General features: G+C 48.5%; 1 protein-coding gene across 1 annotated transcript; it reads left to right on the top strand.

Moving 5' to 3' along the window:
* Nucleotides 1-21,134: 21,134 nt before the first annotated feature.
* Nucleotides 21,135-32,643, top strand: CCNE1 (cyclin E1). The gene is made up of 12 exons (XM_010596125.3): nt 21,135-21,201; nt 21,560-21,606; nt 21,699-21,786; nt 22,051-22,119; nt 26,772-26,917; nt 27,022-27,157; nt 29,760-29,906; nt 30,740-30,835; nt 31,070-31,204; nt 31,311-31,422; nt 31,516-31,673; nt 31,983-32,643. Exons 2-12 carry the CDS (start codon nt 21,584-21,586, stop codon nt 32,103-32,105), a joined length of 1,233 nt encoding a protein of 410 aa, XP_010594427.2. The 5' UTR covers nt 21,135-21,201; nt 21,560-21,583; the 3' UTR covers nt 32,106-32,643.
* Nucleotides 32,644-71,192: the final 38,549 nt, after the last annotated feature.

Below are 71,192 nucleotides of genomic sequence, written 5' to 3'. Positions count from 1 at the left end.
ACTTCCCCTCTCTGGGCTTGGGGCATTTCCTGGCAACGTGGGGGGAGGGCGGGGGGGGAGGTATCTAAACAAGAGTGTGCAAGAAGCTTCAAGAATAATGCCAGCCTCCTGGAGGAGCAGAACAACTGCCTGCTGGGCGCTGGCATCCCGCATCTCAGCCATGCCACCCTGACAACATTCCACCAAGCAGGAAAGGTTGTCCTCATTTTCATGGGGACCCTGAGGCTCAGGTCGGAGGTGGCTTGTGTGAGCTGACACAGTGAGGTGAGAGCAGGGCCATGACCTGATCCCAAGTTTGTCCTGTTCAGGGCCCAGCCTGAGCCTCAGCGCCACATCTTCTAGGCCATTCCCTGGGCACCTATGGCCAAGGCATCACAGTGCCCATGGGACACAGCTGCACTGTGCCTACCAGACGTGTCAGAAGAGAGAGGCCAAGGGCTCACTGACCCTGAGGGTCCCATCTCAGAAGCATCGAGGGCAGCCCCACACCCCACAGTGGGCACAGATAGAAGGCAAACCTCATAGGCCCTCAGCCTACAGCCAGCCAGCCCTGGAAGCCGTGTCCTGGGTGGACGGTCGAGGGAAGGGCTGACACTGACCTTCTGAGAAGATTCCCTTGGGCTCTTTCCAATGGTTTGCTGTTGCCCGTGCCCTCTGAAGTGGCTAGCGGGGAAGCTGGGGGATGCAGCTGTCTGGGTGAGATAGGAGGGGGCTTCTAGAACCATTCGCTTCTACATCTTTTTACCTTCCCTCTCTTCAGGTACCTCTCAGTAGCCCCTGGCTCCCCACGATCCTCAGATAAACACACCTCACTGAACGTAACCCTACCAGTGGGCAATGCTTAACCCAGGAAGTGTCTAAAGACAGCATCAGCAGAGGAGACAGTTCTGGGCTGGGACTAGCCTCAGGGTCTAGGACTGCCTTGTCTTTGTATTTCCATGTGTAAGGCCTTGATTCTCCAAGGCTGGCCTCCTCAACATGGGAAGGAAAGAAGGTGCCTGGCAGCTCACACATCCTTTCCTCTAGCAAAGGACCAAATCTCGTCCCTCGGCTTGTTTGAAGATAGCCCAGGGGAACAGCTCCAAGTGGTCTGGCCTGAATAACATGCCCACCCTGAGGCCAATCAGCTGTTGCAGGATTGGGGCAAGACTAGTTGGAATGACCGTGGCCTCCCCCAGACCCATGTGGCTAGAGTGAAGGAATAGCCACAGGAAAAAAAAAAACAAAACAAACCCATTGCCGTCAAGTCTATTCCAACAGGACAGAGTGGAACTGCCCCATGGGCTCCAAGGAGTGGCTGGCGGACTCGGCCTTCTGGTTAGCAGTTATAGCCCTTAACCACTGCACCAACCAGGCCTCCACCAAAAACCTTGTGTGTAGGGTGCTGTTTCCAGAAGGAGGGCAGGGGGCTGCAGGCAACACTGAGGAGTCCACTTGGGCCTCCACAGAAGGAGGAGCAGGTGCACCTGCGTGGGCTTTGAAGGGTGTCCACAGAAGAGAAGGCATCACAGCAGGAAGGAACAGTGTAGACAGAGGCCTTGCCACTTGTCTGGGGCAGAGGCTAAAATGGGGTGTGGCTGCCATGTGGGGATGTATTCAGGAGACCAGCAAGGGGTCAGAACACCAGGACGAGGCATCTGTTAGCTGGCATGGTGCCCTCAGGAAAAGGAGCCCTTCCGGGCTAGTACAGCTCCAAAGGCGCAAGGCATGATAAATGGAGAGCAGAACAGATTTGGGCCACATGTGTTTGTATAGTGTACAACATACACAGCTGTGTGTAGCAGCCCTGACCAAGATGTCAGAATTGTGTGTGTGTGTGTGTGTCCCCAGTGCCTGAACAAGATGCAACGTGGAACAAGGTGGCAAAGCCCCAGCTGACAGATGAGAGGTCTGGAGCCGGGGCAGCTCTGTGTGTCCACGCACTCAGCCTGCACACCTTCCAGCCCTGAGCTCTCCTCCAAGCAGACTCCCGGCAGGAGCAGCAGGAAGTAATTCATCAGCAGAGTGGGCCTGCTTGGACACCCTCCCTGCCCAAGAGCCTTAGGGCTTCCGCTGCCCAGTGGACAGGCCTCCGGTTCCCCCCAATCCACCAAGAGGCCAGAGGCAGCCCCACATGCCAATTATGGGAGCCAATTAATTCGCACTTAACGGGGATATTTTCTTTTACTGCACAGTACTGAGGGGCATCAAACGCTGATTCCTCTTCTGTGACGGCAGCCTGCTCTCGGGGTGCCCATATCATTAATAACTCCTGCTGCCAGCTGAGGGCCAAGCCTGCAAGGGGCACGGGAGAGCCGCTCCTGCGATCCCCATTAACAATCTGGTGAGGAGGCCGTGCGGGCTGGGCTGTTTACAGTTCTGATTCCCCTCCTTCGGTCCCAGAAGTTTCCATAAAAGCAGATGTAAGGTAATCAATGACTTCCCAGCCCGGGGCATCTCTGCTCCTGGAGTCTTACAAGGAACTCGCTTCCTCTGCTGGGCCTGTGGGTCCAAAAGACTCTTAAAACTGCCCTGGAATCCCTTCCCAGAAATAAAGATATCCCCCTCGCCTGCAGACTCTGCAATCGTTTGTCAAGTATTTTATGGTCAATAATAATAGTAATAGCACCTTCGAGCTCCCTGGTGCCTTTTCCAATTACGCTCAGAGCGCCTGACAGGTGCCCCCCGCCCCCCCCCCCCCGCATCTTCACAGTGGTGGGGGAGGGAGGAGCTTATTCCCATTCTGCAGATGGAAAGGGGAAGGCTGCACGGTGAAGAGACTAGTTGAGCGCCATCTCCCCCAGGTTCTAAATGCTCCAGGAGAAAGGTGGGCGCTCTTCCCTTACTCGGTGTAATGCCTGCTGCAGGCCTCTTCTCTCACTCCGTATTCAGTTCACCTTTGTTAAGGTGCCAAGAATACAGGCCCCCGCCGGAGCCTAGAGCTCAGCAGGTGTGGGGGAGGGATGGACCCGATAGATGCCAAGACATCAGGCAACTTCACTGCTCAGAAGGCCTGGCCTGATCCATACATTTTGCAGCTAGGACTCGGGGCCCAGCAAGGATGGATTACCCAATAAGCAGGGTATGCACGGGTTGGCTTGTTCACTGTCTAATCTGTAGCGCATCCCATCTTTGATGGTGAAAGCCGTGTGATATTGTGCACTACAGATCAGGAAGTAAGCGCAAGTCAGCCCGCGCATACCTTGCTTACTGGTTAATCCGCAGTGGGACCCAGTGAGAGGAAGGGCTGAGGCCAGGACACCCGGGCAGCCACTGGAGGACACTCACCACCTTAGGGTCAGGAGGAGGGAGAGGTGTACGAAAATGCTTCTTAACTCAAACAGCCCGCAGACTTCCCCTACGTGGGGTGTGTCTCCAGTCTCCCCCATTCCTAAAGCCACCTTTTTAGGGGAATTTCCCCCTGGGTGTAGTCTTGCCTGCCTCTAGCTGCCCTGCATAGAATGGAGATGAGGCTGGGCTCAGGCCTGATTCTACCCATCCCCTGGTACATCCAGACAGCGGGGGCAAGACCTAATCAGATGGCAGCTTCCAGGGATGTGAGTCTGAAGTCAGAGATAAAAGAAGGGAGAGTCCATTTGGGAAGTCCGATTTCTCCAGCCTCCCAGAAGCTCTGTGAGACCCCAACAGCCCCAGGGATTCCCTTTCATTTGAGATAGCTGGAGTCAGTTCTTACCATCTGACATCCAAAACCCCTGCCTGGCCTGGCCCCACGGTCAGCTTGACCTGATGATGGTCACAGTTTATGTGGGTGCAGCACCTGCTGCGGGTGTGACACCATCCTTGCTGCTTCACCGAATCCTCACAACAGCCCTGTTCATGAGCTAGTATGATCATCTCACTTTACTGATGAGGACACTGAAGTACAAAGAGGCTAGGGCACTTGTCCAAGGTCACACAGCGAGCAACTCAGGCCTCCTGTCTCAGAGCTTGCATTCCTGGTGAGCACACTGACCTGGCTCAGGAGAGCACCATGGCTTCTCGCCATGTCAGGGGCAAAGTAGAACGGGGGCTCTGTGTGTGTGCTTTATGGGGATGCATGGTGAGTCCCCCTTCTACACACAGAAGAGCTCCCTCTTCTATGGGAGAGTCAGAGCCTGGGGTGGGATCTTGGTCCCCAGCAGGGCAGGAGTATGTTGTGTTTCCAGCCCTGGTTCTCCGGCTCCAATGCCGGACTGCGTCCTGGCAGGGTCTCGTGGAGTGTGTGCAGGGCCCAGAAGCTGCCCATCCAGCCCTCCCACAGCTGAGGGGGCAGAGGATTGGTCTACAGATTATCAGTGGCATTCAAAGCTGTGCACACTGAAGGACCTAGAACAGACACATGGACGTTGGAGAGACAGGACTGCAGGTATGGTCTCCAGGCTTCTAAAGAGCCCTCTCTGGGGCTACCTGCCGAGCCGAGGGGGTAGGGCGCAGTAAGTAAAAGGGGCTCCTCCCAACTCCAGCCACAGCAGCCCCCCCTTGGTCTAGTTTACCTCCTGGGCTTCCACAGAAGATTTAATCTGAGCAAAGGACTCTCCTGAGCTGCCAGGTGGTAAGGTCTGGAGCTGTGGATGGCATCTCTGCCACCACTAGGAACCACCTGCCTGAGAATGAAGCCAACACACAGGAAAGCAGAGAAGAAGAAAGAAGGATTTCTGTCAACATTTATAAGACCCTAGATCCAACCATGCCTGAAGGCCCTGGACTTTTTACTAGCAATAGCCAATAATGTGTTGATGTTATCTCAGGTTTTACTTTAGCCACTTTAACTCAGGTTTCTGTCACTTGTGTCTGTATGAATCTTGATGAATATGGGCCCCATACTGGAATAAGCTGCAGCTATAGGGTCTCCATGAGTCAGAATCGACTCGACAGCACTGGGTTTGGTTTTGGTTTTGGTATTCCCCACCTTGAAGACTCTCTCACCTTAATAACAGAGAAGACAGCTCCAATGCTTCTGGAGGGGCTGTCATTCCTTGAGCCCATTTGGGAGAAGAGGTGGCAGCTGGCACCTGTGGATCCCCTGGGGGCTGATGCAGAGGTGGCTGGTCCAGTGATGGGCATAGTGCGGGCTGATCCTTTCTCTGACCGTAGAACAGGCCTGGCTGGCTCCGTGTCCAAGCCTAGCACCTGCATCTCCTAGCACGAATGCAGCTGGATCCTTAGGTTGGCTCCTCCTCTGCATCCAGCGCTCGCCCACAGTCACCTCCTCTGGAGGCCTTCCCTGCCTCACCCCTCCCAGTCACTCAGCAGCTGACTTCCCTCAAAGCCACGCTGGCTTCTTCCCTTGTTTACTTTCCGCCCCTGGAATGGAAGGTCTTTGTGACACCCATGCCTGGGAGAGGGCTTACAAAGTGGGCACTTGATAAACACTTGTTGAATGAATGAATGGATGAATGAATGAATGAATAATAATCACAGCCTCTGATTCCTTGCCAATGAACCCCCAAATCTCCTGCTACCCATGCCTCACCTCCACCACACACACCTGGAACCATCCACCCTCATTCTTTTTCCAGAAAAAGCCCAGCACCACAGTCTGGGTCTTGTCTTCTTAGCCCAAAGCCCTCTCCCCAACCCATGGCCAACTCTCCCTCCCTTCCCCCAGACAAAATGCCTTCGGTAAAGGCCACTGGCCACAGCTGCTCAGGGTAAAGCGGCCCCCTGCCCAGCCAGGCAGTGCCCGAACGAGGGGTGGTCCCGCAGGCCTGTTCCAAGGAGCAATGGTCCAATATGGTGGTGGCGGGTTGTGTTTTTTTGTTTATTTCCCCATATGAGGCAAAAAATAGCTTTCCTTACCAGATGAGAATGAGAATTTACAGAAAATGAAGCTTTGAATTCATAATCTGGGATGAGCGGAAATGGTATTCTATGGTAATCCATCCCAACTGACTCGCCATTGTATACGCACCTGCTAACATTTTTTAAGCCGGGACTTTATGGAAAGGACATTTTGATAGCTTCTGAAGTTTGCTGAGCAATTCCCCCCTCTCTCAAGCACACGGTCTTTGTGCTGGAAATTTCCCGGGGGCTTCCTTCGCGCACCGGCAGACGGGCACATGGGCACACAAGCGGCACGCACACATGCAGCGGCAGCTCCCGGTCGCTGGCACGGCCGAAACGGGGATTTGCAGGTGCCGAGCCACGGAAATGGAAGCTGGGGAAGGGAAATAACAGTTGGCACCTGTGCCCAGCTTTCCCGAGCTGCAAACGATGGTGCCCACCGGAATTAGAGATGCTTTCCAGCGCTGAGTGGGAAGGCGGGCAGAGCACAGGGGAGGGGGCCGAGAACCCGGGCTGGGCCACCCTGGGGGCGGGCAAGGGGAGGGTGGTAAGAGCAGAACATCAGGCTGCAGACGGCTGGGCCCGGAGCGGGGCTCGCTTCTACCCTGTCACACACCCCGGCTCTGAGTACCAGTAGCAGCCACTCTTTCTGCAACACTTGCCACCCAGCCAGCCCTTCCCTCCAGCTTCCAACCCAGCACTGACATAAACATGTCCTTAACAGCTTGCTTTAAGTGGCCCAGGTAGACTGGGGGCCCACCAGGTAGGAATACGGCTGCCAGCATGCCTTGATGCCCTGCCCAGGGCCTGGTGCATAGTAGGTCCTCGGGAAGTACCTACAGATTGAGTCAAGGTCCCTGTCAGAGCTGCTGGCACTGACATTCCTCCTGGTGCAGCCTCTTGGCCTTACTCACCTTGCAAACAATAGGTTGGCTCACCAGGGCCTATTCTTTGGGACCCTCACTGACACCGAGGCTCACAGTACAGGTAGGTTATGGGTAGGAACAGCAGAGAGGGGACCTTTCTTTCCACTGGGATCATTGGGAAAGTGATAACCATGCCAATCTATGACCCAACAATGACACAGGGACATGCTGAGGTGGGCGCAAGAATGTTCACTGCAGCTATCTCTGTGGAAAGTAATATTTAGAAACTTCCTAAACTGACAGCATGGGATGGATAGACAGATAAATGGAGGGAGGAAGGGAGGGAGGGAGGGAGGGAGGGAGGGAGGGGTGGGTAGGTGGGTGGACGGGTGGACGGGTGGACGGGTGGACGGGTGGACGGGTGGACGGGTAGACGGACGGACGGACGGATGGATGGATGGATGGACGGATGGATGGACAGACAGATGAGCTACATAAAATGGATGAGCAGACCAGCACTCAGGCGTTGAGCCACTGCATGCCAGGAACCTTGGGGTGGAGGACAGTAATGGGGAGGGGATAGGGGGCATCTCCTCTTTCACAGTAAGAGGAAAGTGTTGTAGGCTGAATCAGTGAAGAGTAGCTGCTGTGTACCTACTGTGTGCCCCACGCTGTGCAGTGGATGGAAAGATGATAAGAGGAAGGGGAGGAGATACAGGAGGAGAACTGGGCAGGGGACGTGGAGGAGAAAGAGAAGGTGAGGCCCAGGGCCGCAGAGACAGGATGGTGAGGGAAGGTGCCTGTGAGCAGCCTGGAAGGCCGGCTAAGCTGAGGGCCTGGAGGAGGGAGGCCAGGGCTGGCTCCCCGCAGGTTCTTCTGCTTTGGGGTTGTTGGTGGCTACACAGAGAATTAGGTCTTGAAGTCGCCAATCTGGAAAAAGTCATTGTTTCTCTCTGTGGAACAGCCTCTGCACCTGGGGTGTAGACAGGGGTTCCCTGGGGAGAAGGGGCCACTAACCCTATCGGAAACTCCTCCTGCCTGGTGCTGGGGCCCTGAAACTGGGAGGCACATAATTCTTTGCAGAGGTTGGGGATGAGGTGAAATGTCCCCCCACTGGGGTGACTGGGCCAGGTCCTGGAATTCATGCATTTAATAAATAGTCATTAGGCCCCTCCGATGTGGGGTTCTGTGCCAAGCTCTGGGACAGGGCAGGGACTGGCACATGCTGTCACGGAGCTGACAATGTCACAGGCACAGAAGATTGGGAGAGAGACAGTAAGTAAACACGCAGGGAAAACAACAGCTGGTGCAAGTGCTGTGAGGAGAGTAAAGCCCGTGATATGATCGAGGTGATGAGAGGACAGCGTCCCAGAGGTTGGTCAGGGAAGGCTTCACGGAGGAGGTGGCATCTAGGCTGAGGGCTGAATGGTCCTAGGCAAGAAGCTTAGCTTGCAACTCTGTCCTCCCCAGGGTTCTCCGCTCATCTTGGATCCTCAGATCTGTCAACAAACACTGCCCAGGTGCCATCGCTGGGCCTGGCACTGGGGACGGGAATGAGAAGACACACAGGCACCTAAAATACAAAGCAGGGGCCAGAAAGCACATGGACATAGTTCTGTTCAGTATGATTCCTGCCTGGAGTCTGCCTAGCTGAGAAAGTTGAACAGGGCTGTGGGTGCCCAATAGAGGGTGCTCTTAACTGCTTGGGGAGGTCTGGGAGGGCTTCCTGGAGGGGGTGTTGTCTGAGTTGGGTGTTAAAGAGGAAGGGCTTGCCAGTCAGGCAAACTGGGAAAGGGCATTCCAGCAAAAGCAATGGAAGAGGGAAGATCACAGGGCAACTCAAGGCGGTTAGAGAAGCCTGGAGCATAAGGCCTGGAGGAGGAAGGAGCAGAGGGAAACTGGGCTGCAGGGGCAGCAGACCAGGTCATGGAGGGGCGCCATGCTTTCCTAAGGAGGGTGGACTTCATCCAAGGGGAGTGGGGAGGGCTTTAGCCAGGCTATTATCTGCTTGTGTTTTAGGAAGATCCCTCTGGCTTCTGCAGGGAGACTAGACAATGTGGGGAGGGGCGGTGGAGGTATCATGAAGCTGTCAAAAAGCTCCAATGACAGTTGGGGACAAGTGTGAGAGATGCCCAGGGGGGACAATAGATGAGACCAGCAGACCCCGGAATGGGGACTGAGAGGCCATGGCAACACCAAAACCAAAACCAAACCTGTTGCCGTTGAGTTAATTCTGACTCATAGTGACCCTACAGAACAGAGTAGAACTGCCCCATAGGGTTCCCAAGGAACAGCTCGTGGATTTGAACTGCCAACCTTTTGGTTAACAGCCCCACTCTTAACCACTGCACCACCAGGGCTCCCATAGCAACACATAACTCCCCCAAATCTCCTGACCCTGGTCCTCCTGATAAAATGTCCAAAGTACGTGAGACGAAGTCACAGAGATGTGCCGCCCAGATCTCCCTCCAGGAAGGCCCTTTGGCCCCAGCTGCTGGGAGCACTGCCAGCACACAGCCTCCAGCTGCCAGCCCCTTCAAGAACTGTCACAGCTAAGCTGTGCTCACACCCTCCAGGTGGCCCCATCCAATGGCTGGTCAAGGAAGGGATGTGAAGGCCCTGCCATTTCAGCCCAAAGTGGGAGAGCTCTCATGGGCCATTTCCATCCCAGAGCTCCCCATGGGGCTCCCACCACAGCCCAGCGTCTTCCTCTGCCCGCTCCTGTTTCTACTCCCTCTCTCCCACGGGTGTTGACCCAAAGGTGCCCCAACACACCCTGCACACTAAACTCAGAGCTCTCCCAGAAAACCCAAACTACTACATGAAGTTTGCATCTCCTCTAGGAGAAACCCCGTTACAATAGCAGCTAAAAGAACAAAAAACCTAGGAATAAATTTAACCAGAGAGGTGAGACACTCATAAACTGAAAACTGTAAAACGTTACTGAAAGAGATTAAAGAGGACCTAAGTAAATGGAGGAGCCTGGTGGCACACTGATTAAGAGCTCGGCTGCTAACCAAAAGTTCGTCAGTTCAAATCCACCAGCCACTCCTTGGAAACGCTATGGGACAGTTCGACCCTGTCCTGTAGGGTCGCCATGAATCAGAATTGACTCAACAGCAGTGAATTTGGGTTTTGGTTCGGTAAATAAATGGAAGGACATTTTTTGCTCATGGATAAGAAGACTTAATATTGTTAAAATGTCAATCCTACCTAAAAGCCATCTATAGCTTCAATGTAATCCCCAGCAAAATTCCAGCAGCCTTCTTTGCGGAAATGGGAAAGCCAATCCTCAGATTTATACGGAACCCTAAGGGGCCCTGAGTAGCCAAAGCAATCTTGGAAAAGAAGAATAAAGTAGGAGGACTCACACTTCCTGAACTCAAAACATTATGAAGCTACAGTAATCTACTCTTGGAGGTGCTGGTAGTTCCGTAGTAGAATTCTCGCCTTCCATTCGACAGATCCGGGCTTGACTCTTGGCTAAGTCACCTCAGGTGTAGTCACCATCCGTCTGTCAGTGGAGGCTTGAGTGTGGCTGTGACGCTGAACGAGTTTCAGTGGAGCTTCCGGATGAAGACGGATGAAGAGGAAAGGCCTGGTGATCTATTTCTGAAAATCAGCCAAGGAAAACCCCGTGGATCAAGTGTTCTAATCTGAAAACTGATCATGGGGATGGCATAGGAAGCTCCACTAACTCTCTTCACATCACCCAGTCACCTTCTCAAGAGCACTTGTCACCAGTAGAAACCATCTTTTTCACGTGTTTGTTCACTTGCTTTTTCAGACTCCCTCTCTCACCCCCAGAGGACACGGGGTTCGACTGTCTTGTCTCCTCTATCTCTAGTCCTGGCATGGTGCTTAACACATGATGGATTTCAATAAACCTGACTGAAGGAAGGAAGGAAGGACAGGCTGGACAGGGGGAGCCTGTAGCCACACGTCACTGAGGGCGCTCTTCCCAGGAAGGCCCAGACGATGCTCTGCTGTTGTCTTCTGTTCAACGTTTGCACCATATGGCGCGCCGCGCACTGGGCTGAATTACAGATGCTCTAACTTGGAGCTTTCTTGCTTTTGTGTGCTAATAACATAAAGATGTAACGTAGCTTACCACACATTTTGTGTTTGCTAACTATCTATATGTATATAAAACAGACTTCAGTGTTACTAGCCAACCCACTTGTGAAGTGGAAGGAAAACAGAGCAATTAGAGAGACAGAGCGAGAGAGAGCCAGAGCGTGAGCACACAAGTGCTAGCTCAGGACGTGAGCCGGCAGCAGCTAATCTCCAGGCTGTGAAGGCTTCCTGAGGAGCAGGTGGCATCCAGGAGGCTGCAGGTGGGCGGCACATGGCCCCCCGGGACAGAGTCCATCTCCTCATGCAGCCTGGCACAGAGGTGGCTCTCAGCACTCGGGCCCTGCTGTGTCCTGTAGCCTGGGCACTCGCCTCACACTCTGCTCCAGACACACCTGGCAGCTGTTGGTCCAGGACGTGGTACACTCTCTCCCTGCTAAGCCTTCTTCCTGAAATGTCCTCCTCTGCCCACCCCACCTCGGATGCTGCCTGCTAATCCCTCCTGCCGTTCAGCTTCTCACTGAAATGTTTGAATATCCAGTACCTCCTTCCGAAGGGAAAAAGGCCCCAAATAAATAAACACACGGTCACAAAATCGCTCAAATGCTGTGAAGAATAAAAATATGTGACTTAAATAAAAAGAAAAAAATGAAGCATTTATTCCATCACGTGAGCTGTATTTCAGAACCAAAAACCCCTAGTCGACAGGAAAAATGTCTTCTGTAAAGAAGATTCCAGTGAATAAGTTTGGAATCACGGGTACCACGCTGGTGGAGAGTGGGAGCACTCTGCCCCAGCCAGGAGGAGTATTTCATCCCCAGTTTTGTTTAGAATTGCCAGGGCACGGCAGTGATAAAAAGCAGAGGATTTCAGTCCATTTTATTGCTTGTAAATTCTCTGCAGACAACGCATCTCCTGTCACCTGAATCAGTCCCTAGGTGGGACAAACCGTTTGCACTCAACTGCTAACCTAAAGGCTGTCGGTTCAAACCCACCCTATGGTACTGAGGAAGAAAGACCTGGCGATCTGCTTCCATAAAGATTACCTGTAAAAATTCCATTGTTGTCAAGTCAATTCCAACTCATAGCGACCCTGTAGGACACAGCAGAATTGTCCCATAGGGTTTCCAAGGCTGTAAATCTTTACGGAAGCAGACTGCCACATCTTTCTCCTATGGAGCAGCTAGTGGGTTCAAACCACTGACCTTTCGGTTAGCAGCTGAGTACTTAGCCTCTGAGCCACCAAGGCTCCTCTCTGTAAAGATTACAGCTAAGAAACCAAAACGCTATGGAGCAATTCTACCCTGTAAGACATGGGGTCGCCATGAGTCAGAATCAACTCAATGGCAACAGATTTTTATTATTATTATTGACTGCATCGGGCTGGGCAGGTCCCCCACACCATGCCCTCTGAGTGCCTCTAATAAGACAGAAATGAAGGAAATAGAAAATCACTATTTTTCCAATCCTAATCAAGCAATTCGGGAAATAATTATCTGTGGATAAAACCATTAGGCAAGGGGTTGATGGGAAACTTTACAACGGAAGGATGCAGCTGTCACATCCTGACCTGACTGCTCAGTCTCAGCATCATGAGGTCGGACAGTGAGACGCCATGGGCCTCTGGAGGTGACAGCAAAGAAAGCACGGAGCACCACCCGCCGACATGTGCCTGACATGGGCGGTACGCAGGAGAGTCGAACAAGCTAAATGACTCCAGGAAGAGGCAGACAGATCCGGAAGGTGAACCGATTCTACGGGTGACTGACCTGCTTTCTGCAACAAGTGTGGAAAAGAAGAGGCTGCTCTAGAGTGAAAGAGGCCAGAGGACACGGTAGCCAAATTCCACATCTGCATCCTGACCGGACTGTGATACAAACCAAGGGTTTGACGACACGTTTGAGACAACTGGGAAATTGAATTTCAGACTGGGTACGACTGTTAACTGGTAGGTGTGACCCTGGCATTGTAGTCTTGTGAGACAATAGCCATACTTTTTAGGATGTGTCCTCAGGTATGCACAAGCGAAATGACGCAAGGTCTGGGATTCGCTTTAAAGTGCTTCAGCAAAGAAAAAAAGCCACAGGCTCAATGGAGCAAATACGGCAAGAGCCTCATGACCGAATCTGCAGGGTAAGTACAGGAGGGTGCGTTGTGTGGTAATCTCTCTACTTTTGTGTACATTTGAAATTTTTATGATTAAAAATAAAAGATACTGAGAGAAACTTGGTGAGAGGTAAAAAAGAAAATAATAGCCCTAAGGTGAAAACAACTTCATTTCGTCAGGGTGGCCAGGAGCAGCATTCGAGAAACCAAAGCCTGTGGCTATCGTGTCGATTCTGACTCATGGCCACCCTGTAGGACAGAGTAGAACTGCCCCATAGGGTTCCCAAGGAGCAGCTGGTGGGTTCAAGCTGCCGACCTTTCGGTTAGCAGCTGAGCTCTTAACCACTGTGCCACCAGGTCTCAGCATTTGGGAGGAGAGGATATTTAAGCTGAAGGAGCGAGTCACTGAGAGAGCTGGGGGAAGAGCGGGGTGGGAGGGGGAAGAACAGGTGTGCGAACACACCAAAGAAGCCAAATGCCTGGTAGGTTGGAGAAAGGGGAAATGAGCCAATGAAGCCAGAGTGGTGGGAGAGAGGTGCAGGACGAGAATGGCAATAAGCAAAGACCGACTCATGCAAGGCCTTGTAAGCCACGGTAAGCAATTTGATGTTATTCTGTAATTAGCAGGAAGCTGTCAAATGGCTCTAGGAAAGTGCAGATTTGATCAAGCCCCTTTTAAAATAAATGACTGTGGACTCTGGCTGTTAGGTGGCAAAGGTATTCTTGTGGGTAAGAGAGACCAAATGTGGGACACCAGTTTGGAGACATGGTAGTCTTCCAGGCAGGCATGGTGGCTTAGTCTAGGATGAGATGGTGGTACTGGAAATGGAGGGACATAGACAGATTGGAAATATTTGGAGGGCAGGGAGCCACTGGGGCTTACTGATGCATGCAAAGTGGAAAGTGAGGAAAAGGGAAAAATCAAGAATGGATACCAGGTTTGGGGCTTGAGTAATTGAGTGAACGGTGGTGCCTTTTACTGAGATGGGATAGAGGCAGTGTTATGGATTGAAATGTGTCCCCCCAAAATATGTGTCAACTTGGCTAGGCCATGATACCCAGTATTGTATGGTTGTGCACCATGTTGTGATCTGATGTGATTATCCTATGCGTTGTAAATCCTAACCACTACGATGTTAATGTGGCAGGATTAGAGGCAGTTATGTTAATGAGCCAGGACATAATCTACGGGATTAGATTGTATCTTGAGTCAATCTCTTTTGAGATATAAAAGAGAGAATGGAGCAGAGAGGAGGAGGGACCTCATTACCACCAAGCAAGAAGAGCCAGGAGCAAAGCATGACCTTTGGACTTGGGGTCCCTTTGCTGAGAAGCTCCTAGACCCAAGAAAGGATTGATGACAAGGACTTTACCCCAGAGCCAACAGAGAGAGAAAGCCTTCCCCTAGAACAGCTTCTTAAGCTGTGAGAGAATAAATTTCTGTTTGTTAAAGCCACCCACTTGTGGTATTTCTCTTATCGCAGCACTACATAACAGGCAGGTAAAGCCAGAGTGGGGCATATTATACTTGAGATGCGTGTGAGACTGCCAAGTCTCAGAGATGTCCTGTGGGCAGAATAGAGGTGTGGACTGGAGGTAGTAAGACCACCTAGAAAAGGAGTATATTGAGAATAAAGATTCGAGAAAAGTTCTGGAGAACTCCTTCATGTAACTAGAGGAGGAGGAGCAAAGGAACTGAGAAGGAGCGGCCAGGGAGGGGAGAGAAAACCAGGAGAGTGTAGTGTCACCAATGGCAAGACCAGAAGGTGTTCTCAAGAAGAGGGGAGGGGTCCACCGTGGTCAACACTCCTGAAAGGGCAGTAAAACGAGCCTGAAATGTGCCCTTTGGATGTGGCAAGATGGAGGGCATTGGCGACCTAGATGAAGACAGTGTCTGTGGTACCACTTCCTGCTCTTTCTCCTGAGCGGCAGGGACCCCTGCTGTAGGTGCTGGCCCACCCTGGCTGGCCTGCTCATCTTAGCATTTCTCTTGCTGCTTGCTGATGCCCTTGGTATTCCTCCTGCTATCTTGTGGACTGCTTTTCTTCTCCACTGGGAGTGAATATCTCGAGGGCAGGACGACATCTGATTTAGCCTTCGCGCCCCTAGAATAGACTTCATCCCTGCATCCATTCAGCGAACATTTAATGAGCACCTACCGTGTGCAACGCATCTTGTGGACCCTTGAAAACTAAATCCTTTCTATTATCCAGCATCATGACACGTGTGAAGACAGGGAACATGATTAATTGTCCCCAGACACTGGAACTGAGCCCACTAATGTCCCCACCAAAAATGGACCAGAGTGAACTAGGGGACTCCTGTGGGAGCTGGGGACAGATCCTGAAAACACAGCCATCCTCTCCCCTAGACCCTGGGTACTGAACCCTCCATGTGCTCTCCCACAGGCCCCTACTTCAGCCTCACAACCACCCTCTTTACATCCTTCCAGCCAGAGAAGGAAGCCAAAGCACTGGGCACTGGAACTACTGCACCCAGGTCACATACTGAGATGGGAACACCCAGAGCTGGAAACCACCTCTCCCAGCTCCACTCCCCAGGCCACTGCACAGGCTCCCATGGGCACCCACTAATAGATGCTGCAAGGTCTCCTCCTGCAGGAAGTTCTCCGGAATGCCCTCAGTTCAGAAAGATCCCTCCTCTGACCTTTTTACATCCCCGCCCATTGCTCACCCCTTTCCTTATGCTGAACGCAGTTTTATATGCTAATTTTAAACACTATCATATTGCATGGTGAGAGTCATTCCCTTTTCAACCCTTTCAAATGTTCTGCTCAGTCAAGGAGAAAGTCTCTGTTTGAAGCTGAGGTGTCCTTAACACCTCTCGTATTTGCTGCTCTTTTTAAACAGAAAGAGATCAGGCCCCAGGCTCACAGCCTTAGGCACTGTTCTTGGTTATAAATATTTTTATGCTTCCCTTCTGTTTGTGACTGCTGATGCTGGCCTAGGGTAGGGATAGGTTTTCCTTTTCAAACAAGTGGACTTCAGTGGGACTTACGAATCATAGCGGGAGGTTGAAGGTGCGTGGCTCTCAGAGCAGAGCAGCATGAGGGTGGCATCAGAGTCCTTCTGTGTCCCCAGTATCAGCCCTACGCGAGCCACAGCAAAAGAAGGACCCCCACCCCCAACCCCACTCCGTGCATCCAGCCTCCCATTGCCTTCTGGAAAAGTCTTTCCTTTTCCTTTGCTCACTCATCCATCTGTTTGTTTATTCAGCACACCTGGCTGTTTCAGGCCCTGTTCTAGGCTCTGGGGGAACGCTCAGGTCTTTAGGTCTGCAACGCTTCTGGCCTACCCCTTCCTCACTGCTCTGTACTTTTCCTCCTTCCTGTTTACTTATCCTAATGGATCTGGATGAGCTCTGAATTCCTAGGTGGGGTCACAAGGTCAGATAGTTACAGTGGGCAGGTTGATACCTGTGATGGTTAATGTCGTGTCAGCTTGGCTAGGCCACGATTCTCAGTATTATGTAATTGTCCTCCATTTTGTGATCTGATGTAAGGGGAGTTTCCTGGGTGGTGTGGCCTGCATCCAATATATATGGATGTTCTGGCACAGCTCTCTCTCTGTCTCGACTGTGCATCTGACTTGTCATCATCTGACCCCCGGTTCTTGGGACATGAGCCAGCAGCCTGCCACCTGACCTGCAGATTCTGGGAATCACCAGTTCCCACAGCCCTGTGAGCCAGCAGCCTGCCGCCTGACCTGCCAATTTGGGTGCATCAGGCCCTGCAACCATGTGAGTCTGACCCACGGATTTGGGACTTGCTGGCCTCCACAACTGTGTCAGCCATTTCCTGGAAATAAATCTCTCTCTTTGGAGCCCTGGTGGCATAGTGGTTAAGAGCTTGGCTGCTAACCAAAAGATCAGCAGTTCAAATCCACCAACCACTCCTTGGAAATCCTACGGGGCAGTTCTACTCTGTCCTATAGGGTCGCTATGAGTCGCAATTGACTCGACGGCAATGGGTTTCGCTTTTGGTTTGGGTTATATATATTTATATTTATATATATACACACTTCTTTACTGGTTTTGCTCCTCTAGAGAGCCCAGTCTAAGACAATACCCAAAGGAATAAAGCCATAGGGAAGAGCTGCCCCACCCAAAGAGGGTGGCCGTCTGCCATTGCTCTGCACACACGTGAGTCCAACTGTGCTCCCTCACCCTGCTGCTCAGAGTCAGAAACCCTCATGTGTACAGGAACTCATATTCTTGCTAATCTGATACTCTGTGGGGCCCAGCATCAGTTGCCATCTCTGCCCCATCGTCTTCGGGGGCCGTCCTTGTCAGTTAGTGTCCAACTGACCCCCAGAGCATGTGAGGTCTTCCTGGCAACTCCTGGAGGACAGGGCCAAGCCGGTCCACGCCAGCCTCACTGGCACTTGTGCCGGGGCAGGCATACAGGGGCTCCTGAGGCTGCCATGCTGATTGACATGTGGATTCCCACAAGACTGATGCAAGCCAGTAACTGACGGATGATTCTAGGGAGGTTAGGCTTTCTGGGGAATTGAGAGGATGACTCTGACGTCCAGTGCCATGTTCAAACCTGGCACCTCCTGAACTATGTGCTGGTCAGCCACTCCTGGATAGATTTACAGAACCTTAGAGACAAGAGCCTCAGTGGCCCCAGGGGACCACTGGGAGGCTCACTGGTGGGCCTGCCCTGGGCTAGACAAAGTCTGATGGTTCATTGCACTTTGATGCTACATGACACTCTTGATTGCAATTAACAGGAACTCAACTCTTAACTGGCTAAATAAGTATGTGAAAATAACGTATTGGCTTTAGTATCTGGAAAGTCCCTAATAATTTGGTCTCTGCCATGATTGGATCTAGGGGCTCAAAGGATCAAAAGCCGGCCTTCCAGCTTCTCTGCCTCCTCCCTTCCCCCAGGGCTTCAGTCCAAGAAGGTTCACCCTGGGTGGCAAGATAGCCTCCTGGCTCCAGTCCACTCAGCCTAGCAACCCCAGAAAATTTTCATTGGTTCAGCTTGTGTCATGTGCCTATCACTGAACCAATCACGTGGCCACGAATGTGGTGCTCTGATTAGCCAGGACTCTCCCTTACCTGGTGTTTCTAAGAAAATGTGGCCACTGACCAAAAGGGAAGCGCCAGGGTCTTCTCTGTCCAAGCTCCTGCTCTGTCTTGCAGCTGTGCTTGTTTTCAGAGAACCCAAAATGAGGTTTTAATGAAAGCTGGGGATATGGTGGTCAGACTCGGGACAAAGCACCTTCTTACTCAGCCCTTGCTGACGCATTCCCCACATCTTGTCACACACACCCCCTGTGCTTGGAGTGTCTTCAAATTAGTCTCTGTTCCTTGCAACCCTGAGCTGAGCCCAGCATCCACAAATGCCAGCTGCCGTCATTGTTCTATCATATACTGAGTTTAAAAGCTAACTGTAATTTTCATCAGGGCTTTTTAATGGATCCAGCCTACTGTCTAAAGAAGTGTTCACTGGACTTCCTCCCCTGTGTAACAGGCTTTTAGGCCAGGCCTGGGACCACCCATTGGTTTGCCAATCCTGTCCCTGTAAGCCCCCCTACCACACGCGGTAGCATGAGCTCAGTTTGAGCAGCAACCAAGCCTTGGGGAGCACGGATTTGGGCCCTTGACTCTAGCAGTCCTGGCAGACAAGTGTAGACAGGTTTCCAGGGCTGAGGGATGGCTGGAGCCAAGCCTCCCGGGCTTTCCCACACTCTGGTTCCCCAGCGCTGTGCTGCAGCAGCTCTGGGCAGCCTCTGTGGTTGACAGTCATTGTCTTTTGTGCATGTCTTTTGCATCTGGCTTCTTACATTCAATATTATGTGTGTGAGATTCATCCATATTGTTGTGTATTTCAGAGGTTTGTTCTTTTTTTATTGTTGTGAAGTACTCCATTGAATGAATATGCCAAAGTGTATCCATTCTACTGCTGATGAACATGTCAGCTGGGATATTGAGCACCTGACCTCTCATGCATTGCTGGTGAGAGAGCCAATTGCTACAACCACCAAGGAAAAGGGTCTTGTTTATCTCTGTTATCCTTATAACTATGTGCCAGGCACCGTACTAAGCGATCACCTGCGTTATCTCACTTAATCCTTGCAATGACCCAGGAAGCAGATAGTTGCCATCTGTTAAAAAGGACAATCATAGGACCAACATTAGAGCGCCACTGTGAAGTTTCACTGGGATCACGCTTTGATGGATTTAGACCAATGCTGCCATCTTGGAAGTGCTGTTTACGATACCTGTTGTGAGTCAGAATCAACTCCACAGCACACAGTAACAGCAATTGTCATTACCAAAGAGCACAAGGATCAGGAGCCTGGGTTCCATGCCCACCTAAGAAGCCAGCCTACACAAGTCACCTCAGCTGCCCTAGCCTCAGAGCTCCTGGGAACTCATGAATCTGCTGACGAGGATCTCTGGGGAAGACACAAGACCTGATCTTCAATAAGATCCAGGCTCTAACTTCAAGGAGCCAGCCACTGAGGGAGGGAGGAAACACTGAGACTGAACCAGGAAGGGCCTGAGAGTATTCAGGAGCCCTCTGTTAAACCCTCCTTCTAGAAGTTGAGTACAATTACCAGTGACAATTGTTCAATACCTGTCTCTCCCACTAGCACGTAGGCCCCACAAAGGCTCGGGCAGGGTACATTTCATTCATTCATTCAAAAATATGATTTAGGGGTCTCCCCTCCCCAGACATTATGCCAAAAGCTGGGGGATACAGCTGTGAACTAGACAGACAAGACAGCAAGGGGGACATTGACCAAGGAAACAAAGAAGTGGCCTCTGCGAAGGACCACAGCAGGGCAGTGAGATGAAGGGAACTCCTGCGGAGACAGGAGTGCTCTAGATTAAGTGGTCACTAAAGACCTCTGATGCAGTCCTGGTGGCACAGTGCTTAAAGCACTCGACTGCTAACCAAAAGGTCGGTGGTTCAAAACCACGAGGGGCACCAACGGGAGAAAGATGTGGCAGTTAGCTTCCGTAAAGATTCACAGCCTTGGAAACGCTATGGTGTCGGCTATAAGTCGGAATCCACTCCATGGCAGTGGCTTTGAGTTTGGCTGAAGACCTCCAAGGCTTCTTGGGGGGATGAGCACCACAAGGGGTCCAGGCGAGGGGAAAACAAGTTCCAAGGCCTTGAGGTAAGAAAGGACAGAGGGTGGCCGCTGCAGCGGTGGGGAAAGGCTCAAGGAGGTCTGAGAGGGAGAAGAGGGGCGGCTTATTCGGCGCACTGCAGACCAGGGTAGGGAGTGCGGATTTGAACCTAAGGTTGATGGAAACCCCGCGTCTGAAAGGCCTTTTGGTGGGGGAGGGGCATTCGTGGAGGGCCACATGGAAGGCGCTCGAGTATTATTAGTTGAATGAATAAATGCACAGATAGAGGGACCGACGAGAGCCGACACGGCGCCCGGACAAACAGCTGGTGCACAGGCGGCCCCAGACCCGCGGCCAGAAAGGGCCGGCAACCACGCGCTGTGACCTTGGACACGTCCCCGCCCGGACCCGGGGCCCGGAACCGTGCCTGCGTCTCGAGGGCGGGGAGGACGTGCCTGGAAGGACTGGGCGCGCGCGCGCAACGGGCCGACGGGCGGCGGGGCCTCGGCGACCAGCAGCCTCCGGCATCCGCTGGTCCCGGCGCGAGCCCTAGCTGTCCGCCGTGTTTACATTCCACCCGCGACGGCCACGCGACTCCCGGCAGCTCAGCGCCGCGCCGCCCCGCCCCCTGAGCTCCGCGGCCCGCCCCTCGGCGGCGCTCGCGCCAGACTTCTCCCGCGTTCCGCCCGGCGCGGGCTCTGCCGCTCAGGCCCCGCCCCCGGCGCGGCCCCGCCTCCCTACCGCGCGCGCTCTGGCTCTCCCGCGTCCCGCCCGCGCAGAGCCGCAGCTCGGGCCCCGCCCCCGCCCAGGGCCCCGCCCACCGCGCCCGCGCCTGTCCCTCCGGCGCGCAGGCCCTGTCACTTAGCCCCGCCCCGGTCCCGCCCCGGGGAGGCCCCGCCCCGGCCCCTGGCCCCGCCCCGCGCGGTCCGGCTCTCCTCAGCTGGCTGGCGCGGCGGCGGCCGGGGCGGGGCCGAGGGCGGTGGCGGGGCGGGGCGGTCCCCTCGGCGGCCGCTGAGGGGCTCGGAGCGGGGCGGGGCGGGGCGGGCCGGGGCTGGCGGGAGGGCGCGGGGGCGGGCCGGGGGCCGGTTCCGCGCGCAGGGATTTTAAATGTCCCGCTCGAAGCCGGGCGCAGGAGCAGCCGCCTCGGCAGCCAGCGCGGTGTAGGGGGAGGCGCGGATCCCGCCGCCGCGCGCTCGCCGCCGCCCGCCTCCCGGCTTCCCGCTCGCCCGCCGTCTCCCGCCTCGGCTCGTGCCGACGCCCGCCGAGGAGCCGGCTTCGGGTAGGGCTCCGCTGCGGGCTGCGGGCTGAGGGCCGGGGTCGTCAGCGCGGGGTCCCCCGGGGAGGGCCGAGGGAGAGGTGCTGCGGGGAGACTGAGGCAGCCCGGGCGCCGAGGCAGGCGGGACGCCGGCGGGCTTTCGGGGGGCGCCCGGGGCCCGTCAGCCCTGCTTCGAACCCGGGATCGCGGGCTGTTGGCGGCGCCGCGGGTGACAGGCCACCCCGGGCCCATCGGCCATTTTCCCGGCCGGCCCAGGAGGCTCCCGCCGCCGCCCGCGCGGGAGGGGGAGGGGTGCCGCGGCCGCCTGGCCCGCCGCCCGCCCGCCCCTCCGCCTCACCCCTGCCCGCGCCGTGCCCCCCAGGCCCGGTCGGAGCCGCCCTGCGCCATGCCGCGGGAGAGGAGGGAGAGGTGAGTGCCGGCGCGGGGGGGGGGAGGGGGAGGGGTGGCGGGCGGGCGGGACGGGGGCTCACCCGGCCGTGGTGCCACCACCCGCTTTGCAGGGATGCGAAGGAGCGGGGCACCATGAAGGAGGACGGCAGCAGCGATCTCTCTGCTCGCTCCAGGAAAAGGAAGGCAAATGTGGCCGTTGTGAGTACAAAGGGGACAGGTGGGGCCAGGACCCCCCGTCTTACCTGGGTACCAGGCTGGGCTCTGCCCACAAACTTGTCCAAAGGGGCTTAGGCGGGGGATGCCTTTGGCAGAAATGGCGCTCATGACCTAATCAACTTTCTTTTCTCTCTCCCTCTCTCTCTCTCTCTCTCCCTCTCTCCCTCTCTCTCTCTCTCTTTCTCTGTGTGTTTTGTCTCTGGGTTGTTTGGTGTGTTTCTGTGTGTGGGGGTTGTTTTACCTTAGTTTTTGCAGGATCCAGATGAAGAAGTCGCCACAATTGAGAGGACTGTGAGAAGCCAGTGTGGCAGTCAGGTACATGTGCTCGCTGACCTGGTCCAGCCGGAGGGCCTCCCCCTCTCCACGGTCAAGTTGGGTTTATGCCCTGCCACCTCTTGCTGAAGGTCTTTTCTCTAATTCCATACAGTCCACACAGCTGAGCACTGTGCCTGCCGGTGGGCACTGGCCTCTGCCAGCCTTGGGCTTCCAGGAAGGTCTTGTGCTCCTGACCAGCACGCTCTGAGATTATAGATACGTGCTGTCTGGAAGAACCAGAGCGGACACTAAATAACTCAGTCCTTTCCTTTTACCCAGGAGTCCTGGGTGGCCCAAACAAACTGAAAGGCTGGCAGTACAAACCCACCCAGAGGCGCCTCTGAAGGAAGGCCCGGTGGTCCTCTTCCAAAAGATCACAACCTTAAAAACCCTATGGGACAGTTCTACTCTACAACACGTGGGGCTGCCACAAGTCAGAAGCGACTCAGGGCAACGGGCTTGGTTTTTTGTTTTGGGTTTTTTTTTTTTTTTTTTTCCGTTTTTACCCATGAGGAAACTGAGGCCCAATTGTAGGAAGAAAGTAATCCAGGGATGTATACAGGCTGGGGGCAGAGTCAGGCCTGCAGCCGTGTCTCTAAAAGCTCACGAAGGACGGAAGGTTCTGGACACAGAACTCTCAGGGTGACTGTGATGATGGGTGCTTGTGTGTGTTTACAAGCACTGACTTCCCCACCCACACTTAGATTGTTTTGTCACAGGGGAGTTTAAGGACCTTTTTTGCTGCCCTGCCCCTACCCCATACTTAGGTCCAGTTTCAAACCTTCCACCTATTCTGGCCGTGGGAGTTCCTCCAGCCCATCCAGCAGTTAACCACTGTGATCAGGGCTCATCCTGATCTCATTCTGTGTAATGATGTGTGTGTCTCCACACATTTCTCATTGACTGGTCCATTTCTCTCGTCCCTCCCTTAAGTAGTTTCTGTCGAGTTTCCCGCATATAGGGTGCCGTCATAATATCAGAGATTCTTTGCAGCAAAAACTTGCATTATCTCTACGCCCAGAAATGGCTGAGACGATAGTTAGCGTTCCACTAGGGGAAGCAATCTATCTCCAAACTAGCTGGTCAGGCCTGACGCTATCGCAGATAAAAGCTGCGCGGGAGTAGTTTTCAAGCTGTGTATGCGGTCCTGCCTGGGTCAGGGCAGCGAGCAGTAGCCATGGCAGCCGGGCTGGGAAGAGTGAAGGGCTTCAGAGCTGATGGGCCGCACTGTTTGCAGCAGCATTCGTCACTGCACTGACCTTAGTATCAGGCATTTCTGGGGCAGATCTGCTGAATATTCAGCAAGGGTGGAGGGTTTCTTTCTCTGTTAGAAGAAAGAGTTTAGGAGAGGGAATGGACGGCACATCATAAGTTCTTTCTCCCCCTTTTATGCCCCTAAAGAGAAAAACTTCTTATCAAGCAAGTGGATTTCCGAGGTGTTATAAAACGAACCCCTACTTGTAAGAATCAAAATTGTTTATTTTCTTAGCTGTGTTTCAAATGGAAAGGAACTTTGCAACTGAAGGTAAAGCAAAGCCCCCCATGTTGACTTCTTGGTGCAGTTTCTAGGGTGCCTAAGACAGGGCCCTGTCCTGGCACTGCGGAGCATTGATAGCTGGGATACGTGAATAGCCATATTATTTCCCACTAGAAAGCATTTCGTGGTTGTCCAGAGACTCATGAGAACAGGTTTCTGTGTGTTTGTAGAGTAGATAGCCTGAAATTTATCCATCTGTTATGGAACAATGTCTTTGTTATTTCTGTGTAGATTCATGAAGCTAGAATTTGAGGACACAACAGAACCTTTTTAACTATTAATTACACAGAATTTTTCTCAGGAGTTATTTCAGCGGGCCAGTCATGAGTATAGGACAACACTCTGGTATAGCCCAGTACAACAACCCAAGTTTCCTGGAGCCGTCGTGCCGAGTGTGACTGCTTCATCAAGGCCGTCCTTAGTGAAAAAGTGCCTTTTGTCTAAAGTCCAAGGAGCTCTGGTGGAGCAAACAGATGAATGCTTGGCTGCTAACTGAAAGGTTGGCGGTTCGAACCCACCCAGCGGCTTTGCAGGAGAAAGACCTGGCTATTTGCTTCTATAAAGACTACAGTGAAGAAGACCCAATGGGGCAGTTCTACTTGGTCACATGCAGTTGCTATGAGTTGAAATGTACAGCACCTACCAACAACATCTAAAGTCCATTTAGCATACATACCCATTTCATTGTTTTATTTCTTGCACATGACCCAACATTAGTTTTGGAGCAGAGTCTGGGACTTTGCTAATTCTCAGAAAATCATTTGGCACAATGTAATTCTATCCTTAGTTGTGGCATAAGACATCAGGGATGGTTAGGAGTAGTCACAGTTGGTCTCTTGCTGTTCTCCCATTCTTTCCTAAAGCCAGTCTGATCTTTCTTCCTTTGAAACTTGGTGTACGCTTCAGGCTAAAGACTTAGACTTCATTATCCTGCTTCTTCTGGAAAAGGCCAGCTTTGGGAACCGTTTGTCTGCGTGTGGTTCACCTGACTTGTCTGTGAGCTGCAGGTTGGGAACTGCTGCCGGTTTACCACCAAAGGCCTGCTCAGCTGTGCCAGCCGCCTGGCTGTCGAGGGGGGTACCAAGCTTCTGCCTTCAAAACTAAGCTTCAGTCTCTTCTTGTATGAAGAACAAAGTGAATTTAGAGCAGTTGTAATGTGATCTTCTCTGAGTCAAGGAAATGCCACCGGCACATGGTATTAGAGCTGGGGAGTAGGGTGCCCTTCTCGCACAGCTGTTGGCAGGCGCTGGGATGGACGATTTGCCTGCCCGCTTCTCTGCGCATCAGGTGGTGAAGAGCTTTCTCACCTTGCCTATCTCAGGAGACTGAAAGTGCTCAGGCGTCCTTGAAGGTGGCCAGTGTGCTATGATGGCCACTGTGGACCTTATCTTCCACGTGGCATGTAGAGCCCAGGTCCTCAGGGTCATTTATGGTCATCTCAGGTGTCTTTTTTCTTTTTTTTTTTTCTAGTCAACGTTAATGGCCTTTCTGCATTAAAAAAAAAAAAAAAAAAATTGCCAAGAGTCTAAAACTTCCATTGCTGGCAAGATTGTTTCCTGCCATATCTTCAACAAAATCATTGTGTTATAACTTTAAAAATTAAACATAGGCTTCTTTTTATAGTATGAAGTTCAGCAGAGCAGTTTAGAGGTAGCTTTAAAAAAGAAAATTTTCCAAATGGTGCAATGACCTTAGTCTTTTCCAAACATGGAGAATTGAATAAAATTAAGTATTTGAAAACTTTAAAAGAAAAGCATATTGGCTTGGTTTTTAATGATTCATTGATTTAGCAGGTATTTGAGTCTTACTTTATATAGGGCTCTGGGTTCAGGTGTCTTTAGGATTTTGCCACAGAAACGAGTAAGTGTGGAAAACTGGACAAAAATTTCAGTTTGCACCCAAGTTGTTTTCTTTGATCTGTCTTTACCGTGTCCCATGGCAGTTTTTTTTTTTTTTTTTTATGTAATCAGTATCTAAGCTCTTTTTTTTTTTTAAGCTCTATCTGCATGAACGTCTTAGTATAACCCGGGATCGTTGCCTGATTAGGTTTTTTTTTTTTTTGCACTGATTTCGTTTTGCTTTGAATTAAGGAAAATAGAGGATCTTCACTGTGTAGCATGTTTGGCTCTTCCTGTAACTAAGGGAGGATATCCATCCTATGTGTTCTTGTTTCAAAATGGAGGAGTCTAATGAGAATGGCAGTTGGTGTATATGTTTGATCTTTTATAGTTTTCTGTGTTACACTTTTAAGAAAGTTTAGCAGATGAATTATACTTGATAAAAAACAAATCTTTGGCTTGTGACAAAATAATCCCTGAGTAGGGCCGTCCCTGGATAGTGCAGACGGTTAAGCGACTCCCGTACTAGATGAAAGGTTGGCAGTTCGAACCTAATTCATCTTTTTTCATCATAGTTTAAATAGTTGCAAAGATTATGTTTCTCAGAATATCGTAAATATTGATAATTGATCTTTGCTAATTAAATTACTTTAAAATGTATCCAGTGGAGTACAAATATCAGCTACTTGATAGCCACAATCATAAATTTTAAGAATATATGAACAAGCATATCTAATAGCCAGAGGTGCCTCAGAAGACAGGCCTGGCAATCTGCTTCTGGAAGGTCAAGCCTTGACAACCCTGTGGAGCACAGTTCTACTTTGCACTCATGGGTCACCATGAGTTGGAATCGACTCAATAGCGACTACAAATGACAACAATCCCATAGTATTTCTTTTTCCTAAGCAATTGCAGAAGTCATGCCTAGTATTTTACTGAGCTATAAATGGATTTGTCTGTCTTTTTTTTTTTTTACTGTAAGAGCTATTGGCATTTTATTTTACCCTTCTGTTCATTTTGTTGTTCAAGTACCCCATATAAGGTGGTAATGTGGAAAATATTCTTAGGTATTTACTTGTAGACTCCTAAGCTGATGAAATAAAAGCTTGACATCATCTCTGTGGCTTTTACTTACCCATCTCCATCTCACTTTAGGCCTGAAGGCTATTCTCCAGTGGGATATTTTTTTTTAATACTGGCCAATCTACAAATCAGTGAATGTAAAAATAGCCATTGTACATCAGGCACCAAAAACAAAATGTGTTTGTCTTTTATAGCCTTGGGACAGTAATGCAGCCTGTGCAAACCCCTGCTCCCTGATCCCGACACCTGACAAAGAGGAGGGTGAGCTGGCATACCCACATTCCGCCTACGAACCTCCGAGTTTCGCGCCAACGAGAGCCTCACCACTGCCAGTTCTGAAGTAAGTGGCGCTGTACACGTGGCATCCAGACCTTCACTCCGTGTCGTCACCGTCCCCTCCCTCGTCAGTCTGGGTGCTTTCTAATACTCGTTTATGTTCGGTAGCTGGGCAAATAGAGACGAAGTGTGGAATATCATGCTAAACAAAGAAAAGACCTACTTGAGGGATAAGCACGTCATGCAGAGGCACCCTCTTCTGCAGCCGAAGATGCGCGCCATCCTTCTGGACTGGCTCATGGAGGTGAGTGGAGTCCACCCTTTAACTGGAGGTGTTGACTGTTTCTAGAATATTCTGCACCGTTATGATCTCTGCGTGTTTGATTCCATTCCGTGTTTTTGAAGCTGTGGTATATTGCGGTGATCTTCTAACTCTTTTACTTGCTTCCTTCCTTAAATGAATTTCTGCAATCTTTTTACTCCTGAGATGATTTTGTTGTTGTTGGGTGCCATCGAGTTGATTCCGACTCAGAGTTGACGGTAATCTTTTTTGTCTCCAAGGTTAAATAGTTGCAAAGGTTATATTTCCCAGCATATTGTAAATATTGATAATTGATCCTTGCTAATTACTTTTGAATGTATCCAAAGGAGTACAGATATCAGCGACTCGATAACCAGGGTCATAAATTTTAAGACTATGTGAACAAGCGTATCTTTTACAGTCAGAAATTTTACATTGTTCGTTTTTACTCCCTGAAGTCCATTCCCCTTTCCCTATAGGATTTTGTCCTCCCAAAATACATTGTTTACATCTTTTATCAGTTACCTCACACTTCCCTGCAGCAATCACTCAAAATAATAAGTATTACTAATTTTGATAGATAATTGTTAAACATAAGAAGTGAAGTTTTTTTGGCAGCACACCTCTTTCTGGAATGAACCGTGGGTGGCTTACAGGGCCTGGCTTAAGGAAGGCTTCCCAGACGCCATTGTGAGACTTGGGGTGGCTGGGGGTGGGCTTTCCTGTGAGTGGAAGAAAAGCATGTCAGGCAGACCCGTTCCATGGAAGGGTATGCATGGAAGTTGGGAATCCAAACATTCCCCAAAACTGTGCTGTGTACCCTTTGAAAAGCCTGTATTCCCAGGGTGCAAGGGTTAAGAGCTTGGCTGCTAACTCAAAGGTTGGTGGTTTGAACCCAGTAGCGGCTCCAAGGGAGAAAAGACCTGGCGGTCTGTTCCCCTAAAGATTACAGCCTAGGAAGCCCTATGGAGCAGTTCTACTCTGTCATACAGGGTCACTGTGAGTCGGAATCGACTTGACGGCACACAACAGCATGTGTACCCTGGTTTCGCTAGTCCTAGAATCAAACGCCCCACTGCCACTAACCATCTGTGTGCCCCTGGTCTGGCAGGTCATTTAACGCTAAGTCTTAGTTTTCTCATCTGTAATGTTTTCTAGCAGCGTTTTCCTTGCTGAGTTGGTTAGGATGGAAAACAGCGTCTTCCAAATGCCACGTACATAGTTTGCTTTTCTTTATTGCCCCCTGAGAATGTCGACGTTTTCTGCACTGCGTGCATTGCAGGCCTGCTTTTAAATTACAGGCCCTGCAGTTGTGCCCCCAGCCCCGCCCCGCGTCGTAGAGCCCTTCAGTGCCCTTTGGAACTTACATGGTTTCTTGAAGCCTTAGGTATAATATGTTTTAATCTCTCGGGCTTCAGTTCATTCCCCTAAAAAGACTGCGAGGTTCTATTTTGTATAATCAATTGATGCCATTAGGCTTTGAAGGAATGTTTTTTTTCTTAAAGGCAATCAAAAATCGTGTAATATACCATTGAGAGGATAAAAAAGGATGGTTACCTTTATGTCTTTAGTGGGACAAGCCTGGAGCCCAGGATTCACAGGCCTGCTTGTCTGTGATGATGTTACGTTTCTCCACCCCCAGCCCCGCTGAGAATCTGTGTGAGATAAAGGCAGTGGGCTGGGCCAAACAGGTCTGAGAGGTCCTTAGAGAACAGAAGGCTTAGTTTCACTTCTAGTCAGGTTGTAGTTGTTTCTTTATAAAAACTGAGGCTAAATATAATATGGCTCAGCCTACGCTTCAGAAATAGTCTTTGGTAATTGATGAAATTTTCTTATTAATATTCTGTGGGTTGTTTCTCCAGCTCTTTTTCTATTATTAATCCCCTGAATTGCAGTCATTTAAGATGTCCTGTTTAGTAATGGCAGTGTTGATGTATAGTGTTATGTGTCTACGTAATCAGATATTTGGTGATAATGGGGGAGGGCTAGTATTTTCTGGATCCTTTTCAGCTTCATCAGTGAACTATTTCTCCGGGTCTCAGCAATCCCGTGAGGTAGGCAAGGCAGCTCTTGTCCAGATTTTATCCTTTGAGATATCTGAGGTAAGTGGGTTTGCCCAGGATTGGAACCTAGCCTGGTACTGGGTCTCTGGGTCTTTTGAACACTCTTTTAAACAGATTTTGCCTCTTGTGATTTACAGTGTTGTAAAACCTGTTGTAGTCTTTAAGTGTGTGTTCCCGGTTCTAAACTTTCTTACTAAAATTGCCCAGTTGTGAGGAAATATACTAGTTCTTTCCTCGAGTCATAATGAAACTTGTCAAGAGGGAGGCATTCTTTGAGAGAATTCGTAGTTTCTCCATGAAGATGCTGCCTGTGAACATATCTTCCTTCCCCGGCCCTACGGACGTGTTCTTACTGTGACATCAACCACAGAACACTCCATCCTTAGATCTCAGTTCCAATTAGGGACAAGAAGGTAACCATCCTTTCAGGAAAGCAGAGTTGTTTCTCTTGATGTGGTTATATTGTCCACCAAAACTCATAACAAGCCCTCCCCCACCCCTGCCCAGTAACTGTTCTAAACCTTTCTAAATCCCTTTTTCAGGTGTGTGAAGTGTATAAACTTCACAGGGAGACATTTTACTTGGCACAAGATTTCTTTGATCGGTATATGGCAACACAACAGAACGTTGTAAAAACGCTTCTACAGCTTATTGGGATTTCATCTTTATTTATTGCAGCCAAACTTGAGGTAAGTCACTTTTAAATATTTTTTTATGTAGCACATGCCGTTTCTTGGCTTCTTGAGATTAGGCGAAACCAAACCCGTTGCCGTCGAGTCCATTCCGACTCATAGCGACCCCATAGGACAGAGTAGAACTGCCCCATATGGTTTCCAAGGAGCGCCTGGGGGACTTGAACTGCCAGCCTTTTGCCTAGCAGCTGGGCTCTTAACCACTACACCACCAGGGTTCCATTTGTTTATTGTATATATCCTAAATGTTTGTAATTTGAGGCCCTTTAAAGTTGACTCGTGCAGAAAAGGCTAGAAGCTAACCCAGAGAGAGGTAGTGAATATATAAAGTGTATACGTTAGTGTAGTTACTTTAAGCAAAACATGGAACTTTGAGGTTTTTAACAGAGAAATCACTTCGAATATGGACTCCACACTGTGGAAACTTGCATTTGGGTTTTCGCTGTTGTTTGGGCATTAGTTGATTTAAGAGGATTCCGTTTTTGGTGTGATTATAGAAGGTGTATGGGTCTAGCTTTCGAACATGCTGGTAAAGCCATTGAAAGGATGAAATTTCCAAAAATAGCCCCAATGAGTAAATGAAACAAAGTTCAGGTTGTCTTTTGGGTTTTTTTTGGCGGGGTGGGGGGGGGTGACATTTTTTGGCAGGGTTGGGGTTTCATTTCTTTCACAGTTAACACATTTTTGACCTCTGGAGTGGCTTCTGTCTTTATTCCATCCATATACCCTCTTCTCTTTCTGTCTATGCCAGAGCACAAAAAAGAATTCTAGATAAGTTAAAACTACCTGGAATTGCCTTTTTGCCACTGGTGTCTTTTTATTTCCTCTAGGAAATCTATCCTCCCAAGTTGCACCAGTTTGCATATGTTACAGACGGGGCTTGTTCAGGAGATGACATTCTCAACATGGAATTAGGCATTATGAAGGTAGGTTACAAGGTAGTTTGTCAGCCCTTTTTAAATGTATACATAGTATCTTTTCTTCCTTAACTGGCTAGGTGTTCTCCAGCTGGACACTTTGTGGCACAGAACAGGGCAGTATTTGAACTCCTTTAGTGGACTGAGGGAATGCAGTCTCCCAACGGGGAGCAGAAGTGTCCTGTTTTTGTTTTTGCTCTTTTTTTTCTCAACCACTGGGCCCTTTTCTCTGTTTGCGTTTAGGCCCTGAAGTGGCGTTTAAGTCCCCTGACAGTTGTGTCCTGGCTGAATGTATACATGCAAGTTGCATATCTAAAGGACTTTTATGAAGTGCTGTTGCCGCAGTATCCCCAGCAAATCTTCATACAGATTGCAGAGGTAAGCGGCTCCGTTCCCCCTCCTGGGGCTCCCTGCCCCGCAGCTAGGTTGAGAACTCCACAAGGCACAGGTGTTGGCTATTTCTTTCTTCTTTTCTTTTCCATAGCTTTTAGATCTCTGCATCCTGGATGTTGGCTGCTTAGAATTTTCTTATGGCGTGCTCGCTGCTTCCGCCTTGTATCATTTCTCTTCGTCTGAATTGATGCAAAAGGTTTCAGGTACGTTGGCTCTCCCGTGAGTTCACAAGGCGTGTGGCACTTACAAACCACTTGTTGGCTTCAGACTGATCCTCAAAGGTATTTTCATTTCAGGGTACCAGTGGTGTGAGATAGAGAGGTGTGTCAAGTGGATGGTCCCCTTCGCCATGGTCATCAGGGAGACGGGAAGTTCAAAACTGAAGCACTTCAGGGGCATTCCTGCTGAAGATGCTCACAACATCCAGACCCATGTCAACAGCTTGGATTTGCTGGTCAGTGCTGTTCCTTGTTTCAGTCCTTTTTCCCAGACAGACCCGTAAAACTGCCCAAACAACCTCTATGCTTCCCTGTTATCCTAGTAAAGCTCTGAGTTCTTTTAAGTTCTTGAAAAAGAAAAATTCTGGTCAGTAGCTACTGCTGTTTCTCAGTGTTGGGTAGGCCAGGCAATTTTAGGTTGTTCTTCACTATTTTTCTTTCATTTGCCTCATAGAAAAAGCACATAGTAAGTGCTTTTCGCATAGTAAGTGAAGGGCACTTTATTCTCATTTTTAACATTTCTCCCTTTTTATTCTTACCAACAGGACAAGGCCCAAGCAAAGAAAGCCATATTGTCTGAACAAAATAGGGTTTCTCCTCTCCCCACTGGGGTCCTCACGCCCCCACAGAGCGGTAAGAAGCAGGGCGGTGAGCAGGAGACAGCGTGACCACGCCAGCGTTCTCCACCAAAGACGGTCGTGCCGAAGTGCCTGCTCAGAGTTCTCCTGTCCGCGGCAGCAGAAGCCTGCGTTAGCTTTCCAGATATTTAAGTGGAAGAGTGTGTCTCTTCCTCAACAGAAGTGTTTCTGTAAATAGCATTGGACAGGGAGAAGTGTATTTTATTGAATGCTTAGATTATTTTAAATAAATGGGTCAAGTACACCAGCCACCTCCAGAACACCAGTGAGTGCTCCAGATGCTGCTAAGGAGGGTGCTACTTGACTTGATTGACTGTTCACACGAGTAACAAAGGCTTGAAGTTGAGGAGTGCCACCGTTACTGTTGGCCTCCCCTTAGGTGTTCTGGGCTGCGGCCTGTTACGTGGAGCAGGTGGCTGTGAGCATTGCAAACAGAGCCCGCACCAGCTGTGCTGGGGGCCTGCTCTTCACACTATCAGTTGACAATGTACAATGCCTTTTATGAACTATTATTTTGTAAGTGCTGCTATGTCTATCCGTTTTTTAATAAAGGTAATATTGTCTTTGAGACAGCTGGTTTTATGAGCTATGTCTGATAATTTAAGTGAGAAATCGACTTTCACCGTGGCTCTATCAAGCTTTCCTTTCTTCAAGCTCCGTCTTTCAAGCAAGTACATTTAAAAGGAAACCTTTGAAATGAGCTCCATGTGTGAGCTCGTCTGCCTCCCGAGGGCCCCCTGAGGCGGGAAGGAGGCTTCAGTTTAGCCCCTTCTCCACAATGCCCTGCATAAGGGGCTGCCCGGTGGCTGGCTGAGGCATTCGTGGCCGGGTTGTCTGGGTGGATTCTTAGGTATAAATTCGTTCCTAGGATTTGTTAAAGGTCATAATGAATCTGTAATTAGTTTTATTTAATACCCTTTTCGCCCTTATCCAAACCTTCACCTAAAGAAGAAATGAATTTTTGTCTGGAGAACTTGTTTAGTAGCCTAAAACTAGACTTTTAAGAAGCAAACACCAAGTAAAATGTTGTGTAGTTCAAGGCTGTAACGTAGACAGTCTTTCCCTGACCATTGATGGAATCGCCAAGGGCCCTGCTCTGTGAAGAGGCTGCTGTCTCTGTGAGGCCCAGTGCACCGTGCCGAGATCAGATTGTGTTGGACATCCTCAAGGTGGTGATCTTCTCAAGTCCTTGTGCTTCACTTTCTCAGGACCCATTGGCACATGTGCGGTGCCAGCAAGGAAGGGCAAATGAGCAAATCAGCGCCACATTTCCAACTTGGTATTTCATCTCACAAAAATCTATCTTTAAAAGAAAAACATCCATTTTAGATCTGCACTATATTTACGTGTAGTTGGAGAGAGATCCTAGTTTTTTGACATTGTGGTGTTAACGTTCGGGCAGATTTTCATACATTTTTCCTAATAACTGCGTTATAAATCTACAGGTGACGGTATTCAGTCAAATGATACAACTAGTGAATTATTCATCTCAGGCAGAGATGCTGTCGCCTTCAAAAGCAGTGATTTTTCTTAATGGTGATCGAGTGTAAGTGACTTGGCAAAATCCTAAAGATGATGAATTTACATTTGGTATTTTCTATGCAAAAATATGATACCAAAAGCATTCCTGTTTTCCACGTTTTCCTGTAAGTTTGGGAGCTTAACAAATGTGAGGGAACACCTGCTTGAAAGCCTGTTTGAGGCAAGTACTCACGTAGCCTGGCAAACCATCATATTGCAGAGAATGTTACCGAATATGCCGAAAAAGGTGGCTTACGTTTTTGTTGTTGGGGTGCTGCATTTCTGGACATCCGAATTTTTAAAATGGTCGCATTGCTGCAGGCAGCTGTTAGTCAACTGTGCTAAGAAAGGGCAAGTCCTGGATGGATAAGTGAAATCCATAGCAATCTATTTCCTACAGCTCCATCAAAAATCCTAAAAGCCGCAGATAAGTAAAAATCCTATCTTACCTCTTGGAAGATGTCCCTCTGTTTGCCAGTAATCACCACATGCTAATTTTGGCTTCTGGGTGGTTGGCTCTATATACGCATTTGCCAAGCCATTTTTGCTCTGCATTTCAGCTAAAACCAGCTGAGGCCGAGATACCACAACAGACTTCAGGTGTGAAAATGGCAGCTCGAGGTGAACTCAGGCAAACAGATGCTCTGAGGCTGAGCTGCATCAGTGAGAACCAGAGAAGGGAGGCGACACGGGGTCCCCAGTCTAACTTCCTTGTTTTAGAGATTGAGAAACAGTTCCAGGGAGCAACCTATCCACCATCCATGGGCTGACTGGATTGTCGTAGAACACAGCACTGTCATGCCCCAGCCTGCAGGACTTGCTTGCTTGACCTCGCCAGACCTGCTAGTTCTCTGCCCCCTCCCGCCCCACCACCACCATGCCTAAGAAAATGCCGCTCCTTAGGTGATGGATAGCGAAGGTTGCCCCATGCTGTCTTCCCTGTGAGGAGCTCTGACAGCTTCGTTGGAGGCCACTTCACAGCAAGTGGGTAAATAAACGGTGAGCTTCGCATTCACTCAGTTTCTGAGGTAAGTCAAGGGCCATGGACCCTTGGAGATCTGAAGTGCAATGTGTGATGCACTTCCGTCCTCTGACTCAGAGACAAACGGGACTGGAGTTTCTTCGGGCAAAATCAGGCTCTAGCTTAGAGCAGGAGTGGAAAGAGAAGTCAAATCTGGTAATGTCTAGTCATATTTACCCAACCGTGCATTTTCCTACCACATGTTCGACGGTTTGAAATTCAAATCACATTTATACCTTGGACATTGTTAGAAGACTATTTTTATCCCTGCTGTAATCATCTAATTTGCTGATTACAGGTCTCAAATTGCCACAGAGAACTCAATTTTTGAAAGAATTGTCCTGTTTGATCAAATACGTTATTCAAGCAATGCAGTTATTTGTTCCACAAGGTTACCTGCCAGGCAGAGTTAGCCCAGAGTAATAGCATTAAAAACCCAGCCTTAAAATCAAGCGGTAGCTAACCTGCCGGTGACAATAGAGTCTTAAATATCATTTGCTGCAGATAGTTCAGTTCCTGCACTGGCAGACAATTGCACTCTGTATTCAGTGAGCATAGACTTTTCCTACCTCTCCCCATTTCCAGATTTAACTCCACGGGACTCTAATGTGCTCAGTTCGTCAGGTGCTGTTTCCAGGGACCCTTGGACAGGAAGGCAATGCTGCCCTTTATTGAATAAACACCCTTCTCCTAAATCGTGTTCCCAATATTGCCAGTTCCAGAGATCGTGCTGCCTGCCGCTGACTGCACAGGGGTTCAGGGCTAATGCTAGCTCCCCCTAGAACGATGTGTGAGAATCACACCCTCTGAGTCAGGCACCTCCAAGTGCTGGAGACAGGTTCATAGGGTGTGATGAGGTGCTCAATTCAGCCTGGGAGTCAGGCAAACAACTGGAACACCGTGAGGTCCAAACCAAAAAACCCAACCTGTTGCTGTCGAGTCAATTCTGATACATGGTGGCCCCACATGTTTTCTTGGCTGAAATCTTTATGGGAGCAGATCACCAGACCTTTTTTCTGCGCTGCTGCTGGGGGGGTTTGAACCGCCAACCTTTAGGATAGCAGTAGGGCACAAATCGTTTGTGCCACCCAGGGATGTGAGGTCAGGGGTGTGAAAAGCTGGCCTCTGGGAGCACGGAGACGGAGGAGCGCTGCTTGAGAGGAAAGGCCGTGACTCCTCCCAGCAGTCAGTGCTCACGGTTGGGGTAGAGACAGAAGGGAGAGGAGACAGAAGAGGTAACAGACCACATCACAAAGGCCTTTGCACATCAACCCGAAGATGGGCTTGGTCTCCCCAGTGGCAGGAAGCCGGTGTTTACGAGGACAGTGATGTGTGCAGAGCCGTGGTGGGAGGCAGAGGTGCAGCAAACAAGGCCGGAATTCTGCCTTTTCATGCTGCATGCAGTTATGACTGTGCAGTGCATGGGAGGCAAGAAGGAAGGCCAGAGGACATCGGTAAAGTTAAACTGTGTCAATAATTTCTAAGTGGCCATGGCTGAGTGACTGCCCACATCCCTCCTTAGGCCACGGTGGTGATTTCTCTCCTCACTTCTGTTCTGGCCCTGTCAGCCCATCTATACCTGCTCAGACCACACTCTTGCAGGAAGCTGCCCTGCCATTGGCCACGCTGACGCCACTTCATCCTTGGACTCTGGCATCAAGGTGGACGTCTGGCTTGGCTGCTTTCCAGTGTGGTCTTGGGCACAGTGCTTAGCTTCTCCAAGCCTCATGCTTCTCAGCTGTGAGATGGATATCCTAATAATAGTATTGCCCCACAGAATTGGGGGGAGTGGCATTAAATGAGAAAATACATATCAAATGCTTAGTGCAGTGGCTGGCACATTAGAAAACAATAAATGTGGCATAGTGGTTAAGTGCTATGGCTGCTAACCAAGAGGTCGGCAGTTCAAATCTGCCAGCTGCTCCTTGGAAACTCTATAGGGCAGTTCTACTCTGTCCTATCGGGTCGCTATGAGTCAGAATCGACTTGATGGCAGTAGGTTTGGTTTGGTTTTTTTTACTATTGCTATTTTTTTATGGGAGCCCTGGTGGTGCAGTGGTTAAGAGCTCGGCTGCTAACCAAAGGGTCGGCAGTTCGAATCCATCAGGCGCTCCTTAGAAACTCTATGGGGCAGTTCTACCCTGTTTTATAGGATCACTATGAGTCGGAATCCCCTTGACAGCAGTGGGTTTGGTTATTGCTGTCACCATAATTGCTACTATTTTGACTCTCTCGTGAAGAATTTAGAATTGAGGTCATGCCCTCTCCCCAGCCAGCTGTGCTGAGGGTGAGGCTGCTCCCTAGAGCAGTGGGAACTCCAGGGATTCCTGGCAGCCTGGTCCAACCTGGCCTTACCTTGTAGTCCTCTCCCAGCGTTCAGCTTTGTCTCTCTTCTCTGCTGCCTAGGCAGCCATCTTGAACGTGGTACCTGCATTCACCGTCTCTTCTACACTTCCCACTTTCCATCAGCCCTTTCTATTTGGACTTCTGTCCTCACAAACTCCACACTGTCCTTGCCAGGTCACCTAAACCTACACATGGACAATCTGATGGCCCTCCTTAGCCTTCATTGCATGGGGCATCTCTGCCACACTTGTCACTGCTGACCCTTCTTCCTTCTGGAAACTTCTGCCTTCCCTTTCCTTCGATGTCCCTTCTCTACTCCAGTTCCTCCTCTTGAAGTAAAGGAGTCATAGGTGCACACTGGGCCACCACTGTCCCTCAGCATTCTCTCCCTGGGCAAGCTCACCCCTCTGAAGGCTTCAGTGCCTCCTCTGGGCCTTGCTCCCTCCAAGTCACATCTCCAGCCTAGCCAGGCTCCGCTAGCTTCAGACTGAACACCCATCTGCCTGTAGGGTGCCTCACCTGGGTATCTCTCCATTGCAACACGTGCTTCACCATCTCACCTTCTGTTATTAATAAATACTATTATGAAAAACAGGCAAAGGCAGGAACTAGCAATATGTGATAAATGTGTGAAAACTACTCAATTCACAAGTCATCAGGGAAATGCAAACTAAAACGAGACAGTTACACACCCCAAAAAAAACGAGACAGTTATACACCCATTAAAAAAAAACAATGACTAGCCATGTACCCATCACCCAGATCTGCCAAATTTGTTTCCTTTTTTTTTTTTTTTAAGGAATACTGTATTATTGATACAGTTGAAAGCTCCCTTGTACGGCTCCCTAATCTCATGGTCCCTTCCTCTTCAGAAGAAACTGCCACCTGAGGTTGGCGTGTATGGTTCCCACAGTTGTTTTTAGACTTTTATCACTTATCTTTGGATTCATAAGCAATAGATAATGTGGCTTTGGATGTTTAAAACATTTACATAAATGGAATCAAACCTTACATAACACGACTTGCTATCTTCTTTCAACATTATTTCAAGATTTACCCATGTTGATACATGTAAGATTGAGTTTACTCATTTTTAACTGTGGTAGAGTTTTCCTTTGTAGGAACACACCATAATTTATTTATTCCCTCCCCTCCTGGTATACAAGTCAGTTTCCAATTTTTTCACCGTTGCAAACAATGCAGCAACGGACATCTTGTGCACACGCGTGCCACGTGCATGAACTCCTCTGGGGCGACTCCTACTTGTGGAATTGTCATGTCAAAGGGCATGAGCCATTGTCACTTTACTAGATGTGGTCAGCTACCTGCCAAAATACCCCAATTTATCCTCCCAGCCAAGGCGTGTGAGACTCCTTGCTCCTCACATCTGCTTCTGCACTTGGTGTTGCCAGACTTTCCTTCCCATTAAAATTGCTATTATTTTATATAAGTGGTAACTTTGGTAAAGGGTAAGACAGTACACAATACTGGGGAAGCCAGCACAACCTGTACAAGGCAAGCCTGCAGTAGCCCTGTAGACACACGGACCTGAGGGACTGAATTGCTGGGCTGACGGCTATGGGGCCACGGTTTCCGGGAACCTCTGGCTCTGTTGGTACACAGAGTTTATAAAGAATATATTGCACATTCTACTTTGGTGAGTAGTGTCTGGGGTCTTAAAAGCCTGTGAGCTGCCATCTGAGATACTCCACTGGTCTCACCCCTTCAGGAACAAAGAAGAATAAAGAAAACTAAAGACATAAGGGAAAGATTAGTCCAAAGGACTAATGGACCACATCTACCACGGCCTCCACTGGACTGAGTCCAGAACAACTAGATGGTGCCCGGCTCCCACCACTGACTGCTCCGACAGGGATCACAGTGAAGGGTCCCAGACAGAGCTGGAGAAAAAAGTAGAACAAAATCCCAACTCAGAAAGAAAGACCAGACTTGCTGGCCTAACAGAGACTGCAGAAACCCTGAGAGTGTGGCCCTCGGACACCCTTTCAGCTCAGTAATGAGGTCACTCCTGAGGTTCACCCTACAGTCCCATGTAACAAAACAAGACTAAAGGGGTGCACCAGCCCTGGAGCAGGGACTGGAAGGTAGGAGAGAACAGGACAGCTGGTAATAGGGAGCCCAGGGTTGAAGGAAGAGCGTTGACATGTCGTGGGGTTGTTAACCAATGTCATACAACAATGTGTGTACTCTTTGATGAGAAACTAGTTTGTTCTGTAAACCTTCATCTAAAGTTCAATAAAAAAATAAGAAAAATAAAATAAAATTTGTGACTCCATAGAGAAAAAAAAATTGCTATTATTTAACTTAATTGGATTTTCTCTGTTATGAAAGTAGAGTTTGTTATGATAAATTAGAACATTACAAACACATACAACGCAGAAAGTGAAAATTCTCCAGAATGGCTCCCCTTAACAGTTTGGGTGTTACAATAATGTACCTTGTTCCAGAATTTTTCCTGGCCACACGCTAACGTACAGATAAATGAAAATCTGGCACTCACAAAAAAAATTTATTGTGCTTTAGGTGAAAGTTTATAGAGCAAATTAATTTCTTATTCAAAAATTTGTACACAAATTGTTTTGTGACATTGATTCCTGTCTTAATTATTTAGCTAGTGCTGCTATAACAGAAATACCACAAGTGGATGGCTTTAACATAGAGTTTATTCTCTCACAGTCCACTAGGCTAGAAGTCTGAATTCAGGGTGCTGGCTCCAGGGGAAGGCTTTCTCTCTCTGTCAACTCTGGAGGAAGGTCCTTGTCATCAGTCTTCCCTTGGTCTGGAAGCATCAATGAATAAACGGGTGGGTGGATTGATCCTTACATATATAGCCGCTTTCATTAAATTTCCCACTTTTTCATGCCCAGAGTAATATATGCTCTCTTCTACTTGCAAGAGGCCAAAATTTAAGATTGAAAAGTGGGGCATTACAACAGATGAATCGAGCCCCTGACCCGACACTAATCCTTTAGTGAGCACAGGAACCAATAAGCCACTGAATCCAATTCCTGGAAGGGTTGCAAGGGTGGATGACGTACAAGAGCCCAGGCTCCAATGCCTCATCAGACAGACAGACAGGCAGATCCATTTCCCTTGATTGGAGGCAGGCTGTAATAAAACCATCCCCGGTTCATTACAAAGTTAAGGAAAGTTCAATGCAAAGTGAATATATTCCAGCAGTCACAGCTGACGTCATCCAGAAAGTTCTCTGTGTCCCTCTTGCTAAGCAGCTAACCAAGTAATCTCGTTATGGACAAATCACAAACATTCAAGCTGTGTAAGACCATGGCTGGTCTGCAGTGTTTGACCTCAGCTTCTCTGTCCTTCATCCCTCCAGGGGCTGTGGGGATTCACGGAACAGTCACAGCTGAGGCAGAAGCTACCTCCCTCTGGGCGGGGCAGGCAGTCTGCAAAGTGCCAGAGTCCTCTCCACTCCCCACAGAAACCCAGTGCCTAGATCTCAGGGTCCATTGCCATTTATCTTCAAGTATGCACTGCTGACCTCCTTGGAGAAGGTAAATATTTCTTGTACCTGTAACTCTATCAAAAGTGAGAAAAGAATATAGACCGAGAAGGTAGAGTTTTTAAAGCAAAATGGCAGAGAGCATATTTCTCCCTGCACTTGTGGGATAGTTGGATATGTTTAGTGTCCAAAGACCATGTTCTTCTTCCCGCCTGACTCCCACAGGCATTTGAGTTTGAGGCTGGATTTCTGGGAGAGTCTCGGCTCTAACCCCCAAGGTCTGTGGGACTTAAGTGCATTGCTTACCTACTCTGGCCTATTTCCTCACCTGTCCAGTGGGGCTCCCAGTCCAGCCAGCAGCTGTGGTAGGAGGCGAGGGAGGTGAGGGCTGTTCTCTCTGCATCTGTGAGGGGCTGGGACCAGCCTCTCGGGCAGGTTAAGAGTTGCTTTCTCTTTCTCTTTAAACTCCAGTCTTCCAGGTGGCGATGAAGGGCTGGTGCGAGGGTGTTTTCGGGGTTGCAGTCACACTTCAGGGAACTCCCCTGCTTCCTTTCATGCAAAGGAGGTTTCATTTCTCTAGGTGTCAGGGTGGGTGAGGCAGGGTGCAGGGCAGAAGTCAGACTGGCAGGCAGGTGGGCTGGGCACCTGCCCTGGGCAGAGAGAGACACCACCTCCCCACGGTCCTCTTGGTGACCCAGTGATGCTCAGCTTCCCATCTGCCCAGAGACCTGAAGCTGGGGTGACTTTGGACCCTCAGCCCAGTGAGGGCCCTTCTTGGCCAGAGATGGGGCAGGCGTGATTCCAGAGCTGCTGGGAAGAGCCCTGCCCAGCAAACGATCACCTCGCTCAAAGGCTGGTGCCCCCTGGAGATGGGTCTTACACGGGCTGGACTGGACGCTGGCCTCGCCTGGAAGCCTCTGCCAAGGGACGGGTTTTGTTCTTTCTTCAATGGCACCTGCACTGCTGGGAAAACCTCTCCCATCCTGCCCCTGTGATGCAGGGAGCCGGGGCACCAGAAGACAGATTGCGGATGGAAGAGATGAGTTTAGAGATCCCCAGAGTGATTTTCTGCACTGTTCATTTTTGCGATGTCCAGGGCAGCTGAAAAGGCTGGCTCATCTGCCGGCTGAGATAGACGCAGGCGTCAATAAGGAATTCACGGGAACCACAAAAGGCGGGCTGGGTGGGTTTTATTAATTATATTTCTTTTATCCTCATAACAATGGCATGCCAGTAATCTACGCTGAATGTGCCCAATTGATGCTAATGATTTCATTCTTTTGTTTCTGTTTAAAAGAAAGAAGAAGGTCTGTCTGCCCAAGCTAGTCAGCCCCAGCAGGGGCCTGGAGCCCAGCAGAGCCCTGGAAGCCCTCAGCTGGGCCCTTCTCTCTGTCATTTTTGAACCCGGACTCTCCTTCGTAAAACCAAGAGCAGTCCTGCCTGGCAGTGCCCATTCGCTGGGTCTCCAGCCTCTGTCCCCACCCCGCCTCCATCCTGACATCGGCATTGCATGCTGTCTGAGAGCATTAAGCACTCCACATTACAATGGTGGATGACAGGCCGGGGCTGTGTGTGTGTGTGTCTTTGGGGCAGTGTTTCTGAACTGGGGACCCGTCTGGATGCATCTCAAATCAGACTCTTCATCTAAAGTTTTTTTGCTTTTTTTTTTAAGAGAAAATAATAATAATAAAAGGTTATATAAGCATCCAAGTGAGACTAAAAACTTCAGGTACGCTTCATGAAGCCCTGGTGGCTCAGTGGTTAAGAGCTCGGCAGGCTGCTATCCAAAAGGTCAGCAGTTTGAATCCACCAGCTGCTCCGTGGAAACCGTATGGGGCAGTTCTACTCTGTCCTGTAGGGTCGCAATGAGTTGGAATCGACTCGATGGCAACAGGTTTGGTTTTTTGACTTGATGCATGTAATATGTTCAGGATCACTTAGCTTACACAAAATTTGTCAGAATCGTGTCTCAACAAGTAGTCTCGGCACTTTGGTGTTTTTCTGTTTGTACCCTTTCTATAACAGAGCTGGAAAAATGTAACAAAAATAATCATATTCAAGGAAACAATAGGTTACGGACTGCTTTCTCCCCACAATCCCTATCTATTATTATGTTGTTGTTAGGTGCCGTTGAGTTGGTTCCGACTCATAGTGACCTCATGTACAACAGAACAAAACACTGCCCGGTCCTCGCCATCCTCATGATTGTTGTTATGTTTGAGCCCATTGTTGCAGCCACTGTGTCAATCCATCTCATTGAAGGTCTTTCTCCTTTTTCTTTGACCCTCTGCTTTACCAAGCATGATGTCTTTCTCCAGGGACTGATCCCTGCTGACAACACGTCTAAAGTATGTGAGATGTAGTCTCACCATCCTTGCTTCCAAGGAGCACTCTGGTTGTACCTCTTCCAAGACAGATTTGTTCATTCTTCTGGCAGTCCATGGTATACTCGATATTCTTCGCCAACACCACAATTCAAAGGCGTCAATTCTTCGTCGGTCTTCCTTATTCGTTGTCCAGCTTTTGCATGCATATGAGGTGACTGAAAACACCATGGCTTGGGTCAGGCGCACCTTAGTCCTCAAAGTGACATCTTTGCTTTTCAACACTTTAAAGAGGTCCTTTGCAGCAGATTTGCCCAATGCAATGCATCTTTTGATTTCCCGACTGCTGCTTCCATGGGTGTTGATTGTGGATCCAGGTAAAATGAAATCCTTGACAACTTCAAACTTTTCTCCATTTATCATGATGTTGCTCATTGGTCCAGTTGTGAGGATTTTTATTTTCTTTACGTTGAGCTGTAATCCATACTGAAGGCTGTGGTCTTTGATCTTCATCAGTAAGTGCTTCAAGTCCCCTTCCCTTTCAGCAAGCAAGGTGGTGTCATCTGCATAACGCAGGTTGTTACTGAGTCTTCCTCCAATCCTGATGCCTGTTCTTCTTCATAAAGTCCAGCTTCTCAGATTATTTGTTCAGCATACAGATTGAATAAGTATGGTGAAAGGATACAACCCTGATTTTAAACCATGAAGTATCCCCTTGTTCTGTTTGAATGATTGCCTCTTGATCTATGTACAGGTTCCTCATGAGCACAATTACGTGTTCCGGAATTCCCATTCTTCTCAAAGTTATCCATAATTTGTTATGATCCACACAATCGAATGCCTTTGCATAGTCAGTAAAACACAGGTAAACATCCTTCTGATAGTCTCTGCTTTCAGCCAGGATCCATCTGACATCAGTGACGATATCCCTGGTTCCACGTCCTCTTCTGAATCTGGCTTGAATTTCTGGCAGTTTCCTGTTGATGTACTGCCGCAGCCACTTTTGAATAATCTTCAGCAAAATTCTACTTGCATAAAACTGTGTAAATCTATTATTATAACCCATTTCCCCGGCTCAGGCTCGGCCCAACGCAGTTGTGGTGACGCTCCGAGTCGTAATGGCGGAGAGAGAGGGAGGTGCTGAGTGTAGTGGTGCTAGTGGTTGACAGACGTCTCCTTGGGAGGAGGTGTGGTTGGGCAGACAGACGGCACCTGTGGTGCTTCGGAAGTCCTTCGTTCGTAATAGAGGGCTCTGAGGTGAGGCAAACAGGAGAGCAGGGTGAGGGCAGAGGGTCCTGTGGAGGTGGGGGGGGGGGTCGCCTAAGCGCTGAGCTTTCTTAAGTGACTCTTCAGGTGAGTTAGGAGTAAGAGTGCAGCCATATCAGTAAAATGACCAAAAAAAAAAAAAAATTATTATAGATTTCATTATTTGGCATAAGTTAGACAAGGGTGTCATACTGGGGGGCAGGGCGAGGACTGAACGAGTCCCGGGTGACTTGCCTCCTACTGTCTTCACCTTTCCACCCCAGAGCCCAGGAGGGGTGGTCAGGGTAGGCATCAAAGAATTTCCACTTAGCTATCTCACTTTCGGAAACCCCGGTTGCACAGTGGTTAAGAACTATGGCTGCTAACTAAAAGGTCTGCACTTCAAATCCACCAGGAGCTCCTTGGAAACCATATGGAGCAGTTCTACTCTGTCCTATAGGGTTGCTATGAGTCGGAAACGAGTTTAGTTTTTTTTTCGGTTTACCTCATTTTCATAAACTCATGCGTGCCAGCCCTCAACGCCCTTCTCTCCTTCTCTTCCCTGGTGCCACCCCGTAAGGGGCTGGTGCACATCTGGACCAGGAGAGAGGCCCTAAAGAGGGCATGCAACCATGTACAGTGTCTTTTGCTGGACAATGAGACAGAAAAACGTGCATACCGACACCTTCATCGGCACGTGGTTTGCGCGGTGGTGCACAAGCTGCTGACAGCTGTTAAAAGGAGGACCTGTCCAGGATTCTCACCTGGAATGCTGGAGAAAGAGCTTTCAGAATGGGGTCTGGGTGGCTCTTCCTGCCCCTCATCTCAGTTACGGCACCACCTCCCCCAGGTGCCCCTGGTTCAAGGGAAGATTCTAGAGAGTTCACCTGCCACTCACACAAGACAGTTTCAGAATTTCTGTGCAGGGGGACTCAAGGATGACCTGCAGTTGAAAGCAGGGGCTTATCCTGAGGCTGGGCCTGTGGCTGCATCTGGAGTTTTTACTTCAACAATGTTTATTGTGGAGCAGCAAGGTGCTTGGCTACTATCTGAGAGGTTGCAGGTTTGAACCCACCTTTTGGTCTGCTGAAAGGTCACAGCCTTGAAAACTCTGGGAGAGTTCTACTCTGCACATTTGGGGTCACCATGAGTTGGAATGGACTCAACAGCAACTGGTTTGGAGGGGACCGATCGCGACAATGCAGGGGTCAGAGCCTGCCCCACCCCCATGCTCTGGCACTGCCGCCCTGCTCCCCTGTCCTGACTTTTTGCCCTCCAGACCTCCTTCTCCCAGGAAGTAGGGCCAATGTGCATAGCTGAGGCCTAGGCCCCACCTGGAGTCCTTGGTGGATTCAATTCCAAGGAGAACCTGGCTGACGGCACTGACAATGTTCTGGTGGAAGGCCCACTGTGCACCCCCACCCTAGACAGCTGCCGGAGGCTGGCACACGCCGCTGCTATAAAAAAAATCAGCACTACCGCCCCAGCTCCTGGAGCAACGCTCAGCGCTCAGCGTGACAGCCTGTAAAGTAAGCCTACATTTGAATTTCATCTATAAATTCCAGTTTTCTCCAGACAATCTCAAACTTGCACAGATGGCCCCTCACACCAAAAAGTAAAAATAACAAAGCTTGCCACTCCAGGCCTCCTTTTTTCTCTGGGCAGATGTGCCGACTGCACGTCTGGAGAGGCCTATAGTCTGTGCCCGACAGCAATGTCTCTCCTCCTGTGTGTTCCCATGCACCTCTTCTGGCACGCTGACGGGCAGAGCCGCAGCAGCTCAGTGCCTGCTCCCATAAGCATCCACATTGCCTGGGCCTCTGGACGGACAGGGGGTCCAGAGGGTGGGCCAGAGTGAGAACCCACCCTCATCTGCCACCCAGGACTGGCCACATTGTCATCATGAAATGGCCCAAGGTAGGGGTCTCAAGGGGTCGGAGCAAGGCGTCAGGTAAGGTGGTCAGCACGAAGTGGGGGCGAGGAGCTGCCATGCCAAAGGCCAGTGCACACCAAGAGCAGGTAGCAAGGTGGGAGAAAGCAAGCCTTAGGGATTCACGATTTTTTGAATCCCTCAAACCCGAACCAGCCACAGGGCCCTCAATGACCCATGAATTCTTTCCACCATGTTTGCTGAGCACGTCCATGCCAGATCCATGCTGGTGGGGATACAGCTACGGGTAAGACAGACCCATCTCTTTCCTCCCAGAGAACATAGCCTGAGAACATGCAGCCTGCAAGGTCGCCTGTAAGGCTGAGTGACCACAGACTAGCTGGCCAAGAAGGCCAGAGCAGGAGGCCAGGAGTGAGGCCTGTGGAGGCAGTAGCCCTGAAGCCTCAGCTGGAGACACTATGGGAGACACCACAGGCCAAGTCCCCCACTGCTGAGGATGTAAGCTTGAGCCCTCAAGCTTCACCTTCCTCATCTGGAAATGATGACCACAGTCCTTGCCCCACCAGAGGGTCAGGTGAGATAAAGATGTTCAGTTGCAAGTGAAACACGACTCAAACTGCTACAAGAAAATAGGAAATTTACAGATTCCTATGTCCGAATAGTCCAGCAGCATGTCGGGCCTCGGGCACAGCTGGATTGGGGTGCCTTCATGCTGTCTGCAGGATTCTCTCTGCCTTGCCGAGCTCTGCTTTCTCTGTGCTGACCTCACTCTCCACATGGCATTTGCCAGGTCTCCAGGCTAACAATCCTACCAGCTAATGGCTCCTTCCCAGAATCTCTAGCAAAAGTCCCGGAGCTGATTCTCATTGGCCCAGCTCGGGTCACACGGCCTTCTCTTCTCTAGTTACTGTGCCCAGAGGGATGCAGTGCTGTGACTGGGCAGGGATGGGTCAAGTGCCAACATTTGGGGCAGGGTTGGAGTCAGCTCCATATGCTCCAAAACAGCTGCAGAAGTCCTGCTTCCAACAGGAAGCCTCTTCTTGCTGTGGCTATGTGGCCACTGTTGTTTGCCCCTTCGCTGCCCGCGACTACTCACTGCTGGCTGCTGTGCCTGGCTGGGAACAACAGGGAAGCTTCTGGACACCCTGCGGGGAAGCCTGTCCTACCTCCAGGCCCCAGGGCTGGGAGCACCCCAGCAGGACTGCTTGCCCTTCAGATCTGCCTCGCCCCCAAACCTCCCTTCCCCAATTTTCTTTCTGGTGTCTCCTAGGTCTCCCCGTGTTGAGGTTTCCATTTTCCTCTTCCTCAGACCCATGATTCTCAGCTAAGCCTGGAGGAAAAATCAGAGACTGGGGGTCCTCACTTGCTGAAGTCCCAGGCCTGGGCTTCTCACGCCACCCAGAAGGCCACTTAGGTAGTATTGTAGAATGAGGGTGTGAGTCCAGTGTCACATTGCAGTTCAGGGAGGCCCGAAGCAGCGTGGCTGCAGGTCCTGGGGTTGGGGAGCAGGACAAAGGAAAGGGTTTTATCAGAGACAGGCATGCTGAGGCTGGGGGCTGCAGACTGGTGAGTTGGGAGGAGGCAAACAGCCTGAGGGGTCAGCTTTGGGGCCACCACACAGGCCCGTGTGGCCGTCCTGATGCATCCCTTCCAAAAACAGTAAGAATAAATCACATTCTAGTCTGAAGGGTTCTGCATAAAACTTCCATAAAGCAAATCCTGAGGGAAGAACTTGGGTCAGAGGTGGGGACTGATTCAGACAGTGGGAAAGTGCAGAGTTCCCAGGCATGCTGAACTACTCCACCGAAGTGAGCCCTTCTCAGCAGGGCACTGTTTGTTGTTGTTGTTTTCATTACTGAACTTTAGATGAAGGTTTACAGAACAAACTAGTCACTCATCAAACAGTTAGTATGCACATTGTTGTATGGCATTGGTTAAAAACCTCACAACATGTCAACACTCTCCCTTTTCAACCCTGGGTTCCCTATTACCAGCCTTCCTGTTCCCTCCTGCCTTCCAGTCCCTGCCCCAGGGCTGGTGCACCCCTTTAGTCTCGTTTTGTTCCATGGGTCTGTTCAGTCTTTGGCTGAAGGGTGAACCTCAGGAGTGACCTCATTACTGAGCTGAAAGGGTGTCCGTGGGCCATACCCTCAGGGTTTCTCCAGTCTCTTTCAGGCCAGCAAGTCTGGTCTTTCTTTTTGAGTTAGAATTTTGTTCTACATTTTTCTCCAGCTCTGTTCGGGACCCTCTATTGTTATTCTCGTCAGAGCGGTCGGTGGTGGTACCTGGGCACCATGTAGTACTGGACTCAGTCTGGTGGAGACGGCGGTAAAAAAAGAAACGGTGGTAGATGTGGTCTATTAGTCCTTTGGACTAATCTTTCTCTTGTATCTTTAGTTTTCTTCATTCTTCCTTACTCCTGAAGGGGTGAGACCAGTGGAGTATCCTAGATGGCTGCTCACAGGCTTTTAAGACCCCAGATGCTACTCACCAAAGTAGAATGTAGAACATTTTCTTTATAAACTCTGTTATGCCAATTGAGCTAGATGTTCCCTGAGACCATGGTTGCTGTTTTTAAGGCTCCACTCTCGCTAAACCATTCAACTCTCCTGCAACCCTATGGGGTGGGTATATCACCGACCCCATTTTACAGACAGGGAAACAGACACAGGGAGGTTTAGCAACTTGGCCAAGAGGAACTGGCTTCAGGGCCCTGACTACACTAGGCACTCCATCAACTGTCCAGTCAATTCCAACTCATAGCGATCCCATGTGTCAGAGCAAAACCGCCCCATTGTGTTTCCTAGGCTGTAATCTTAAGGGACCTTAAGCAAGGATGGTGAGACTGCATCTTACATCATACTTGGTAAAGTACTGGGTCAGCGCAATAGGGGAAGACCCTCAATGAGGTGGACTGACACTGCGGCTGCAACCATTGGATTGTAAGGATGGTGTTCTGTTGTGCTTAGGGTCGCTATGAATCAGAGCCGACTCCACAGCACCTAATAACAACAATCTTAATGGAGCAGATTGCCAGGTCTTTTCTTCCGCGGAGCATTTTTGGGTTAGCAGCCTAGCTTACCAACTGCACCACCAGACTCCAGGGCTCCTTAACCGACTCATACGAACCCCCAAATCCAACCGAACGCCATGACCAGGGGATCGACTTTTGGGGACTGCGGCCTGAAAACGCCCGCCACACTGGCCTGGAAAGGGCACTCTTTACTCCCCTGGAGTTGGCAGCTCAGCTCCTCTGCTTAGGACAGCAACTCCTAGGAACCCTCGGCACCCCGATTCCACCCTCTCTCCCCCAAGCCCTCCCAGGCCTCGCCAGGCCCGGCTGAGAGCTCAGCTCTGCTGCCTCTGCTGGGCTGCAGGCCACCACCAACTCCCTCGTGCGCCTCCGGGTCACGCGGCACGGGCAGAGGAGGAGGAGGAGGAGGAAGAAGAAGAGGGGAGGAGCAGGAAGAGAAAGCAGGAGGAAGTAGGAGGGGGCGACCCGGGTAGAAGTCGGTTCAGGGAACCGGGCTGCCAGTGCCCTTGGGGCCACCTGCTGCAGGGGGCGCTGACAGCCCCCAAGTCCGGGAGGAGACGGCGGGGGCCCTAGAGGAGGGTGGTCCCGTGAGTGGCGGCGCGGGTCGGCGGTTCCCCTACGTCCATCCCGGCCACACCTAGGCGAAAGCAATTTGATGAGTGCTGCCTGTGAGCCCCCCTCAGGAATCGGCCGCTGCTGCTATCCCCTGGTACAAACGAGGAAACTGAGGCCTCACCGACTGTCCACGGCTAGGCCCAGCGCCAAGGGCCAGCGGCAGCCCGCCAGCACGGGGACCCTGACCCCAGCGCGCCATCTCCGCTGTAGTGTAGGCCGCAGCCCAGGCACGCAGGCGCCAGGCTGCACGGGCCCGGATCCTGGTTTCACCGGTTTTTAGCCACGAAGCTTTGGCAAGTTCCTTAACCGTTCCAGGCTCCACTTTCCCCATCTGTGAAATGGGACAGTGCCCATCTCACCAAAACCACCGAGCCCTTCCGACTCATAGCGACACTATTGGACAAACCACCGAGCCCTTCCGACTCATAGCGACACTATTGGACAGAGGAGAACTGCCCCATGGGGCTTCCAAAGCTGTCATCTTTACGGAAACAGACTGCCATGTCTTTCTCCCGCAGAGCGGCTGGTGGGATCGAACTGCTGACCTTTGGTTGTCAGCCGAGCGCTGTAACCACTGCACCACCGGGGTCCTTCATCACAAGGCGACCAGCAGTTATGACGTTCCCTAAGGCAGGGCCTGGCACGGGTTAGCCGACGTCAGTGATGGCCACTGCTGCCATTATTCCAGCAGGAGAGACCCCAGGCTCAGCGGGACGAACGCGGCCCCAAGCTGGCCGCCTACTCCCGGGCCTGCTCTCTGCGGCCTCCGAAGCTGCGCAGTCGCCGCGCGCAGCAGCTGGCGGGCCCCGAGCTCCGACCGCCCCGCCCTCTGCGCTCAGGCTGCGCTCCACGTGCGGAGTGTTTACCCACGTGACGTGGCCCCGCCCCCGGGGTCTCCCGGGCCCCGCCCCCAGCGCGCGCCCGCGCAGCCCCGCCCCGCCCCGCTCCACAGAGCGCGCTGCTGAAGGCTGGCGGCTGGGGCTGCAGAGCGCCGGCGGCCGGGAGCGCGGGCTTGCGTCGCCCCGAACCCCGTCCCAGAGCCTGAGGGGCCGGCCCCATGTCCCCCGGCTGCCCGGGCCAGGCGCTCCCCAATGTCCGCGCCGCCAGATGGCCCGCACCGGTGGAAGCGCTCAGCGGAGCCCGCACCGTGGGGGCGGGGCCGGGCCGGGGGCGGGGAGAGGGGCGGGGCCGGGCCGGGGCTGCCTGGGGGCGAGGCTGGGGCGGGCCGTACGCAGGCGCTCGGTAGGGCCCGCACCGTAGGGGGCGGGGCGAGGGGCGGGGCGGGGGCGGGCCGTGCGCAGGCGCTCTCGTGGGCGGGGCGGGCCAGGGGCACGCCGGAATCTCCTGGTCACACGGGCATGTCCCCGAGCCTCTGAAGGCAGGTGCGCGGGTCGTCACGCTCAAGCGACGCCGAGCCCTTGCTCCCGGGGGTCAGAACCGAGCAAAGCCCGGGCGTTGGCCGGAGGGCATCTTCACTGCCGCATTGCTCTGCACCCTCGGCAGAACCGCTCCTGCGCAGTGGTACTCGACCCCCTGACGTCCTGGCGCCACCCTCCTGCTGGCCTCTGCCTTCCTTTGCTGGTGTCACTCAGGGCTCCGGCCTCAACACCTTATGCTTCGCTTGTTGCTTTCAACTGGGCCCTAGTGGCGCAGTGGTTAAGAGCTACGGCCGCTAACGAAAAGGTTGGCCGTTCGAGTCCACCAGCCGCTCCTTGGAAACCCTAGGGGGCAGTTCTACTCTGTCTTATAGGGTCACTGCAAGTCAGAATCGGCTCCACGGCAGTGGGTTTTGGTTTTCTATGCAGATAATCCTGATCGTAATAACAGTGGCTAACACGTATGTCCTTACCGTGTACCGCACTTTTCTGAGGGCTGTGTGAACATTAACAAATACTATTTTTACTGACCACGACCAAATCTCTATCCTCCAGTCAGACCGCTACCTTGACCTCATCCTTCCATCCAGACACCCACTGCACCCCTCGCTGGATGCTCACAGGCCCCTCTGAGAAAATATGTGTGAAGTGGAACCCAGCTTCTTTCCCCCAAATATGTTCCTCCCTGACCATCCAGTCAAGCAGTCAAACCCCAAACAAGGCTCCAACGTGACTCCTCCCTCGCCTAACTCGCTGAATCTTATCTGTCACAGAATCCCATCAGTTCTTTTCCCAAATTTCTCTGCGCATCACCTCCACAGCCCCCGTCTGGATCACATCATCTCTCACCTGGACTCCTGCAGCTTCCTAGATCGTCTTTGTTTCCTGTTTCCCACTCGAGTCCAGCCTTCATCGCACAATTGCAGGGATCTTTCTCAAGAGCAAATTTCTAATGATTGTGTTCACCTGCTTTAAGCACGAGACTAAAACCCAAACCTTTTCATCCTTTTAAAAGTCAGAAAGAAGGCAAGGATGCCCTAGGGGGTCCTGCCACTTATTCAGCATGGCATTTGAAAGTCCTGGCCAATGCAATGGGACAAGAGAAATGAGTAATGTGTAAGGATTGGAAGCAAAAAGGCAAAGTTTTTATTCTTGTCAGATGATCATCAACATAGAAAATAAAAGAATCAACAGACTAATTAACCTAATCGGAAGGTTGAAAAAGGATAGTTTACATCAGATCAGAACATAAAGTTCTGATGGGCTTTTCTGCACAAATAATAAACCTGAAAATAAAATAAAATAAAAATAAGATATCCTGTACAATACTATTTAGGAACTAATTCAACAAAGAATGCTCAACAGCTTTAAGGAGAAAAATCTAAGACTTTAATATATAGGGTTTTGTTGTTGTTGTTATTGTTGTTTGTTTTTTTAAGACCTGAGTACATGGATAACATCTTAACTTTGCAAGAATGTCAGTTTTCCACCAAATGATCATACATTCAATGCAATTCCAGTAGAAATTCCATCCCAATACATCAGAACTTGACAAACTGATTCCAAAATGTACATGAAAGAACAAACGTCAATGATCAGCTAAGAACAAAGGGAGGGTCTTTCTCTACAGGCATCAAAACAGATTCCGAAGCCATGGTAAATACCGATACAGGAATAGCTCGCGGAGTTCATAAAAACACTCTTCTACATGTGATAGAGATAAGATCACAAGTCATTAGAGAAAGGCTAGATTATTTAGTAAATGATACTGGGAAGATCGACTTTCTGTAATGGAGCGTGAAATAAAGTTGGATCGCAACCTCATACCATATTCATGAACCCCAAATAGACTAAATATGTAAGTATTAAAGGTAAAAACAGAAAGCCAATAATTCAGCACACAGGCTGACATTTCTGTGATAGGAAAGGGTCACTCATGACCTCCAACGCATAACCTGCAAGGGAGAAAATGATAAATTTGACTCCACCAAAGTAAAAAAATTCGCTTTACCATAGACAACATTAAAGAATGAGTGATAAGCTGGGAGAAGATACTCCCACTGTCTGGCTAAAGGCGAATACCTAGACTACTCCAGAAATTCCTGTAAACCAGACCAAAAGAAACAGGAAACCTTATAGGAAAAATAACAGGCAAAGGATATGAACAGGCCATCCACCCACCCACCAACCAAACTCACTGACGTTGAGTCAATTCCGACTCATCTAAACTCCACAGAGCTTCTGAGGGTGTAAATCTTTAGGGAAGCAGACTGCCACATCTTTCTCCCTCAGAGCGGCTGGTGGTCCCGAACTTCTGACCTTTTAGTTAGCGATCGATTGCTTTAACCACTCTGCCACCAGGGCAGCTTAGGCCATCTGCAGAAGGAAAAATTGGAATGTCTAAGGGGTGCAAAGAGGGGTTCATCCTCACTGGTCATCAGACAAAGGCAAAGTAAAGGAATAACGAGGTGCCACGCTACCCCCAGTGAACCCACACAACTCAGTCAGACATTAAGTGCTGGCACGGACGGATGACAGAGGAGTGCCAATGCACTCCTGGTGACATGTGACCAGGAGCAGGGAAATCGAATATGGACACACCTCTGCAGGACGGGGACTGTCAGGGTCCACCCTCACTTGCCCCGCCCTGAGAGTGAGGGCCTCCTTACAGTGCGTGGTCCTGGTTCTGTACCTTTGGACTCAGCAGGTCTATGTGTAGGTACATCTCTAGAGAATCTCCCCCACAGGCCCACAAGGTAATTAGCTCCTTAGGAAACCCTGGTGGCACAGTGGTTAAGAGCTACAGCTGCTAGCCCAAACGTCAGCAATTCGAATCCACCAGGTGCAACTTGGAAACTCTATGCGGCAGTTCTACTCGGTCCTGTAGGGTCGCTATGAGTTGGAATCGACTCGACGGCAATTGATTTTGGTTAGTGTGTCTTCTGACGGCAGAGTCACAGATACTCCCCACGAGGGAACTGGACAAGCAGTATTTGGTAAATGAAGACAGTGCCAGGAGCTTTCATGGAGAACAGGGATTGCCTAGGCCTTGCCTCTGAGGAGTGGGGTGAGAAGCCTGATAAAGACAGCTGAGAGCAGAAAGACAAGCCGACTTTAATTCTCCTTCCTAGAAGTGAGTCGAGGCCTCAGATGACGTCTGAGTCTGTCTGCCAGGGCTTTATGAACCCTGAGCCTTCATCACTGACACCCCTGCCCTTCCCCCCAGGAAGTGCATCCGGAACTGGCCCGGGAGAAAGAAGCGGGAAGATACCCTGGGGTTATCTGTAAAAGCTTACGCATATTTTCACTTTCAGATAAACTGAAGGCTCGAAGGGTTCCAGGTCTTGCTCCAGTATCAAGATAGAAAGGATTTAGAGGGCAGAGTGTGGACTTTGAAGTTTACACTCATGAATTCCACTCCCTTTTCTACTTTCTGGAGATGTGGGCTTGGGTGGGGAGCAGCGGCAGTGAGCCTTGGCCTTCTCCCTAGGGAGGTGGCCTCACTCAGGGAGTCAGGGAGATAGACATTAGAAGCCGGTTCTCTCCCTCCCCACTTTCCTTTCTCGAACAGCATGGACAAGTGGGGACCCCAGTTCTTGGGGGTCTTTGCACGCTTTTCTCATCACCAGACAGCTGGCTGAAGGCCTTCCAGGAGAACCTGAGGACCGGGGGTGCTCCTCAGCCCTGATCATGCGTTGCAGATGAAGGCACTGGATCCAGATCATACAAGCCCCAGCCCCTCCTGGCTTCGGGGAAGAGCTATGCTTCGAACTGACATTATTTTCGATGTTTCCCAACCCTGGAAGCTTTAGGGAAGCCCTTTACAAGAGGTGGGGTAGGAATGGTTAACTTCTTACCCTAGCTCACTCTCCACTGCTCTCACTTCAAAGAGAGAGAACTGCATTTGTCTATTCAAAGTTATTTTGTATTTAAAAGAGAAACGTAGCCACATTGCAAAATAATAAATGATAATAATAGTCACAATCTCATTAAATCCACTCCCCCAGCCCAACTCTAGTTAGCATCTGTGGTGGTTCTCTGCAGTTTCTCCACTCAGCATCCTTGACCCCTGGTTCCAGCTTCTCATTTCTCATTGGGGAACCAACCCTCCTATTCTCCGATTGTGAAGTCTGAGTTGGGTTGGGCACAGATTTTTGGGCCCCAGTGCAAAATGCAAATGCACACACACAGCAGTTGCGCTCATGTATGTTCGGATTCACAGAGACCCCATGTGTGTCAGCGTAGAGTTGTGGCCCACAGGATTTTCAGTGGCTGATGTTTTGGAAGTAGATCCCCAGACCTTTCTTCTGAGGCAGCCCTGGGTGGACTCGAACAACGAACCTTTGGGTTAGCAGCTGAGGGCTTAACTGTTTGCGCCACCCAGAGATGTCAAATAAAAATGAGGGACCCTTATTCAAAAATCATTATGGATGTCAAAATGAGAAAGCATTAAACTAAGTGCAGGTGCATCTAAGAGTGGGACTGTGAACCTGGCTCTGGACTGTGCATGTCCCAGTCCCGCCAATGAGACTCAAGCCCAGGATTTTTGCTAGAAAGAGGCTCTCTCCTCCTGCTGGGGTTACAAAGCCAAGAACATGTAAACCTGGAGCTGTCAACACCATCTTTGTCTCCCTAGAGGAGAGCTTGACTAGGACTTGGAAATTTCCTATCTGTCCAGGTGGGAGGGATTGTACTGGACAGGGACAGACTAGCCGTTCACCTGGTGGGGGTGAGGGCTGGGAAGGAAAGTGTGTGCTTGCTTACAGCCCTGGAGCTGTGAGTACAGGGACAGACATCCCCTGAAAGCGTTCAATGTCACAGCTGGAAGGAAGCTTCCATCGAGTCCAACCCTTATGTCACAAATAGGGGTACTGAGGCTCAGAGAAGGGAAGTCGCTTGCCCCAGGTCTGGAACTCATCTGGAGCACTTATTTAGGGAAGTCTTGGCAACACACTTGTGAGTTTCCTTGACATCAGTTACAGCCCTGCTTCCTGATGGAAATGCAAGCTCCCAGAAGCCTTCACTTATTCTTTGAGATTTGCTTGGAGCTCAACAGCTCAGGACCCACATCCACCTCAAGCTTCAGCCCCATCTCTCTGCCCCCTTCACAGCCAGAGGAACCCTCAGTACAAGGATCTCGCCTTCCTCACTGCATACCTATCGTTTTAATTTGTTTTGAGATGTTGCATAGAGCTTCAATTGCTAAAAATGTATGTTATTGTCATGGATTGACTTGTGTCCCCCTAAAAATGTGTGTATCAATTTGGCTGGGCCATGATTTGCCATGTTGTGTGGTTGTCCTCTGTTTTGTGATTTTATGTTAGAGAGGATTAGGGTGGAACTGTGATTTTACATTAAGAAGAATTAGGGTGGGATTTTAACACCCTTACTGGGTCACATCCCTGATCCAATGTAAAGGGAGTTTCCCTGGGGTGTGGCCTGAACCACCTTTTATCCCTCAAGAGATAAAAGGAAGGGAAAGGGAAGTAAACAGAGAGTGGGGACCTCATACCACCAAGAAAACAGCACCAGGGGCAGAACGCATCCTTTGGGTCCCTGTACTTGGGAAGCTCCTTGACCAGGGGAGGTTTGAGGACAAGGAATCTTCCTCCAGAGTCAACAGAGAGAGAAAGCCTTTCCCTGGAGCTGACGCCCTGAATTTGGACTTGTAACCTACTAGACTGTGAGAAAATAAATTTCCCTTTGTTAAAGCCATCCACTTGTGGTATTTCTGTTATAGCGGCACTAGATGACTAAGACAGTTATTTACCCAAAATGGGCTCTTAAGTTGTTGCCGTTGTTTGATTTTTTTCTCTCTTCATTTTCAAACTTATTTTAAAAATTAAAGCAAAATATGTGCCAGACAGGACAACATTTCATTGTGTTGTATGTAAGGTCGCTATGAGTTGGCGTTAACTCTACGGCAATAACAATAAGGAACGATAACATGTATGGTTTAACATCAAATTTGAAGCATAATGAATGCAATGAAATGTACCCATTGAAGCAATTTTTTAAAATAATTTATTTTTGTTGTTGTTGAGAATATACACAGCAGAACATACAATTTCTACATGTACAATTCAGTCACATTGAGTATGTTCTTCTGGTTCTGCAATTTTCACCCTCTTTTTTCAAGCTGTCCCTCTCCCATTAACATAAACTTACTTCCCCCTAAGTTTCCTGTCTAATCTCTGAGTTGCTGTTGTCAATTTGATTCCATATAGACAGATCTTAAAAGAGCACAATACTCAAGACAGATATTCTTTACTAGTCAAGCTAAACTCTTGTTTAGATTTAAGACTTCAGGGAATATTTTTGGTTTAAGGTTTAAAGATTATCTCTGGGCCATAGTTACAGGGGTTGATCCAGCCTCCATGGCTTCAGAAAATTGAGATTCCATGAGAATTTGAAATTCTGTTCTGCATTTTCCACCTTTTGATCAGGATTCTGCTACAAATCTTTGATCAGAATGTCCAGTAATAATAACAGGAACCATCCAGCTCTTCTGGTTTCGTGGCAAAGGAGGCAGTTGTTCATGAAGGCAATTAGGCACATATTCCATTTCCTCCCTCTATTCCTGACTCTCCTTCTTCCTCTTTTGCTTCAGGCGAATAGAGACCAATAGTGCCTTGGATTTCCACTTGTGAGCTTTTAAGACCCCGGGCAGTATGCAGTGAACTAGGAAGCAGAACAGAGGCACTAAACACGTCATTAGGCCAATTAACTGGGATGTCCCAGGAAACCATCAGGCCAAACCTCCAAACCAAGGAGCCAAATCCCATGAGGTATACGGTTGTGCATAAGCAGCCTCGGCAGCTACTCTTTTTGTTGTTGTTGTTGTAGTAAATATATGTATCACACAATTTTTGCTAATGAAACATTTTTTCTAATATACAACTTATTGTCGGCAATTGTATTAATTGGCTGTGCAACTGTCCCTTTAATCAATGCGATTTTTCTGCCATCGTAAACCGAAACTTGGTACTCCACAAGCAATAGCCCCCTTCCCCTTACGTCCATGGTAATAAACTTCTATCTCTATACATTTGTCTGTTCTGTCTTTTTATGTAAGTGAAAACCTAAAACCAAACCCATTGCCGTTGAGTTGATTCCAACTCATAGCAACCCTATAGGACAGAGTAGAACTGTCCCATAGGGTTTCCAAGGCTGTAATCTTTACAGAAGAAACTCTGGTGGCATAATGGTTAAGTGTACGGCTGCTAACCAAGTCGTTGGCAGTTCGAATCTACCAGGCGCTCCTTGGAAACCGTGAGGCAGTTCTACTCTGTCCTATAGGGTAGCTATGAATTGGAATTGACTCGACAGCAACGGGTTTGGGTTTTTTTGGTTAATCTTTACAGAAGCAGACTGCCACACCTTTCTCCCTCAGAGTGGCTGGTGGGTTTGAGGTGCCAACCTTTGAGTTAGCAACTGAGTGCTTAGCCACTGCGAAACCAGGACTCCTTTATGTAAGTGAGGTCATACAGTATTTGTCCTTTTGTGATTGACTTATTTTCTCCAAGCTCCATCCATATTGTGGCATGTTTCAAGACGTCATTTCTCTTAAAGGTTGAGTAAGTCGTCTTCCACATTTTATTTACCCATCCATCTGTTGAAGCGAATTCATATAAGGAAGTTTTTAAAAATCTATATACAAGTGTATTGACCACCACAATCAAGATATAGAACATTTCCATTGCCGGAAGAATTATCCTCACACTCCGACATAGTCAGGCCTGCCTTCCACCCTCGCCCTCAGCTCCAGGCAACAACAGATCTGTTTTGTCTTACTGCTGTTTACCTTTCTTCTCTCATTTAATATAAACGGAATCTTACAGCACCTACCTCGTGTCTGGCTTCTTTCACTCAGTAGAACGTCTGTGGGATTCATCTGCGCTGTTGAATCAGTAGTTCTTTCTCTTTTCTTAAGGTCCCTGGGTGGCACAAGTGGTTTGCACTCAACTAACCGAAAGGTTGACGTTTGAACCCACCCAGCAGCGCCAATTGACAATCCACAATCAACACCTATGGAAGCAGCAGTCAAGAAATCAAAAGATGCATTGCACTGGGCAAATCTGCTGCAAAGACCTCTTTTAAGTGTTGAAAAGCAAAGATGTCATCTTGAAGACTAAGGTGCGCCTGACCCAAGCCATGGTGTTTTCAACCACCTCATACGCATGCCAAAGCTGGACAATGAATAAGGAAGACCTGATGAAGAATTGACATCTTTCAATTATGGTATTGGAAGAGAATATTGACTATACCATGGACTGCCAGAAGAATGAACAAATCTGTCTTGGAAGAAGTACAACCAGAATGTTCCTTAGAAGCAAGGATGGCGAGGCTGCGTCCTACATACTTTGGACATGTTGTCAGGAGGGATCAGTCCCTGGAGAAGGACATCAAGCTTGGTAAAGTACAGGGTCAGTGTAAGAGAGGAAGACCCTCAATGAGATGGATTGACACAGTGGTGCAGCAATGAGTTTAAGCATAATGATTGTGAGGATGGCACAGGACCAGGCAGCGCTTCGTTCTGTTGTACATGGGTCTCTATGAGTCAGAACCGACCTGATGGCACCTGACAACAACAGCAGCACCATGCAAGAAAGGCCTGGCAATCTGTTTCCGTAAAGATTATAGCCAAGAAAACCCCATGGAGCTCAGTCCTACTCTGTCACACAGGAGGTCGCCACGAGTAGGAATCAAGTTGACAGCAACGGCTTCTCTTGCTATTAGTCCACTGTAAGTCTTATTCCGATTTGTCTGTTGACCTGGTGATGGACATTTGAGTTGTTTCCAGTTTTGGGCTGCTGTGAATAAAACTGCTATGAACATTCACACAGACGTTTTTGTGTTGACACATATTATGATTTCTCTAAGAAATTTCCGGAATGGGATTGCTGGGTTGTATGGTATTTGTTTAATCTTCTGTTTAACCGACACCGTATTTTTCAAAGTAAGTGTACTATTTTACATGCCCACCAGCAATGTATGAGAGTCCTAGCTGCTCCCCATCCCTGAAAACGTTTGGTATTGGCAGTCTTTTTGTTTGCGTGTGTGGTAAATATACACGTAACAAAACACCTGACATTTCAACCATCTTCATTGTCATTAATTATGTTCATCATGTTGTTCAAACATCGCCTTTACCTGTTCCCAGGTTTTTCCATCACCCTTAGCAGGAGCAGTTAGTTCTTCTTGCCCTCTCCCTTCACTTGCCCCTGTAACTACTAATAAATTTTAGTCTCTATGTTGTTGTCATTGTTAGGTGCTGTCAAGTTGGTTCTGACACATAGCGACACTATGCACAACAGAATGAAACACTGCCCGGTCCTGTGCCATCCTCACAATCGTTGCTATGCTCGACCTCATTGTTGCAGCCACTGTGTCAATCCACCTCGCTGAGGGTCTTCCTCTTTTCCACTGACCCTGTACTCTGCCAAGCATGATGTCTGTCTCCAGGGACTGATCCCTCCTGACAACACGTTCGAAGTATGTAAGACGCAGTCTCGCCATCCTTGCTTCTAAGGAGCATTCTGGTTGTACTTCTTCCAAGACAGATTTGTTCATTCTTCTGGCAGTCCACGGTATATTCAATATTCTTCCACCAGCACCTCAATTCAAAGGCACCAATTCTGCTTCGATCTTCCTTATTCATTGTCCAGCTTTCACATGCATATGATGTGATTGAAAATACCATGGCTTGGGTCAGGCACACCTTAGTCTTCAAGGTGACATCTTTGCTTTTCAACACTTTGAAGAGGTCCTTTGCAGCAGATTTGCCCAATGTAATGGGTCGTTTGATTTCTTAACTGCTGCTTCCATGGGTGTTGATTGTGGATCCAAGTAAAACGAAACCTTTGACAACTTCAATCTTTTCTCCGTTTATCATGATGTTGCTCATTGGTCCAGTTGTGAGGATTTTTGTTTTCTTTATGTTGAGGTGTAATCCATACTGAAGGCTGTGGTCTTTGATCTTCATCAGTAAGTGCTTCGAGTCCTCCTCACTTTCAGCAAGCAAGGTTGTGTCATCTGCATAACACAGGTCGTTAATAAGTCTTCCTCCAATCCTGATGCCCCGTTCTTCTTCATATAGTCCAGCTTCTCAGATTACTTGCTCAGCATACAGCTTGAATAGGTGTGGTGAAAGGATACAACCCTGAAGCACATCTTGCCTGACTTTAAACCAATCGGTATCCCCTTGTTCTGTCTGAACAACCACCTCTTGATGTATGTAAAGTCCTCTTAAATGTTCTGGAATTCCCATCCTTCCCAATGTTATCCATAATTTGTTATGATTCTCACAGTCAAATTCCTTTGTATAGTCAGTAAAACACTGGTAAACATTTTTCTGGTATTCTCTGCTTTCAGCCAGGATGCATCTGACATCAGCAATGATACCCCTGGTTCCACATCCTCTTCTGAAACCAGCCTGAATTTCTGGCAGTTCCTTGTCGATATACCACTGCAGCCATTTTTGAATGATCTTCAGCAAAATTTTGCTTGCGTGTGATATTAATGCTATTGTTCTATAATTCCCACATTCTGTTGGATCACCTTTCTTGGGGATAGGCATAAATATGGATCTCTTCCAGTGAGTTGGCCGGGAAGCTGTCTTCCATATTTCTTGGCATAGACGAGTGAGCACCTCCAGTACTGCATCCGTTTGTTCGAACAAGCAATCAGGATGCATTGGTAATTAGTGGTGACTGGAATGCAAAAGGTAGAAACAAAGAAGGATTGTTAGTTGGAAAATATGGCCTTGGTAATAGAAACAATGCCGGAGATCAAATGATAGAATTTTGCAAGACCAACAACTTCTTCACTGCAAATACCTTCTTTCACCAACACGGACCTTGCCAGATGGAACACACAGGAATCAAATCGACTACACCTGTGGAAAGAGATGATGGAAAAGCTCAATATCATCAGTCAGAACAAGGCCAGGGGCCAACTGTGGAACAGACCATCAATTGCTCATATGCAAGTTCAAGCTGAAACTGAAGATAATCAGACCAAGTCCAAGAGAGCCAAAATATGACCTTGAGTATATCCCACCTGAATTTAGAGACCATCTCAAGAATAGATTTGATGCATTAAACACTAGTGACTGAAGACCAGATGAGTTGTGGAATGACATCAAGGACATCATGCATGAAGAAAGCAAGAGGTCATTGAAAAGACAGGAAAGAAAGAAAAGACCAAGATGGTTGTCAGAGGAGATTGTGCAACTTGCTCACAAACGTTGGAGAGCTAAAGCAAAAGGAAGAATTGATGAAGTAAAAGAACTGAACAGAAGATTTCAAAGGTGGCTCGAGAAGACAAAGTAAAGTACTATAATGACATGTGCAAAGAGCTGGAGATACAAAACCAAAAGGGAAGAACACACTTGGCGTTTCTCAAGCTGACGGAACTGAAGAAAAAATTCAAACCTCAAGCTGCAATGGTGAAGGATTCTATGGGGAAAATATTAAACGACACAGGAAGCATCAAAAGAAGATGGCAGGAATACACAGAGTCATTATACCAAAAAGCATTGGTCAATGTTCAACCATTTCAAGAGGTAGCATATGATCAGGAACCGATGGTACTGAAGGAAGAAGTCCAAGCTGCTCTGAAGGCATTGGCAAAAAACAAGGCTCCAGGAATTGATGGAATATCAATTGAGATTGGTCTCTATACACAAGCCCATTTTACACACTTCATATATGTGGGATTGTACACTATTTGTCCTTTCGTGACTGACTTATTTCACTTAGCATAAGGTTTTCAAGGCTTATCCGTGTTGTAGTGCATATCAGGACTTCATTTCTCTTTATGGCTAAATAGTAGTCCAATTTAAGTATAGACTACATTTTGTTTATCCATTTTTCTGTTTCCACCTTTTGGCTGTTGTGTGCTGCAGTGAATGTTGGTGTACCAGTACCTATTTATGTTTCTGCTTTCAATTCTTTTGAGGATATACCTAGGCGTGAAATTGGTGGGTCCTATTTTTTATAGTAACTCTATGTTTAGGTTTTTGAGGAACTACCAAACTGCTTTGCCAACCCTGTGGTGTGTCAACACCCTCTCTCTTCTCCACCCAGAGTTCTCCGTTTCCATTCATCCAGTTTTCCTGTCCCTTTCTGCCTTCTTGTCTTTGGTTTTGGGCTGGTGTGCCCATTTAGTCTTGTATACATGACCGAACTACGAAGTACGTTCTCATGTGTATTATTGTTAACCCTATAGATCTGTCTAAACTTTGGCTGAAAGGGTGAACCTCAGGAGCGACTTTCTTACTAAGTTAAAAGGGTGTCCAGGGGTCATACTCTCGGGGTTTCTCCAGTCTCTGTCAGACCAGCAGGCCTGGTCTTTTTCTGTGAATTTGAATTTTCTTGCACATTATTCTCCCGCTCTTTCCGGGACTCTGTATTGTGAACTCTGTCAAAGCACTCGGTGGTGGTAGCTAGACACCATTTAGTTTTTTGGGGCTCAGTCTGGTGGAGGTTGTGGTAGTTGTAGTCCATTAGTCTTCTGTTCATTTTTTGATTGAGTTGTTTATCGTTTTGTTGTTAGATTTTAAGAGTTCTTTATGTATTCTAGGTATTAAACCCTTATCTACATATATGTTTTCCAAAAATTTTCTCCTAGTCTGTAGGTTTTCTCTTCATTTTCTTGATAAAGTCCTTTGACGAACAAAAGTTTTTAATTTTGATGAGGTCTCATTTATTTATTTTGTCTTTATTTGCTAATGTTTTTAGTGTCATATCTAAGTATCCATTATTAAAAAATAGGTCCTGAAGCAACGTCTCCATGTTTTCTTCTAAGAGTTTTATGGTTTCAATTTTTTAATTTTAGCCATTCTAGAGGGAGTGGATTTAATTTCGTTTCCTTGATGATTAATAAGTAGCTCATCTTTTCATGTGCCTTATGGCCATCTGTATATCTTCTTCTGTGAGCTGACTGTTCAAATCTTTCCCCAGTTCTTAAACTGGGTAGTCTTATTGAATTGTAAAAGTTATTTTTATATTTGGGATAAAGTCTTTCAACACGTATATGTATTGACAATATTTTTCTCAGTCTGTGGCTTGCCTTTTCATTTTCTTAACTTTCGAAGACCAGTTTTTCATTTTGATGAAATCCAAATTTATCATTTTATAGCTTCATTTTTTATGTTTAGGTTTGTGGTCTACTTTGAACTAATTTTTTGCGTAGTGTGAAGTAAAGATCAAGGTTCACTTTTTTCCAGATGAATCTCCAGTTGTTTCAACATCACTGTTGAGATGATCTTTTCCACTGAATTACCTTGGCATATTTCACAAATCATATTTTACAAAATCAATTGATCATATATATGTGGGTTTATTTCTGGACTCTATTCTGTTAATCTATATGTCTATCCATACCATATTATCTTAATTCCCATAACTCTACATTGAATTTTGAAATCTGCTAGTGAAAGTCTTCCAAATTGGTTTATCTTTTTTTTTTTTTTTTTTAAACGGCTTTGCTTATTGTGGGGTAATGGATGACTTTTGTGTGGCCTTTCTAGCCGTGGTCTTGTAACTCCCACCAAAGTGATTGGACAGGACTGTGTGATAGGATAATTGTTGCCCACCAAACAGATTGGTCAGTTTTGCCATCCCACTGGGCTTGAAAGGAGCCACCCCAGAGGCAGAAAAGAGAGGATCCTGCCACTACTAAGGAAGAACAGCCAGGAGTGAGGATGTATCCTCAGGACCTGGGATCCGTGTGCTAAGAAGCCCCTAGAACCAGGAAACTGAGAGAGAGAGCTGCTATAACCCTGAAGATGGTGAGAAGTGGCGGTAGGAGAGACCAGCAGGAATCCGCACAGTGGGCCTGCTGGCCCAATAGAGCAAGAAAGCTAAGTGCCTTTGGCCAGAGGCTGAGGGCCAGGGAGCAACATGTCTGCAAGCACGGCTGAAAGAGGTGGTCCTGATGGAAGAACTGTATACTGAGTGTTCCTGAGCCTGAATTATGACCTGTTGCATCCCTAATAGACCCCATAATTGTGAGTATGGTCTGTGAGTTCTGTGGGGCCACTGCATTGAGTTATTGAATGCAGGAGAGAAGTGGAGTGCGCTGTGGGAAGGACGATTAGTGTCAGAACTGGTAAAGACAGCGGAAAGAGGAGGCATGTCTGACCTCTGACTCATAGGAATCAGCCTTGAACTGTTGATCATGATTTTCCTTCCCCTTGAGAAGTTAGACGAGGTCAAACACTGCCTCCACGCTCTTTTTACAGTATTTTAAGCCTTTTGCATTTCCATTTGAATTTTAAAATCAACTTGTCATTTGCTAAAAAAGATCCTACTGGGATTTAGATTCTATAGGTCAATCTGGGAAGAACTGACATCTTAACAATACTGAGCTTCTGATCCATGAACATGCTGTATGTATCCTTTTATTTAGGTTTTCTTTAATTTCATAATGTTTTATATGCTTCAGCAAACAAATCTTAAACATATTTTATTAGATTTATCCCTAAATATTTCATTTTTAATGCTATTTTACATGGCTTTTATTGTTAGATTTCAGATTCTAATTATTTATTGCTCATATGCAGAAATACAATTGATTTTTGTACATTGACCATGTTTCCTGTGGCCTTGATAAGCCTACTTATTAATTCTAATAGGTGGTAGCTTTTTAAAAAATATATTTTTTCAGTTTTCTGCATAGATGATCATGTCATCTGTAGATAGAGTCAATTTTATATCCTCTTTTCCAATCTGTATTCCTTTTATTTCTTGCCCTGTCTTATTTCCTTGGCCAGGGTTTTAAGGACAATATTGCCTTTTTTTCTGAATCGTAGAAGGAATATTCATTCTTTTGCATTAAGGATGATATTAGACGTAAGCCTTTCAAAGATGGATTTTATCAGGCAGGATAAGTTCTCTTCCCATTGAGACGATCATGTGGCATTTCTCCTTTATTTGTTTATAATGATGAATGCTTTGATTGATTTTTTAAATGTTAAATGAATCTTGAATTCTTGGGATAAAGCCCACTTTTATGTATTGTTAGATTCGATTTGCTAAAATTTTGTTATGGGTTTTTACATCTATGTTCATGATGGATACTAGTCTATTTTTTTCCCCCCCGGTAATGTTGTCTTGTAATGCTGGCATTACAGGGGGACAAAAATAATTTGTCCCTTTGTTTTTGGATAGGATTTTGGTAGTATTGGTATAATTCCTTCTTTAGTGTTAGACAACATTCAGTAGTAAAGCTATTTGAGCCTAGAGTTTTCTTTGTGGGAAGGATTTTAATTTTAAAAATAGCTATAGTACTATTCACATTTTCTTTATGTAATCTTTTAAAAGTAAAAATTTATAGAAATTAAGCCAAACAGAATTCTAACCAAGTCCTTGCACATGACTTGTATTTCCCCTGGGATCTTGGGCTGTTTGATGCTCCAACAGCTGTCTGGGCCAGTCCAGAAGAAGTTTCCCATGCCACCATGGTGTGCTTACAGTGCAGTAGACATACTGTGTGGGTGCCGGGGGGAAAAGGGTGCATAGGAGTTCCTTTGACCCCAGATTTTGTGGGCATTTTCCTGTGACCAAAAGAGGAGGAAGTTGGTTGTTTATTCAGAAAGAACTTACAGACTTGATGGAGCCTCTTATTCTGGAAGAGGAGGCTGAAGAGTGGCCAGTGTGGTCTGCTAATTGTGAATCAGATGCAGAAATGGCCTTCTAGCTGATGCCAGCAAGTGGAGATATGTCTCAGGCATAACCAGTGGCTTTCCACACAGGAGGGTGACATCAGTTCTTCGCTTCTTTTAGTGTCTATCTCTCTGTTAAGAATGCCTATCCATTTATTTCTTATGATCAGATTTTCCTTTACATTCATTTGCATACTTTTAATAGCTGTCTTAAAATTCTTGTCTGCTAATTCCAACATCTAAGGTCACCTTATATTTGCTATTCATTGGTTGTCTTTTCTCTAGAGTTTGGGTTATGTTTTCCTATGTCTTCATGTCTGGTAGTTTTGGATTTAATCCTGGATATTGTGTTATATCCCCACACATCTGTCAGTTTGTCATACTGTAGTGGCTTGCCTGTTGCTGTGATGCCGGCGGATATGCCACTGGTATTCAAATACCAGCAGGGTCACCCACGGTGGACAGGTTTCAGCTGAGCTTCCAAACTAAGACAGACTAGGAAAAAGGACCTGGCAGTCTACTTCTGAAAAAAATTAGCCAATGAAAACCTTATGAATAGCAATGCCAGAAGATGGACCCCTCAGGTTGGAAGGGACTCAAAATATGACTAGGGAAGAGCTGCCTCCTCAAAACGGAGCTGAACTTAATGATGTAGATGGAGTCAAGCTTTCGGAACCTTCATTTGCTGATGTGGCACAATTCAAAACGAGAAGAAACAGCTGCAAACATCCATTAGTAATAGGAACGTGGAATGTACAAAGTAGGAATCTAAGAAAATTGGCAAGCATAGCAACAATTGTGAGGCTGGTGCAGGGCCGGGCAGTGTTTCTTTCAGTTGTACATAGGGTCGGTATGAGTTGGAACCGACTTGAGGGCACCTAACAACAACGACATTGTGTTATATGGAGCCCTGGTGGCGCAGTGGTTAAGAGCTCTTCTGCTAACCAAAAGATTGGCAGTTCGAATCCACCAGCCATTCCTTGGAAACCCTATGGGGCAGTTCTACTCTGTCCTATAATGTCGCTATGCATCAGAATCGACTCAATGGCAACAGGTTTGGTTTACGGGTTTATTATATGTTATAATAACTCTGGATTCTTTATATACCTCGGAAGAGTATTGATTTTTAGTTAGACAGGCAACTAACTTGGCTGAACCCAAACTGAAAACTCTCTCACCCATGCAGTGGGCAGCAGCTGAATCTCTGTTATCTTAGTCTTAGCTGGGCTACTTGGTGACATCCCACTCATACATGGTTCTGTGGTCACCAAGAGATTTGAGTATTTTATACACAGATTTTGGTACTCCCCTTCCATGGCTCTCTCTTATTATTTATTTCCTCGTCACTTTTTCGTTGCTGTACCTGGCCTCTGGCTCTTCAAGCCAATAAGATGACAAGCTTTCTATTCAAGTTTTGGTTCCCTGCTTGGGGCAGACTGGGTCTGCCCTTAGGCCTGAACCCATCAAAACAGAAAATTTTCATAGTACTGTTCTTTCCTCCAAGTATTGACTCCCTTTTAGTCAGTACTTAGTTCAGCACCTTCAGTTAAAAATCAAAGCAAACTCTGTGCTGTGCAGTCGACTCCGACTCATAGGGACCCTACAGGACAGAGTAGAGCTGCCCCATAGGGTTTCCAAGGAGCAGCTGGTGGATTCAAACTGCTGACACTTTAGTTGGCAGCCAGGCTGTTGTGGTTGCTATCTGCTGAAGAGTGGGTCAGATAGGAGTTACTTAGCCATGACCAGATGTGGAATCTCCAAGGAATTAACACTGAGATGGCCAAGAAAAGGAGCCCTGGGGGTGCAGTGGTTAAGAATTTGGCTAGGGGTCAGCAGTTCAAATCCACCGGCCGCTCCTTGGAAACCCTATGGGACAGTTCTACTCTGTCCTATTGGGTTGCTATGAATCAGAATTGCCTCAATGGAAACGGGTTTGGGCTTTTTTTTTTTTTTTTTTCTTTTTTGGTTTGGCCAAGAAACACTCTTCCCTCCCAATGTAACCAGTGCCATGACTCTATTAGCCCCTGCAGCTCAGAGGGAAAAGAGAGTCAAGAAGAAAATCTAAATTGAAGGAGTTTAAATCTGAAATGACTGAACAAACAAAAAAAGTCTGAGAAAATCTGGAGCCTATTAGGTTAACTCTTAAAAAAATTTTTTTTTTCTTCCGTCATGTAGAATGGAGATTCCATGTTTACTTACAGGATATTAAAGAAAACTGCACGTTCCCATATAATTTTGTTGCCCGAAAATATCTTCCCTCCTGTTTATATATAAAGAGAAACACTTGAAGATGCTGAACATGGAGGCTGGGTGGAAAATAGTCACTATTTTTCACAAATAACACGCTTACGTATATAATGCAGCCACCCATATATGGCAGGAAAATAGTGCACAAGGGGATTGAGCAGTTGGTAAAAAAAAAAAAAAAAAAGGTATAACGTGCACATTATTTGCGTGAAAATGTGGTATTACCTTCCTTGTAGTCAGTTTTCCCATCAGTAAAACAGCAGGAGAAAACGACTTGAAGATTCCAGTCTGTTCATCCTCTCATACTGTGCTATGTGCTTTTTATTAACTTCTGTGACCATAAACTCCTGCTTTTGACAGGAAAAAGAGGTGTGCATTGGGGGTGGAGAGTCTCAGGCCCCTTCACAAAGCCTCTTCAATGCCCCTTAGGTCCCATCTCTTTCTGGTCAGAAGTCCCACTGATTCCCTGCTGCCCCCATCAGAGGACTTCTGGAACTGCAGGCAGAACTGGAGCTGTTGAAGGGTGGGAAGCCTGGCAATTCTGAGGGCTCTGACCTGTCCCAGTTGGGTCGGGCTAGTGGCTTTGTCAAGAGAGGGCAGTAAGGACAGCTGAACCTGACCAGTTGCATATTGTACCCTAATTTTTTCCCTTTCAAATTTTATTCATTTTTAGAATTTCAATTTCTGTCCCTACTTGGGAGAGGCGAATTGTCCATTGGACAGAGTTCACATCTACCCTGGACTTTCCTATCACTATGTTTTTACCCAGGACTAGCTGGCAGTGAGCTTCAAGTTCACAGCCTCCCAGTTTAGCAAGTCTCTTGGGAAGAGAGAATCTTTACCAGTAATTCCAGCAAAGTCTCAGGATTGGGCCTCATTGGCCTATCTTGAGTCATGTGCCCATTCCTGAGCTAATCACTGAGGCCAGGGAGATGCAGGGCTCTGATTGGCCAGCTTTGGTCAAACGGCCACCCCTATAGCCAGGAATGGGATGAACTCCAACCCAGTCACCTGGACTGAGAGAGAGAAAAAGGGGGTTTCCAGTAAGGAAAGGATGAGGGAAGTGAGAGGGGGTGGTGGGCAGGATACAGTCAATAGACTTCTTCAACAAGAAGTCATTCTCAAAATTCTGGATCTTGGGCACTATGAGTTGGAATTGACTCCAGGGCAATGGGTATTTTTGGGGGTGCTCATTGAGGTAGGGTTTCCAGGCTGTTTGCTCTGTATGGGGCACTGTGCTAAGCACCTTATACATTTTTTCCATTTTATTCTCACAACAACTCTGTGAGGTCAGTGTCGTTAGAGGTAAGGGGACTGAGGTTCGGACGATTAAGCACTGTGCAGTATGCCAGCTTGGCCCTGGGTTTGAACTGCTACCTCATGAAAGCAGGGTCTGGGGCTGCCATGTGACACGGTTGCCTTCAGTGCCTCAGGCCTGCCTCCCCTGTCCTTCCCCTCTGCCTGCACGCCTGACACCCAGGAGGCTGTTCTCACTTCAAACAAGACAGTAAAAATTGGCAGTAGCCATACATTGAGACGACTTGGTAAAATATTTCTTGTTTTCTCGAGTTTACATAGACCAAGTTTTCACTGTTGCTATGGGGTGGGTTGGCAGAGAGATGAAAATAAATCTGCGTAATTTATTTTTTCTATGCATGAAATACATTTCCATTTGCTTCACATACACACACACACACACACACGCACACACACGTGCCCGTACATATAGGCTTTAATAAAATACTTAAACCCCTTTAATGCTCTCTGTAGAAGGAATAAATATGTACTGTACTTTCAACTTCTGTTCTTTGAAATACCATATGGTCTGCACTGTGAGCTTAAAATACTCTGGTGAGCCGATGCTTTCAGGCAGTAGATAGCCAGGTGGAGTTTTCCCCGCCAATCTCACAAGGTTAATTAATCCTTTAAAATACAGCATGGAGGGGTCCCTGTGTCAGGAGCAGGCGCTGTCAGAGGGAGGGGGCCCATTGGCCCGCACAGGGGCTGAGAAGTCAGTACAAAGGCGGCAGCACGGTGGGCTGGGCTGGGAACAGGCCCCACTGCCCGATGGCGCCTTTGATGAGTGCGCTCAGTCACTCAGATACTCACAGTTTGCATCCTGCATAATCAGGGATAACAGGCTGAAGGTTTGCATGAATAACTAGGTTTGTCATTGTGGTTAATTTTCCCTCAAAAAGAGGCCCCCCATCTCTCTTGCCTGATGCATATTTATAAAGGGCAGGGAAATAAGGCTGAGGAGGCTGGATGGTGGGCCCCCCAAGGAGGTGGGCAGGGATGGCAGGACCCTGAAGCCTAGGAGGCTGGGCTTATGCCAGGGCTGGG

This window comes from Loxodonta africana, chromosome 21 (assembly GCF_030014295.1).
Source record: "Loxodonta africana isolate mLoxAfr1 chromosome 21, mLoxAfr1.hap2, whole genome shotgun sequence".
NCBI classification, from domain to species: domain Eukaryota; kingdom Metazoa; phylum Chordata; class Mammalia; order Proboscidea; family Elephantidae; genus Loxodonta; species Loxodonta africana.
The sequence above is the reverse complement of the archived record's forward strand: the minus strand, read 5'-3'. Positions and strand labels throughout refer to the sequence as shown.

Bases quoted from the DNA above. Each gene is read 5' to 3' on its own strand.
- CCNE1 (XM_010596125.3), top strand. From the start codon at position 21,584: ATGCCGCGGGAGAGGAGGGAGAG. The intron at 30,836-31,069 runs GTAGGTTACAAG...GTTTGCGTTTAG, and splicing joins TGGAATTAGGCATTATGAAG to GCCCTGAAGTGGCGTTTAAG. The intron at 31,674-31,982 runs GTCAGTGCTGTT...TCTTACCAACAG, and splicing joins TCAACAGCTTGGATTTGCTG to GACAAGGCCCAAGCAAAGAA.